Here is a 58,540-nt window from a genome sequence, read left to right on the forward strand (position 1 = left end):
GAATAAGGTGACCAGAGCAAGCATCCTCGAGGCCGCTCGGGGCAGTGGCCATCCTCCAGGAGGCACTTGACCTCAGCAGGTCCCCAGCCTGCTCCGTCCCCGCGAGGCAGCCCCAGCGTCGGCTCTTGGTCTTGCAGCCCCTGCGCCCTTATCGGCACAGGAGCCTCTGGTGTGTGTCCCCTCCTGGACTGCCTTTTTTGTGTCTGAGGCCACTTTCCAGAAGACCTCCATTTTGTTTGTTTTCAATGGCGTTTTCCTCTGACGAGATCTCTCCAGTCCTTAGATGTGGGGTCAGGGGTAAAAATGTTTTTCTTTTGTCTCTCCCTTCCCCCCGAGCTTTAAGGGTCTCCGTAGGCGGCTGCTGTCTTCTGGCACTTAGGAAACATCCTTCCATTGTCTTCTGGGTCTCGTTGCTTTTGTGCAGGAATCAAGCATCCCTTTCGCCCCTTTCTGGTGGCGTCTTTCTTCCTATTTCAGATTTTCCTTGGTCATTCATTTTCCAGTGGTTTGACTACAGTGTGCTCAGGAGTTGATTGTGCTTATCTGTGCCGGGAGTTGTGAAACTTCTGAGAGGGTCTCAGCTTGTCTGGCTTCCATCGCTTTCGGGAAAGCCTCGTCCGTTCTTCAGAGCCTGATCTGCCCCGTTTCCAGTCTTCGTTTCCTGGACTCTGTCTGTGAGTCCCTAAGGCCTTTACACCGTGTTCTGTGTCTCTCGCGCTTTTGTATATTTCCTGTGCGCTTCAGTCTTTCATTTCTTCTGCCCTAAATTACAGTTCAGATGCCCCAGGTGGCACCAGTGGTCAAGAACCCACCCGCCAATGCAGGAGACAGGAGACGTGGGTTCTGTCCCTGAGTCGGGAAGATCCCCTGGAGGAGGGAATGGCGATGTTCTTGCCTGGAGAATCCCATGGACAGAGCAGCCGGGTGGGCTACAGTTCATGGGGTCGCAAAGCGTCGGACGCGCCTGAAGTGGCTGATCACAGATTGCAGTTCCGTCCTCTCTTCATCTCTGTCCAGCTGCCCAGTGGCCCATCTCTTACACGATTTAGGTATTTTATTTTTAGCTCTATAATTTGTTTGATTTGTTAAAAAAAAATTATTTCACATCGCTAGGTAAAAATTGCTGACTTGTCATTTATTGTTCTGAACATATGAGTCGTATTGAACACAGAGGTTGTATCCAGTAGCTTCAGAACCTGGATCCCCTGCTTTTGTGCTTGGTTCCGTTTCTTGATGTGCCTGGTGACTCTTGACTTAGAAAAGTGAAGTGAAACAGTGGAATCAGGTGACAGACACTGTGGGTGGAAACAGTGCAGGCTTCCCTTGTGGTCAAGTGGCTCCATGGCCCTCATGCAGGTTGGATCCCTGGCTGGGGAACTACACCCCACACCCGCGACTGAGGGTTCACATGCCACCGCTCAACCAAGAATCAGTTCAGCCAGGCAAATGTATAAATAAAAGTAAACAGGGACTTCCCTGGCGGTCCAGTGCTGAGAATCCGCCTGCCAATGCGGGGCACACTGATTTGACCCCCGGTCCGGGAAGAGGCCACGTGCGGCGGGGCCACGGCCCCCGGGGAGCGCAGCTACTGCCGCCCGCGCGCCCTGGGGCCTGCGCTCCCGGCCGAGAACCCGCCGCCGGGAGGAGCCCGCGCACCGCACCTGGCGGGAGGGCCCCCGCTCCGCAGCTGGAGAGCGCCCTCGTGCGGCCGCAAAGAACCTGTGCCCCACAACAAAGACCCAGCGCGGGCGATCTCGTCGTTAACTCCAAGATTTTTTTTGAGGGAAGTGCAGTCTCTGCTGCTGCTGCTGCTGCTGCTAAGCTGCTTCAGTCGTGTCCGACTCTGCGCAACCCCATAGGCGGCAGCCCACCAGGCTCCCCCGTCCCTGGGATTCTCCAGGCAAGAACACTGGAGCGGGCTGCCGTTTCCTTCTCGCAGTCTCTAGGCGACGCTGTGTGTCGTCGGTGAGGGTCCCCCGTCCTCCGCCGGAGGGACTGAGCTGGCCTGAAGCTGGCTTGGGACGCGCTCAGGCTGCTCCACCTCCCGATTGCCTGGTTCTGGGCTCAGCCCTCCTGGGGTCCCGGTGGACAGCCAGGGGAGCTGACCAGCTTTCTCCTCCTCTGACAGAGATCCTGAACGCAGTTTTGTCTTCCTGGAACCATAATACGATTGTGCTTGGTTCAACTTTTCATCCATGCCATGCTCAGCCTCTGAGCCCTGTGCAGCATGAGTCAACAAATACCCCAGGAGGGAAGCGCAGAGTGCCGGGGCTCTCCAGCTCCCCCTGCTCCTGCGGATCTTGACCCTACAAGCCCTGGTGTCCCGGGCAGTCCTGAAGGCTGGTGCCCCTCCCCCTGCTAGTTTTGTGAGTCTGCCTAGACCCAGCCTGTCCAGCTGGATCTTTGCAGCCACCCTCGCCCATCTGCTCTGCCTCTGCCTCACAGCTTCATTGCTACCAACTGGGAAGCCCACGGGTGCTGCTGAAAGTAAAATGAAAATTAGACACAATGCTGAGATAAGAAGAAAGGGAAGCCCCAGTGCACCAGAAGGTATGTGGGAAACGAGGTGCAGGATGGATAAAGAAACGGGTAGAGCACCACTTCCGCGGGCCGTTAAGGTCCATAAAAACCCCTGATGTCGAGGCAGGTGATGTGTTCTGTCCGTACAGCGTCAGAAGATAACGCTTGTGCGTGGTAAGAGGAGAGTTGATATTAAGAATCCTGTTCAGAGCTGGGTGTTCAAAAGTTTGTACATAGAGAGAAAGGGGCCAGAAAAACTCCCCATAGCCCCAGTGACAGGGCAGGGAAGCCTGTCTGTTCCCAGGTTCTGGGTGAGAGGGGGATAAAGTCTGCAGTAAGAAACAGACCTTGGGGAGAGTTGACCAGCAGATGAACACAGCTGTAGAAACAAACAGTAGTGGGAAGGTTGATGCCTGGAGATTGGCCAGACGCAGAAGAGGAAAGCTTCCATGTAGACGGAGCAAGAGATTGTGAGGCATGGAAGCCACAGAGCAAAGGCTCTGCACACAGTCTGAGTTTCAGTGTGAGGATAAAGAAAATGCATAGCAGGGATATTCAAAGAGACAGTAGCTGAGAACTTTCAAGAAATAATCAGAGGCATAAATTCTCACAAGTCCCAGGAGCGATGTATACGCGTAAACTTTGGTGCCTTCCCCGGTGGTCTAGTGGCTAAGAGTCTGCCTTCCAGCGCAGGGGACACAGGTCTGACTCCTGGTCAGGGAAGCTGCCACATTCCATGGGGCAACTAAGCCTGTGGGCCACAAATACTGAAGCCACGTGCGGCAACAACTGAAGCCCGTGGGCCTAGAGCCTGTGCCCCACGGGAAAAGTCACGAGAAGTCCGAGCACCGCAGCTGGAGAGAAGCCCCCTGCTCTCCATGACTAGAGAAAGCCCTCGAAGCAATGGGGGCCCAGTTAGTAGACGATATATGTATATATTAAAAAGAATTAAAGTCAACATATTCAAACTATTGAAAGAAAAGAATTGTCAGCCAACAGTTTTGACCCCAGAGAAACTATCCTTTGAGAGTGAGAGGGAAAGCGATGATTTCTGAGAATAAAGCTTGAGGATTTACCACTCTTACAGCCACAGTGCAAGGATCATTCAAGGATAATTTCAGGAAGAAAAACCAGTTCAGAAGGGAGCCGCGGCATGCGAGAAAAAATAGCAAATAAACAGACAAACACGCAGCGAATCTGAGTGATTGTTGAGAGCTAAAGAATCACAGTGACTGGGAAGGGCTGCCCTCAGAAAGGTGGCACTAAGATACTAGAGAATAAGTGAAATGGAATCCTTGAAGAAATAGTTGGAAGAAAAAAACCCCAGTCTCATTTTCTTGTTCAAAAAGGTGGAGGGATCGATGAATTCTCGACTCTGAAGTCAAGTACTGGGTGAAGTATTTAAGGTAGCCGCAGAAGGCTAGGGGGCTTCCCAGGTGGCGCGAGTGGCGAAGAGCCTGCCTGCCGAAGCAGGAGACGCGAGAGACGCAGGTGTGGTCTCTGGGCCAGGAAGGTGCCCTGGAGGAGGGCACGGCAGCCCACTCCAGTATTCTTGCCTGGAGAATCTCACGGACAGAGGCGCCTGGCCGGCTACGTCCACGGGGCTGCAAAGAGTCAGACACGGCTGAGGCGACTGGGCATGCACAGAAGGGTGGGACGATACGGGGGCGTTTCTTTCAGCTACTTGGTGGATTAAGAAAGTGGAAGCCAAGAGGTTGGATCAAGGACAACGGAAATGCTTTGCTGAACGCCAAGGAACATACTCAGCTGGACTTGGCCCAAGGTTTGATGGCCTCTGGCAGAGGCCCTGGCCCACCCAAGGGGGGCGGGGGTGCGCATAGCTGGGCCCTCTGTAGGGGCTACATGCTATGTGCCAGGCTACAAAGGCAGAAATCCATCTGTCTTAAAGTTGAAGAAACCTGTCTGTCTCTGCCCCAGATTTGGATGAAAAAAAAAAAAGAAACCTCAAACTCTCTTGTGCAAAGGGAGTCAGACAGAAAGTCTCAGGCCCTGCCTGGTATATATGGATGATGGAGGAAAATGGGACAGACACGCATAAGGAGGAACTGGCACCCCGTCCTGCAGGCACCCACAGACCCGTGGAGAGGCGAGCTCAGGCGAGCACTGCTGGGCCGGTGTGCTGGAGAACGGGGTCTAACAGCCCGGGGAGGGTGTTAGCCACGCTTTGCTGTCTGTGAGTTAATGCTTTATCACCCCCCTGAGGGCCTATCAGCCATCTCTGAGCAAAGGTACTCACCTGTGGGTACCTGGGACCCTCACATGGCTTCAAAGGACACACTCATTTCGCTCACATGACCCGCTTCCGGGACTGGGCCCTTGCAGACACGACTGGCCTGAACCTGCCGGCTCTACCTTGCCCCTCCTTCCTGCAGAGCCGCCGCCACGGCTCTTCCTCAGTTCACTCCCTGCCCGTGACTCGCTGGGTACCTCCTGTGTGCCCTCTGGGGCACGCCATCCTTGCCCCAGGGAGCTGCGAACTGCTAGGTATAGAATGAGTCAGTTATGAGACTGCCTGGTGGCCCAGTAGTTCAGACTCGGCGCTCCCGGTACAGGGAGCCCAGGTTGAGTCCCTGGTCAGAGACCTGGATCCCACAAGCTGCAACCAGAAGCTCATGTGCGGCAACTAAGACCCGGCACAGCCAAAGGAATAAATATTTTAATAGAAATATAATAAAATGAATAAGTTATAGGGATGTTATATACTGCACAGAGAATTATGTTACATTGTAATAACTTTATATGAGTGTAATCTATAAACTTGTTGAATCACTATGTCTTACACCTAAAATTAATGTAACATTGAAAGTCAACCACACTTCAATTGAAAGGTGACTGCAGCCATAAAATTAAAAGGCGCTTGCTTCTTGGAAGAAAACCTATGACAAACCTAGACGATGTATTAAAAAGCAGAGACATTACTTTGCTGACAAAGGTCCGAATAGCCAAAGCTATGGTTTTTCCCAGTGGTCACATATGGATGTGAGAGCTGGACCATAAGAACGCTGAGCACCGAAGAATTGATGCTTTTGAACTGTGGTGTTAGGGAAGACTCTTGAGAGTCCCTTGTACTGCAAGGAGATCCAACCAGTCCATCCTAAAGGAAATCAATCCTGAATATTCACTGGAAGGACTGATGCGGAAGCTGAAGCCTCTAATACTTTGGCCATCTGATGCGAAGAGCTGACTCATTGGAAAAGACCCTGATGCTGGGAAAGATTGAAGAGAGGAGAAGGGGAAGACAGAGGATGAGATGGCTGGATGGCATCACCGACTCGATGGACATGAGTTTGAGCAAGCTCCGGGAGATGGTGAAGCCTGGAGCGCTGTCGCACACGGGGTTGCAAAGAGTCAGACGTGACTGAGTGACTGAAAAAAACACAACAAAAGTGGGGGAAAATAATAAAAGGAAAAGAAGACAACCTTGTAATGTTACATATGAGGTGGGAATGATCCATAGGAACTTCCTTACTGAAGGCTGGCAGGGATGATGTAGAGGATGGTAGAATCAGAAGACCGAAGGGGCTGAAGCCATTTGCCACAAGCTGAAGCGTGGGAAGGTTGCACCCAAGTGTTCATTTACCCTCAGGTTGCTCACCAAGTGCGAGGGAGGAAGTCGTCTGATAACCACCAGGCTTTGTGTCTCTGAGAGTGTGGGAGCTGGATCCCACGGGGGCCCCGAGCTCGGGGGCGTGCGTCACACAGTGCCTCCTGCTGGCACCCTCCCCGGGGCTCCATCCGTCTGAGACTGGATGTGGTAGATGAGAAGTTACTTACTGAATAGGACACTTCTGTGGCTGATGAGCAGGAGGGCGAGAAGTGCCGGGCCAGAGCGCTTACTGGGCTACAGTTTTATAATCGAAGGAAGAGTGGGGAGGGGAGAAGACCGGCTTTGTCTTTTTCGACTAGACGTCATGCTTCCATCATCGGCTCTGCCTCCAGGTTGAGCAGGGGAATTTCCTGTCCCTACATGGTCAAGCTAGGTCCACAAATTACCAGTTTTCATGGGTGGAGAGAGCACGTCCTAGGGCTCATTAACTTACTGAGCTCCCTGGCAGGATGTGGGCCTCATGCCACCTTGTTTTATTGTGTGAGGGCAGGTCCCGGGCTTCTGCTGAATGGTTTTGTTGCTAAGCCAGCCTGCTTGGTTTTGTGGTTAAGCAACCCGGCTTTCTCGGTTATCATTAACTTCCAGGGGTCTCTCAAATTTTCTGTTAACACTTCCCCAGTGGGAGTAACTGTTCAATCACCCATGTTGTCCCTTCATTCTACCCCTGTCATAACCAGGTTTTACAGCTCACTTCTCAATCCAGGAGCCCGGGCAAGAGGAACAGACACTCCATGAGCGGAAGGGGAGGCGGTGGGAAGCTTGTCTCGGGGGGTGAGCGTGAGGAAGTGATTTAAGAGACATAAAAACCAAACTCAACGTGGGGACCTCAACTGGAAGCAATAACAAATCAGCTATGAATGAAAACTTGGTGGCAATTAGTGAAAGTTGGTGGAAGTTTTAACATCACTATAGACTGATGTCTAGTGACCCCCAAATTCCTATCTTTAAAACCTAACCCCCAGTGTGATGCTATTAGGAAGTGGGGCCGTGGGGAGGTGATTAGGTCATGAGGCTGGAGCCCCTGGGAATGAGATTAGTGCCCTCACAAAGAAACCCCAGGGAGCTCCCTGGCCCCCCGACCAGGAGGGAGGAAGGCAATGAGAAGGTCCAGCCGTGCAGCACGAAGCAGCGGAACCAGACACCCAAGCGGCCGGCACCGTGGCGTTGGACTTTCAGCCCCCGGATCTGTCTAAGCCCCTCAGTATGTCACAGCAGCCGGGATGGATGAAGATAAGAATGAACCATGATGTTGATAAGGAATTGTTGACTTTGTTAGGAGTGATCCTGTAGGACATTTGTTTATTTAGAAAGGCACACTGAAGTATTCAGAAGTGAAATGTTCCCCATGTCCTCTGTTCATTTATTTTATTTTTATTGAAGTATAGTTGATTTATAATACATTATTATATAAGTTGTGGGCTTCCCTGATAGCTCAGCTGGTAAAGAATCTGCCTGCAATGCGGGAGACCTGGGTTCAATCCCTGGGTTGGGAAGATCCCCTGGAGAAGGGAAAGGCTCCCCACTCCAGTATTCTGGCCTGGAGAATTCCATGGACTGTATAGTCCATGAGGTCGCAAAGAGTCAGACTCAGCTGAACGACTTTCACTTCATTATATAAGTTGCAGGTGAACAATAGAGTGAGTCACAACATTTGATGGTTAGACTCCATTTATCGTTTTTATAAAAAATTTGGCCCTAGCCCCTGTGTTGCATAATTCCTCTTCAATTTAAAATTCCTTTCTGGGGGCTTCCCTGGTGGCGCAGTGGTAAAGAATCTGCCTGCCAATGCAGGAGACACAGGTTTGATCCCTGGGAGGATCCCACGCGCCATGGGGCAACTCAGCCCATGCGCCACAGCTCCTGAGACTGTGCTCCAGAGCCCAGGCTGCGACTGCCAAAGTCCGCGCACCTTAGAGCCCCTGCTCCACAAGAAGACAGGCCACGGTGAGGCGGAGCCGGGCGCTGCAGCGAGAGGGGGGCCCCACTTGCTGCAGCTGGAGAAAGACCCTGCGCAGCCTCAAATAAAAAATAAAATAAGTAAATGAAATGAAAATTCCTTCCTGAAGCAGAGGCGGTGCGTGTCGGCAGCTGTGGAGTCTAAGCTGCCTGTAGTGGCTGTTCGTTATGCTCTCCCCTCCGGTCTGCGTGTCTGAGAATTTCCGCAGAGAAAAAGTCTAATGATGCAGCGGAGTAAGGGAAGATGCTGCTACACTTAGAAAACTGATGACTTGGAAAGTATGGCAAGCCCTTCAAACCTATGAGAAAAAGTCAACAAATCTTCACTGAAAGCAGCAAAAATACGAGCAGGGCTTCACAGAAGAGGAGAGCCCGTGACCTGCCAGCACACTCCGTGGTCAGGGGCCGGAGGGCTGCAGCCACGCCGGATGCTGCTCCGTGTCTCCAGATGCAAAGACCACAGAGCACGGTGGGACACTCTTCTGAAAATACCCAGCAGCGTCTTGGAAAGTGAAGATGTTAATGAAGGGAACGGGCCAGTAGACTCAGGGATCCAGTGACCCTACCCGGGAGCAGAGGCCACCTCGGCTGTGGTCAGGAGAGGAGGGCAGACCCCCAGGCTGAACTGGGACAGGGTGTCTGGAAGAAGGCGCAGGGGTCTGGGGCTAGCCACTGGCATCTTCCCCTTTCACCTCTTAGCGCACTCATGCCAGCCCCAGGACTCTGCCGGGGAACCGATACCCTGTCCATGGCCACATGAAGGTCAGCACCCTGGACAGGGCCCCTGCAGCCCTGTCCTGCTGGGGTCTCACAGGCAGGGCCTGGGCACACACCCAGACCTCATCCAAAGAGGACTTTGAATGAAGGAGTGGGAAAGGGTCCTGTCCTCAGAGAGTCCCAGGCAGACGGGAGAGGGCGTGGGGCTAGGGAGGCAGAGACCCGCGCTGGGAACCCAGGCTGAGCAAACTATAGCCAGCCTGCCTTTTCAGACAGCCCAGTGAGGGGCCGACCTGCATTCTCCAGGATGGAGGTCCCAGCTGCCTCCATTTCCCAGACTCCCTTGTAGCTCGATGCAGCCGTGTGGCTAAGTTCTGAATCATGAGACGTGAGTGGAAGTGCCCTGTGAGACTTTCAGGATGTCTTCCAGGATGTCTGCCCTTATATCCTGCTCTGCTAGGAACAGGAGGCAATGACTGAGCTCCGGTAGTCATTGTGAGGCCATGAGGCGGCCAGTTAAGCCCAGGGATTGGGAACTGAGAGTTGGAGGGGCCTGGTTCCCAATGGCTGCAGAGCCAATGCCATCCCTAGGCTGCCAGTATTACAGAGAAATAAACAACGTTGCTCAAGACCTGGTTCTTCGAGTCTTGATGCTTGTGTACAAGCTAAGTCACTTCAGTCATGCCCAAGTCTGTGCAACCCGTGGGTTGTAGCCTGCCAGACTCCTCTGTCCATAGGATTCTCCAGGCAAGAATACTGGAGTGGGTTGCCATTCCCTTCTCCAGGAGATCTTCCTGACTTGGGGATCGAACCCACGTCTCTTAAGTTTCCGGCATTAGCCGGCGAAACACTAGTGCCACATGGTTTGCACCAAACCTAACTCGGATGCACCGGCCTGTGACTTGGGGATGGGGGTGGGGAGGGATTTTCTCTGGCCGTGAAAGTTCTCAGCCCCACCCTCTAGCCAGCTCACCCGGCTCCAGATGTCTGTCAAGGGTGCAGAGGGAGGTACGGAGGACGAAGAGGAAGTGGCCAGAAGGGGAAACAGCAGGCTGCAGAGAGGAGGCAGGTGGGAGGTGATCGCAGTAATAGCCTGCAAGCTGAGGGCCTGCGTCTGTGGCGAAGCCAAGATGAACACCAAGGCGGGACCCTCGGAGGTAAGAGCCAGCGAGGCTGGATGGGAGGGCTGGACCGAGGGCCCTGAGAAGGGGGCTTTGGTCCACTGCCTCCTGACCAGTGCTGCCAGCTGCCCTGGGCCCAAAGGGCCACGAAGCTCCAGTGGGTCGTCCTTTCCTCCACTGGTTTCTGCAGCCAGGACCACAGGGCCTGGGGTCTCCCAGCGAGCTCAGCCTGGGGTGGGCAGCTGCCCCCCAGGCCCTGCAGGGCAGCCAGTCCCACCCTTTCAGCTGGGACCTGCCCACCACAGGGCGGGGGGAGCACAGAGCTGCCCCCTGGGGTCTCCCAGCCCAACACAGGCTTGCGATGCCAGCGCTGCTAGGCCACCCTCTCCCAACAGCCAGTCCCACCCCTGGACACACGAGCTGCCCAGAGCCCCCTGGATGGCAGGCCTCCCCAGGCCCTTACAGTTCACAAGGGGGTGGGTGACCTGGAAGGTGTCTCAGCTGGGCGGCCCCCCAGGTGGGGCTGTGGGGGCAGGGCACTCCCACCTTTTCGTGAGCCTGGCTCAGGAACTCGCGCAGGGCTGCACCCCGATAGCCTCTCTTGAGCATCAGTGAAGGGTCTGGGGAGCCCTCCCTGGGGCGAGGAGGGAAGTGGCAGGCCCCCCAAGCTTCTCTCTTCAGGGTGTATGGACTCCTGTGGGGAGTGCCAGGCCTCGGGCTCTGAGCCCCTTCTCTCATTCTGGGGCCCCCCACCCCCCAGGCCCAGCTCCCATGGCTGCCCCTCCCCCATGGAGGCGGGCTGGGGGCCCAGCGGGAGGATACCCCCAGAGCCTGGGGCCTGTGCAACAGCCTGGCTCCCTGGGCCCCAGTGCCCAGCTGAGCTGTGTTCACAGGCGGGCAGCGTGACCCCAGCCCCAGGCCCCAGGTGGCAGTGGCCACTCGCCGTCAAGGCCAGGAGGGAGGGCTGCACCCCCCCCTCATGGAAGCCTCAGAAGTTGGCTGGTGGTGGGTGCGGGGGAGTGGGGTTGGGGCGAACACGTCTCTGTGCATGGACCACGCCCCGCACTCCAGGGAGGGCAGCCTCAGCTCAGAGCTGGGGAGCATCCCACTCAGGGTGGCATTTGAGGCTGCTCTGAGGAGGGGAACAACTCCAACTGGGATCCAGCTCCTTGTGAGAGTGTCCACTCTGAGGGGACAAGATCTGCGTCCCCAGCTGGCTGCAGAGTTCTGGGGCGGAGAGAGACCCCCGCCAGCATCAAGGGGTCCTGACTCAGCCCCCAGCCCCCGGCCCCCAGAAAAACAGCCGTCTCTTCTGTGCCTGGCCCCCATCCAGGACCAGGGTCACTGCCTGGCTCCCAGGAGGGGCCAGCACAGGGCCAGGATGGGGGCCCAGCCCGGGAAGGGAAGCAGCTATTTATGAACCAGCATCGAGAGGACCCAGCCTGAAAGCAGAAATGGCAGCAGACGCGCTGTGGTTGAAACGAGGAACTGAGATTCAGACGCCCACATGGCCGTGGGGGGCGCCGAGAGGGAAACCAGCAGGCCATATGCGGCCCGGGCACACACGGGACACACACACACACGCACACAGACACGCACACACACAGACACGCACACACGCACACACATGCACACGCACAGACACGCACACACACAGGACACACGCACACACAGGACACGCACACAGACACGCACACACACAGACACGCACACACACAGACACGCACACACACGCGCACACACGCACACACACGCACACACACAGGACACACGCACACACACAGGACACACGCACACAGACACACACACACACAGACACGCACACAGACACGCACACACACGCACACACACAGGACACACACACAGACACGCACAGGCACACAGACATGCACACACGCACACACACGCACACACACAGGACACACACACGCGCACACACACACGCACACACGTGCACACACGGCACACACACACGCACGCACACAGACACGCACAGGCACACACACATATGCACACACACAGGATGCACACAGGATACACACACGCACAGGCACACAGACACGCACACACACAGGACACACACGCACACAGACACGCACACACAGAGAGACATGTACACACACAGACACAGACACACACAGGACACACGCACACACACAGACATGCACACGCGCACAGACACGCACACGCACACGCACACACGCACAAGTGCTGGGTGACGGACTCAACAGCTTCAGGCCAGGCCAAGGTGAGGGTCCACCTGGGCCAGGAATGGGGTCTGCAGGGTCCCAGCGAGGTGGCCTCCCTGGTGCCCAGCTGCCCAGGAGCGTGGGGTCACCGTGCCCGGGCCCGGCGCTGCGGGTGATGCCGGTCACCCCGCCCGGGGGCTGAGGCCTCTGCTGAGCACACGGGTGGCCCCAGCATGGCCCCGCTTCACATCGCCTTGCGGCCCACAGGACAGGGCAGTCAGCACTGTGAGACTGGGGGCCCGCAGGAAGGGCTGAGCAGCCACACAGGCCCCTCGGGCCAGAGCGGCAGGGGCAGAAGAAGCCACAAGGGGCCAGGACTCCCCACGCAGGGGCTGCTGGCACCTGTCTGGAGGACCTAGGAACACGGCCAGCCCCCAGGCCGTGGCCTCAGGCTTGCCCTGGCCAGCCCCACCTGGCAGCAGGGGTGGGCTGCCTCAGGAGAGCATGGCCCCTGGGAACCCGGGGGTGTCTTCCTCCAGCTGCAGGTACGGGGGACGCTCGTGCTGCTGTGCCTGGGTGCCGTGACCCTCACCTGCCTCTTGGGGCTGGGGTCCTCCCCTTCCGCCTGGAGCCAGGGCTGCCTTGAGGAAGGGCCCGCCAGGCCTGGGGGCCTTGGCTCCCGTGTGCACTGGGATCCTCCAGGAGGGGAGGCCCGGCGGCAGCATCAGCAAAAGGACTCCTGCCGGTGAGCAAGCCATGGGCTCCGCGGGGCAGCAGCGGGTGGGCAAGTCCAGGAGGCTCTGCCCCGGGCGCCCCTGCCATCCCAGCCTGGGCCTCCCCAGAGGGACAAGCACCGCTCTTCTTCCCCTCCCCTGGGAAGAGGCGGTGGTTTCTGGGAAGGTGGGCTGGAGGCAGGGGGAGTGGTCTGGGAGGGGGAGGCCCTGATTGTAAGGGTGGGATGCGGAGTGCTCTTGGCAGGAAACACAGGCTGTCACCCAGGACTCGGTGGCCACTGCAGCCCTCCCGCCCCCCAGGGTCCTCGAACCTCAGAACCCCCCAGCACACCCCCTGACTGAGCCCCTCCCTCTGGGTCAGCCTTGGTGACTCCAAGGGCCTCCACACCCGCAGGAGCCCAGACCCAACAGCTCCGAGGGGAGCACGCTGGGCTTGGGTGGGGGTGGGGACTGGCACCCACTCCCCACTTGGGCAGGCCCCCCGGGGCACTCCTGGTGTCAGGCCAGCCCTGCCCTGTCCAGCCTGCGACCCAGCCCGGCCCCCTCGGCCTGGGCTGTCTCCCGCTTGCTGACCAGGACGGAGCAGGTGACGCGAGGCTGGCGGCCGCTCCTACGCTCACACCAGGCGCCCCCTCTGCAGGCTCGTCCTCGTGGAGAGCATCCCCCAGGACCTGCAGCCTGCAGCAGGCAGCCCGGCCGCCCAGCGCCTGGCCCAGGCCTGGATGCAGCTGCTGGATGCCGCCCGAGAGAGCGTCCACGTGGCCTCTTTCTACTGGTCCCTCACGGGGCCCGACATCGGGGTCAACGACTCGTCTTCCCAGCCGGTGTGTGGCCCCCGCCCTTGACCCGGAGCCCGCGGGCTGTGCCAGGGCCAGGCACACAGCAAGGCCAGCAGGCTGCCCGTCTGTCTGACTGAGCTGTGGGCAGTTGGGGCCGCCTCGGGGGAGACCTGGGCCCTCCTACTGGGACGGGGTGGTCTCTCTCTCACCCTGGCCTGCTCTCACAGGGCGAGGCCCTCCTGCAAAAGCTGCAGCAGCTGCTGGACAGAAACGTGTCCCTGGCCGTGGCCACCAGCAACCCGACTCCGGCCAAGAACTCCACTGACCTGCAGGTCCTGGAAAGCCGAGGTGGGAGCCTGCCATCCTGGGCCCAGGGGCCAGCGAGAGCTCTGGTGCTGCCTGGGGGTGCTGGGGGCCCGGGGCTGCAAGCGCCTCCGAGGGGGCTTCCCCAGAGGCCGGCTCCAGGGGCCGGACCTGTCGTTTCCCATGGGGCAGAGCAGGGTGGCCTCTGTGGCCAACTGAGTCCAGCTGCTCTGAGCTGTAGGTGGAGGCTCAAGTGGGAGCCAGGGGCCACAGGGACAAACCCCACAGGGCCGGGCCGCCTGGGGGGACCCCGGGCCGACCAACGCCTCCCTCTCCCACCTGTAACCTGGGGGTGAGGACAGCATCCATGAGGAGGACTGCTGTGAGGAGGAAGGAACTGGGCTCAGCGCGCCGCGGGCTCACCCACCACCCTGCACCCTTGTCAGGCGCCCAGGTGCGACGCGTGCCCATGGGAAGGCTCACTGGCGGTGTTTTGCACTCCAAGTTCTGGGTGGTGGACGGGCGGCATGTCTATGTGGGCAGTGCCAACATGGACTGGCGGTCCCTAACACAGGTGAGTCCCCAAGCCCCAGGAGGGGAGGCCCTCTGGAGCTCGTCCGTCCTGGCACCCCGACATCCCCGTGTGGGCTGTCATCCTGGGGGACGCAGGCAGATCTGTGATGCCTCTGCGGTAGAAACACCCGGAGGCTGGTTGCTGCTGCTAAGTCACTTCAGTCGTGTCCGACTCTGTGCGACCCCATAGCTGGCAGCCCACCAGGCTCCCCCGTCCCTGGGATTCTCCAGGCAAGAACACTGGAGTGGGTTGCCATTTCCTTCTCCAATGCATGAAAGTGAAAAGTGAAAGTGAAGTCACTCAGTCGTGTCCGACCCTCAGCGACCCCATGGACTGCAGCCCACCAGGCTCCTCCATCCATGGAATTTTCCAGGCGAGAATACTGGAGGGTTATAGGACTCTAAAGGCACTGCTGTAGAAGGTCACTTACCTGCCTGGAAACACGGTCAGGTCACCTTGTCCAAGGGGCCATGCGGACAAAGCAGGAACCCTTTCAGGAAAAGCAGCGCTTAGCCATCAGTCAAAAGGCTGGCAGCGCTAGCCGACTAGCAGTGAAGAGCGAGCTGGTTTCCTTGGGGCACTGATGCTTTCTGTTGTTTTCCGGCAATGAACACGTATTGCCCGCGGGTCATAATGTCTGAGAAAAGCAGGGACCCGCTGGGCTCCCCTCCCTGTAGCTCCCCTGCACACCTGGGTTCCACGATGCTGCTGCAGACTGGCCGCCCAGTGGGGGCACGCGCCTGCCGGGCAGCCTTGGCCCGTCTGGGGGGGTCTGCCCAGCCCCACAGAGGGCCCCCCGCCCCCGCAGCACTGCCCGGCTGCCCACAGGTAAAGGAGCTCGGTGCCATCATCTACAACTGCAGCCGCCTGGCCCAGGACCTGGAGAAGACCTTCCAGACCTACTGGGCGCTAGGGACACCCAGGGCCGTCCTCCCCAAGCCCTGGCCTCGGAACTTCTCCTCTCACATCAACCGCTTCCAGCCGCTCCGGGATCACTTTGACGGGCTGCCCACCACCGCCTACTTCTCGGTATGGGCGGACAGGCCTGGAGGCCCTTCTGAGTCCCTGCTCTCTGGCTGGCCACACCCACCAGAAGTCCCGCCCACCCCAGGCCTGCCCTGCAGGCTGCGGCATCTGCGAGGTCCGAGGTCCGGGGCTGTGGTCCTGGGGTGACCCCATCAGAGGATGCGGCCGTCATCATCCATGGGGGACAGGCGGCCTGGGTGGTGGGGGAGGCCCTGTGGCCCTGGGAACCTCCCCACACATCGATGGGTGGGGTCTCACTCAAGGAGCAGGAAGGGTGGGGGCGGGTAGGGCCAGAGCCCCAGTGATGCTGTCCCTCCGCCGGAGAGGGGAGGGAACTGGGGGGCAGGCGGCCACAGCTACCAGCCAGGAACTTCCCTGGGGTACGGGCAGCTACCCCAGTGCTCAGTTGCAGTGGAGACCTGGCCTCAGAGGCAGGTATGCATCCCCAGATGTGGGAGTCCGGCCGAGCCCCCCAGGGAGCTTCCTCCAGGGTCAGGCCAGCCCAGGGCCCCAGCCCTGCGGGGCACGCCTCCTGCCTTCTTCCCGGTTCCCGGGGCTGGAGGGTGGGTGTGTGGTAGGGTGCGGCTCAGAACCAGGCCCCTCAGGGACTCCCCCGCCCCACAGGCGTCGCCGCCCGCTCTCTGCCCCCACGGCCGCACCCACGACCTGGACGCGCTGCTGGCGGTCATGGGGGCTGCCCGGGAGTTCCTCTACGCCTCGGTGATGGAGTACTTCCCCACCACACGCTTCAGACACCCCGCCAGGTGGGCCGGCTGGGGGCCGGGCTGCCCTGTCCTCTCACCTGTAGGGACCCCCTCGGGGCAGGCCGGCAGGGCCCTGACGACCCGAGGACCCTGACCCTGCCATGCCCCTCCCCCAGCTACTGGCCGGTGCTGGACACGGCGCTGCGGGTGGCGGCCTTCAGCAGAGGGGTGCACGTGCGCCTGCTGGTCAGCTGCTGGCTCAACACAGACCCCAGGATGTTCCCCTTCCTGCGGTCCCTGCAGGCACTCAGCAACCCAGCGGCCAACGTGTCCGTGGATGTGGTAAGAATGCGCCCCTGGGCCGGGCCAGGCAGTGGCCTCTCCGCCCCCAACACACCCTCTCTGTTCCCCCAAGAAAGTCTTCATCGTGCCCGTGGGGAACCACTCCAACATCCCCTTCAGCAGGGTCAACCACAGCAAGTTCATGGTAACAGAGAAGGCGGCCTACATAGGTGAGCCGGGCGGCGGCCTGTGCCCTCCAGGGCTCCACGCGAGGCCATCCCAGTCTGCACAGGGCTCGTGTCCCCAGGCAGGGGGCCTGCATGTGGAAGGGCTCAGGGCTCTCCATGGAGGCGGCCAGCCCAGTGGTCAGCTGGGCCCACAGGGCAGGTGGGGAATCCCCGCACGGAGCTCCCCAAGCGCTGAGTTTTTGGGGGGCAGGGGTGGGACCCCTCCGGTGAAGAGCTGGCCGCACTCCTCAGCGGCCACAGGGGCCACCAGGCTGGGCGGGGAAGCAGAGGGACCCGTGCGGCCCCATCCCCAGCCTCCTGCGCCCGCTGCCCGCAGGCACGTCCAACTGGTCAGAAGATTACTTCAGCAGCACCTCGGGTGTGGGCCTGGTGGTCAGCCAGAGGGCCTCCGACGCCCAGCCAGGGGGGAGCACCGTACAGGAGGAGCTGCGGCAGCTCTTCGAGCGAGACTGGAGCTCCCGCTACGCCGTGGGCCTGGATGGACAGGCCCAGGGCCAGGACTGTGTTTGGCAGGGCTGAGGTTCGGCCCTTCCTGGCAGCAGGGTGGGGCCTCCTTGCCTTGCCTGGCCCCCAGCCTGGACTCAAGCAGCTTCACTCGCACAAGCCCTGGTCGGGGGCGGGACTGTCCGCCGCAGGGTGGACACAAACCACTTGCTTTCCAAATCTAGCCCCTCGGAAGCCCCCGCCCGCCTCCTCCAGGGAGCCCTCCGGGATGCCCCTCCCTGACTCCCACAGAGTGGCCATTCCTGTCCACAAGTGGGGCCTCTAGAAAACGCGTGTGTCTCTGTGTCTCTTGTGTGTGTCCGCTGTGGGGCCGCGCCCGCTTCTGCTCAGCCTCGTCTATGAGGCCACACCGAGGCAAGGCCAGGCGTCTACCGTGGGAGCCCCTAACTCTCGCCGGTGTCCAGTCCCGGGCCCACAGGAACCCAGGGACACATCAGGGGATGGGTTCAGCAAGGAGAGGGGGTCAGAGGCCTGTCTCAGCCCGGCTCACCGTCTCCTGGTTTCTGACCTTGGCTTCAGAGCCCACCTGCCCAGGCAGAGGCCCCCAGACTGCCTGAGGCTAGAGCTGTGGACTGGTTCAATATCCAGGAGAGCCTGGCAGCTGAGGGGGCCATCGAGTGGACACCAGGTCCACCCTGAGCCGCCACCCCTGGGCCCCGAGTCCTCACGACCTCAGAGAGAGCCAGCAGGGCGGCTGTCGGACAGCTCGGATTTGAACGTCCTTGCCTGCCAGGATGGTCCCCGAACCCCGCCAGACCCGCTGGGGTTGGGAGAGGACGCCACGGTTCCATGCGGGCCTCCCAGGCGTCCAGCGGGTCCGGGAGCTGGTCTATGTGTGAGCTGCTGCCCCCTGGGACCCCCGCCGCCCCACCCCAGCTGTTCCCCAGAAGCAGCGGAACCCCAGACCGCTCTGCTCCCCTGGCCGCTGGGCCGCGGTCCAGGCCGTGATGGGAAGACAGTGAGGGCCCACAGCCAGGGCAAGGCCTGCCCCACATGTGGTAGGCCTGGTGGCCAGCCACGGGGGCCTGCGCCAAAGCAGAATCCCCCAGCCCCCTGGGAGACCCAGTGTTATGAGGCTCGAGAGGCCTGGGGGCTCCTTCTGGGGTGTGGGGGACAGAGCCTGCCCCCAAGGACCCTGGACCCAGGCCCTTGTGTGGATGGCTCCGCTGCCTGGATGGGGGGCACCGGCCGCCTCACTTGGGAAAGGTGGGATGAACAGGTGGTTAGTGGCACGGGGGGCTCACAGCTCTCGCCAGGGGCCGACCCTCACTGTGGGACGCAGGAAGGTGCTGTGAGCTGTCCGTCAGCCAAGCCCGAGGCAGGGCCCCGAGAGCGGCCTCCAGCTGGCAAGGAACAGGGCCCTGGGCCACCCAGCTGGCAAGGAACTGACCGCCGCCGGCAGCTCCGTTGAGTTTGGGAGGCGGCTCCTTCCCAGGTTGTATCTGGGGATGAGACGGGGGCCTCGTGGGACGTGGCTGAGGGCTCCGCAGAGCCTCCAGCACCACGGCCCCAGTAAGACAGACGTGACTCTGTGTGCAGAGAGGCGTGGCGCCCACGAGCCGGCTGCCCCCCACTACGGTATTCCCAGGGGGCTGGGCTCCCCCCCATCTTCTCTCCCAGGGCGGAGAGGCTCCTGTAGCCTCCTGGGCTGCAGGACCAAGTCCCCACCGAGCCCCCTCCCCAGCTTCCAGAGGGTCCCACATCCCTGACTGGGGGCCCCTTCCCCACAGGCCCCCATGGGAGATGCGACATCCCTCAGGAAGGAGGGTGGGGGAGGGGAGTGGGCTGCCCTCTGGGCCCAGAGGCCCCCAGCTTCCCCGCCCCGCCCTCAGTGCTGAGAGCAGCTGCCCCTCTCCGAGCAGAAGGAGGCGGCTCCAGGAACCTTCCCCGGGCAGCAGGGAGGGGCCCAGGCTCCAGGAACCTTCCCCGGGCAGCAGGGAGGGGCCCAGGCTCCAGGTCCCCCCATGGAGCGCTGCACGCCCACAGGCCCAGAAAAGGCATCTGAAGGCCACAGGGAGGAGCTGTGACTCTGAAGGGCTGCAGGGCGCTCCCTGACCTTGCTCTGAGTCTGCTCCCGTGGGTGGCTGGCGAGGACGGCCACCGGGGCACAGGGAGCCCTGAGCCGGGCCACGATAGCGGCCGAGGACCCAGCGAAGCCTCCGGGTCGGGGCCCTCCGCCCCCTGGGCAGCCCCTGTGCTGCCCATGGCCCTCGCCTGGAGAGGCCTCCCAGCTCAGGGCAGCCTGTCCCCGGCCTCGCGGTGGAGCCCTGGGCCGGCACCTTCCTCCTCGGTCTCTCACAGCTGCGGGCGGGGAGGAGGGCCGGAGCAGACAGACGGGTCGGGAGCCGCCTTGACTCTGCTGGCAGGGCAGCCAGCAGCACTCAGGGGGATGTGTGCGGGAGGAGAGATGGGTTCCATCCAGAACAAAACGCCCCGCAGCCGAAACGGGAGGGGTGCAGCACTTTATTTATCGCCTGTTCGGCATCCAGGGAAGAGCCAAGTGGGTCCCATCTTCAGGCACACTGAGGGGCTGGGGCCATGGACGCCGGAGTGGGCACCGGCGGGCAAGTGGACGCCCACGGATGTCTGGTGGGAGCTCATGGACGGATGCCTGGACCACTTTGGCAGCCAGCTGCGCCCAGCCCGGCACGGGCAGTATCACTCAAAGCATCCCAGGGCTTGCCTCAGCGAGACGGCCCGTGAAGAGTGGGCTGGTTCTAAGCAGGCAGGGAGAGGGTCTCCTGGACTCTGCCAGACTCTGCCGGAAACAGGGAAACAGCCTTCACCAGGAAGCAGCCATGTCTTCGAGGGGCTCGTGGGCAAGGGTCTTGAGTAACACATGTCTAATAAAGCCCCTCAGGAGACCGGGACACTCCTGAAGCTTTGGGAGGCAGCTTCGGGAGGGCTGAGGGCAGGGGCCCCTCTGCTCGCAGCCGGCTCCGCTTTGTCCTCCACTCTGGGGGTCACGGCGGACACTCATGTCCACACGCGGGTGTGAGGCACAGCCTCCACTTCCTTGCGTCCTCACTGGGCAGCGGGCCCGGGTGCAGGCTCGTCCAGGGTCCCCGGGTCTGGCTCCAGCAGGATGAGCTCCGTCCTGGCCCTGGACGTGACCATTGCCCCGGCGCCTGGCACCGTCTCCTCCCTGTCCTCGGGGGAGAAGTTCTCGCGGGCATCAAAGAAGGTGGCAGCTTCTTCCTGGAGCTTTTGCTCTGCCGGAGCCGCCTCATCCTCCAAGCTCTTGCCTTTCTTGGTGGGGGAGGAGGAGAACCCTAATTTGGGAAATCGGAACCAGCTGGCCTTCTCGGATTTCTTGGGCGGCTCTGCCTCAGGCTGCAAACCCGGCGGGGTCTGGACGGGGGCTGGCCTGTGGGCTTCATCTTTGGAGTCAGCACGTGTCTCTTCGGAGGAAGAAGAGAAACCGATGCTGGGAAGCCAAAACCGGAGCAGACCGGAAGACCTCTTACCTTCCGGCTTCTCTTTTGGAGCCTGGTCTCCTTTGGAGAGGCCCGCGGCTGCCTCCTCGCCGTCCTCTTCTGGGGGAAATTCGAGGATCTCTGCGGGCTCCTCGTCGGAGCAGCTCTCCATACCCGGGGGGCCAGAGTGCAGGTCGGCAGTGAGTGCTGGCCCTCTGGGTACGCTGACGCTGGACGAGATCACTTCAAATGGTTCTCCGGTGTCTGGCTGCAGGTCTCCAGAAACAGGGTCTGCTCCAGGGGCAGCGTCTTCAGAAGCCTCCTGCAAGCCCCCTGTCAGTCGGGAGTCTTGGACCCTCCCCTGCGTGGGGGGCTCAGGGATCTTCACTTTCAGCAACGAAAATCCGTAGGAAGCCGTTTGGATCTCAGACGCGGGGATCTCTGATTCCCGCACAATCTGAGTGGAAACGGCCTCGGGTCCCGAGCGGCCAGCTGGCTCTGGAGTCACTCCGGCGTGTATGCCGACCCCAGCACCCTCTCCCTGAGCACTGTGAATGTGCACTCGGACCCTGGAAGCTTCCGGGGAGAGGTCAAAGGCCACAGGCTGCTCCCCAGGGGTCCCAGCGCCGGCCTTCAGGATGCTGGCACCCCAGGCTCCCACGCTGTCTGCGCACCAGGCGTCATCCAGGCTGCTCCCGGCGCATCGCACCTCCTGCACGGCAGGGATGAACACATCGGCCTCCGATCCGGGGTCAGGGAAGGCGAACCTCGGCATGCTCAGCCTTGGCAGCTTGACAGTTACCACAGAGTCCTCCCAGGGCTGACCCACGCTGACCACAGAAATCTGGGATGGCCCATCGGTCCTGGACACCTTCAGTTTAACGGGGCCTTCAGGCTGGGAGGACCATTTCTCCGCCCTCCCCTCTCCCCTGGCGAGGTCCAGGCCTGCAGGCCCAGCAGGAGGAGCTTCTGTTTCCGAAAGTGCCCCGCTGGGCATCCGAAGCGGAAGGGAGCCTTGGCCTGGGCGGACCCTGATCTCAGAAGTGGACAGGCCCACAGGGGGTGCCCCTGGAGGAGGCGGGAGCGGCGTCGAGCCTCTGCTGTCTAGGTTTATCTTTAGCATGCCCGCATGTGATGGGATCTTCTCAGCTGGCTCCAGGGTTTCAGGCGCCTCCACCTCTGACCCCAGAGGCCCCTGAGCCGAGATGGGAGCTGGCTCTTCTTCCCCCAATGCACAGGCAGCAGGCATGGGACTCGGTGCCCCGGGTACCCCCTTCTCCCTGGCAGGGTGCCGGATGATGGGCAGGTGGAGGGCGGGCATCCTGAACCAGCCCCCCGGAGCGGCTGTGCTCCCCTCCACTGGGGCATCCACACCTGCAGCTCTGCACAGCGGCTGGAGGCGTTCTCCTGGTGACGGGGCTGTCCCCTCGCCATGAGGCTGGCCGGCTGAGACATCCCCAGACCCGTGCCCTTGGCTGCCATCTGCCAGGGGGAGGCCGCGTGCAGAGTCCAGCCCCTGAGCATCGCTGAGGGGGCACGGGGCCGGGGCGCGTTCTGCAGCCTGACCAATCACCGCAAGATCTGCTGCTTCTGGGCTAGAAAACCAGAACTTAGGTCGATGAAACTTAGGAAAAGACACCCGACCATAAGATGCAGGAAATAGGGGGTCCACAGGGCTGGCAGGACTATCAGGTGGGCATGGAACGCTCTCGTCGGGGCGCAGAGCGGTAGGACTTTTTCTATCCTCCTGGGAACACGAGAGGATTTCCGGAGGGACATGTGGGGCGTCGGGAACAGTCACCTGGTACTTGATGAGAGTGACCGCCTCTGGAGAGACGGACGACGACTCAGCGTGAGAACGGCTGACATCAAGGCTGCGTGAGGAAACACCAGGCCAACCCATGTGGGAAAACGGCAGGGACGGTTTATGGCTAGAAATATCTAACAAGGCAGGATCCACGCCAGAAACACTTGGGGCCAAAGAAAGATGAGGATCGCTTTCAATAAGGGTAGAACTTTTGGAAGATTTCCCTGCTGAAGAAAACAGTCTAGGAAACTTAAAATGGGGTTTCTTGACATGGATTTTACCATCATCTTCAGTTTTCAATGTGCAGACTCTGGCGGCACCCTCCTTGTCCCCCAGGGACACGTCGGCCTCCAGCTTGGCGCCCGGGGCCTGGCTGTCCACCTCCACGCTGGGCAGCGACACCTCCACGTCGGGGGCGGCCACCTCGGCCTTGGCGCCCTTCAGGTCCAGCTTGGGCCCCTTGATGTCCACCTGCGGGGCCTTGATGTCCACCTTGGGCAGCTTGACGCTGGGCATCTGCACCTTGGGCAGGTGCGCCTTGATTCCGACTCCCGCCGCCCCTTCCTTGAGCTCGGCTTCGGGCAGGGGCCCCTCCGGCAGCTTGACGGCCACCTCGGCGCCCTTGACGTCCAGCTCGGCCGAGGGCAGCTCCACGCGGACCTCACTGGTCTTGACGTCGGCCTGCACCGAGGGCAGGGTCACCTCGGCCTGGGCCTTGGGCAGGGACACGTCCACGGCGGCCTCGATGGCCTTGCTGGGCGCCGACACGCCGAAGGACGGCATCTTGAACTTGGGCATTTTGAACTTGCTGTCTCTGGCGGCCACCTCCTTGTCCCCCAGGGACACGTCGGCCTCCAGCTTGGCGCCCGGGGCCTGGCTGTCCACCTCCACGCTGGGCAGCGACACCTCCACGTCGGGGGCGGCCACCTCGGCCTTGGCGCCCTTCAGGTCCAGCTTGGGCCCCTTGATGTCCACCTGCGGGGCCTTGATGTCCACCTTGGGCAGCTTGACGCTGGGCATCTGCACCTTGGGCAGGTGCGCCTTGATTCCGACTCCCGCCGCCCCTTCCTTGAGCTCGGCTTCGGGCACGGGCCCCTCCGGCAGCTTGACGGCCACCTCGGCGCCCTTGACGTCCAGCTCGGCCGAGGGCAGCTCCACGCGGACCTCACTGGTCTTGACGTCGGCCTGCACCGAGGGCAGGGTCACCTCGGCCTGGGCCTTGGGCAGGGACACGTCCACGGCGGCCTCGATGGCCTTGCTGGGCGCCGACACGCCGAAGGACGGCATCTTGAACTTGGGCATTTTGAACTTGCTGTCTCTGGCGGCCACCTCCTTGTCCCCCAGGGACACGTCGGCCTCCAGCTTGGCGCCCGGGGCCTGGCTGTCCACCTCCACGCTGGGCAGCGACACCTCCACGTCGGGGGCGGCCACCTCGGCCTTGGCGCCCTTCAGGTCCAGCTTGGGCCCCTTGATGTCCACCTGCGGGGCCTTGATGTCCACCTTGGGCAGCTTGACGCTGGGCATCTGCACCTTGGGCAGGTGCGCCTTGATTCCGACTCCCGCCGCCCCTTCCTTGAGCTCGGCTTCGGGCAGGGGCCCCTCCGGCAGCTTGACGGCCACCTCGGCGCCCTTGACGTCCAGCTCGGCCGAGGGCAGCTCCACGCGGACCTCACTGGTCTTGACGTCGGCCTGCACCGAGGGCCGGGTCACCTCGGCCTGGGCCTTGGGCAGGGACACGTCCACGGCGGCCTCGATGGCCTTGCTGGGCGCCGACACGCCGAAGGACGGCATCTTGAACTTGGGCATTTTGAACTTGCTGTCTCTGGCGGCCACCTCCTTGTCCCCCAGGGACACGTCGGCCTCCAGCTTGGCGCCCGGGGCCTGGCTGTCCACCTCCACGCTGGGCAGCGACACCTCCACGTCGGGGGCGGCCACCTCGGCCTTGGCGCCCTTCAGGTCCAGCTTGGGCCCCTTGATGTCCACCTGCGGGGCCTTGATGTCCACCTTGGGCAGCTTGACGCTGGGCATCTGCACCTTGGGCAGGTGCGCCTTGATTCCGACTCCCGCCGCCCCTTCCTTGAGCTCGGCTTCGGGCAGGGGCCCCTCCGGCAGCTTGACGGCCACCTCGGCGCCCTTGACGTCCAGCTCGGCCGAGGGCAGCTCCACGCGGACCTCACTGGTCTTGACGTCGGCCTGCACCGAGGGCAGGGTCACCTCGGCCTGGGCCTTGGGCAGGGACACGTCCACGGCGGCCTCGATGGCCTTGCTGGGCGCCGACACGCCGAAGGACGGCATCTTGAACTTGGGCATTTTGAACCTGCTGTCTCTGGCGGCCACCTCCTTGTCCCCCAGGGACACGTCGGCCTCCAGCTTGGCGCCCGGGGCCTGGCTGTCCACCTCCACGCTGGGCAGCGACACCTCCACGTCGGGGGCGGCCACCTCGGCCTTGGCGCCCTTCAGGTCCAGCTTGGGCCCCTTGATGTCCACCTGCGGAGCCTTGATGTCCACCTTGGGCAGCTTGACGCTGGGCATCTGCACCTTGGGCAGGTGCGCCTTGATTCCGACTCCCGCCGCCCCTTCCTTGAGCTCGGCTTCGGGCAGGGGCCCCTCCGGCAGCTTGACGGCCACCTCGGCGCCCTTGACGTCCAGCTCGGCCGAGGGCAGCTCCACGCGGACCTCACTGGTCTTGACGTCGGCCTGCACCGAGGGCAGGGTCACCTCGGCCTGGGCCTTGGGCAGGGACACGTCCACGGCGGCCTCGATGGCCTTGCTGGGCGCCGACACGCCGAAGGACGGCATCTTGAACTTGGGCATTTTGAACTTGCTGTCTCTGGCGGCCACCTCCTTGTCCCCCAGGGACACGTCGGCCTCCAGCTTGGCGCCCGGGGCCTGGCTGTCCACCTCCACGCTGGGCAGCGACACCTCCACGTCGGGGGCGGCCACCTCGGCCTTGGCGCCCTTCAGGTCCAGCTTGGGCCCCTTGATGTCCACCTGCGGGGCCTTGATGTCCACCTTGGGCAGCTTGACGCTGGGCATCTGCACCTTGGGCAGGTGCGCCTTGATTCCGACTCCCGCCGCCCCTTCCTTGAGCTCGGCTTCGGGCACGGGCCCCTCCGGCAGCTTGACGGCCACCTCGGCGCCCTTGACGTCCAGCTCGGCCGAGGGCAGCTCCACGCGGACCTCACTGGTCTTGACGTCGGCCTGCACCGAGGGCCGGGTCACCTCGGCCTGGGCCTTGGGCAGGGACACGTCCACGGCGGCCTCGATGGCCTTGCTGGGCGCCGACACGCCGAAGGACGGCATCTTGAACTTGGGCATTTTGAACTTGCTGTCTCTGGCGGCCACCTCCTTGTCCCCCAGGGACACGTCGGCCTCCAGCTTGGCGCCCGGGGCCTGGCTGTCCACCTCCACGCTGGGCAGCGACACCTCCACGTCGGGGGCGGCCACCTCGGCCTTGGCGCCCTTCAGGTCCAGCTTGGGCCCCTTGATGTCCACCTGCGGGGCCTTGATGTCCACCTTGGGCAGCTTGACGCTGGGCATCTGCACCTTGGGCAGGTGCGCCTTGATTCCGACTCCCGCCGCCCCTTCCTTGAGCTCGGCTTCGGGCAGGGGCCCCTCCGGCAGCTTGACGGCCACCTCGGCGCCCTTGACGTCCAGCTCGGCCGAGGGCAGCTCCACGCGGACCTCACTGGTCTTGACGTCGGCCTGCACCGAGGGCCGGGTCACCTCGGCCTGGGCCTTGGGCAGGGACACGTCCACGGCGGCCTCGATGGCCTTGCTGGGCGCCGACACGCCGAAGGACGGCATCTTGAACTTGGGCATTTTGAACCCGCTGTCTCTGGCGGCCACCTCCTTGTCCCCCAGGGACACGTCGGCCTCCAGCTTGGCGCCCGGGGCCTGGCTGTCCACCTCCACGCTGGGCAGCGACACCTCCACGTCGGGGGCGGCCACCTCGGCCTTGGCGCCCTTCAGGTCCAGCTTGGGCCCCTTGATGTCCACCTGCGGGGCCTTGATGTCCACCTTGGGCAGCTTGACGCTGGGCATCTGCACCTTGGGCAGGTGCGCCTTGATTCCGACTCCCGCCGCCCCTTCCTTGAGCTCGGCTTCGGGCAGGGGCCCCTCCGGCAGCTTGACGGCCACCTCGGCGCCCTTGACGTCCAGCTCGGCCGAGGGCAGCTCCACGCGGACCTCACTGGTCTTGACGTCGGCCTGCACCGAGGGCCGGGTCACCTCGGCCTGGGCCTTGGGCAGGGACACGTCCACGGCGGCCTCGATGGCCTTGCTGGGCGCCGACACGCCGAAGGACGGCATCTTGAACTTGGGCATTTTGAACCCGCTGTCTCTGGCGGCCACCTCCTTGTCCCCCAGGGACACGTCGGCCTCCAGCTTGGCGCCCGGGGCCTGGCTGTCCACCTCCACGCTGGGCAGCGACACCTCCACGTCGGGGGCGGCCACCTCGGCCTTGGCGCCCTTCAGGTCCAGCTTGGGCCCCTTGATGTCCACCTGCGGGGCCTTGATGTCCACCTTGGGCAGCTTGACGCTGGGCATCTGCACCTTGGGCAGGTGCGCCTTGATTCCGACTCCCGCCGCCCCTTCCTTGAGCTCGGCTTCGGGCAGGGGCCCCTCCGGCAGCTTGACGGCCACCTCGGCGCCCTTGACGTCCAGCTCGGCCAAGGGCAGCTCCACGCGGACCTCACTGGTCTTGACGTCGGCCTGCACCGAGGGCCGGGTCACCTCGGCCTGGGCCTTGGGCAGGGACACGTCCACGGCGGCCTCGATGGCCTTGCTGGGCGCCGACACGCCGAAGGACGGCATCTTGAACTTGGGCATTTTGAACTTGCTGTCTCTGGCGGCCACCTCCTTGTCCCCCAGGGACACGTCGGCCTCCAGCTTGGCGCCCGGGGCCTGGCTGTCCACCTCCACGCTGGGCAGCGACACCTCCACGTCGGGGGCGGCCACCTCGGCCTTGGCGCCCTTCAGGTCCAGCTTGGGCCCCTTGATGTCCACCTGCGGGGCCTTGATGTCCACCTTGGGCAGCTTGACGCTGGGCATCTGCACCTTGGGCAGGTGCGCCTTGATTCCGACTCCCGCCGCCCCTTCCTTGAGCTCGGCTTCGGGCAGGGGCCCCTCCGGCAGCTTGACGGCCACCTCGGCGCCCTTGACGTCCAGCTCGGCCGAGGGCAGCTCCACGCGGACCTCACTGGTCTTGACGTCGGCCTGCACCGAGGGCAGGGTCACCTCGGCCTGGGCCTTGGGCAGGGACACGTCCACGGCGGCCTCGATGGCCTTGCTGGGCGCCGACACGCCGAAGGACGGCATCTTGAACTTGGGCATTTTGAACTTGCTGTCTCTGGCGGCCACCTCCTTGTCCCCCAGGGACACGTCGGCCTCCAGCTTGGCGCCCGGGGCCTGGCTGTCCACCTCCACGCTGGGCAGCGACACCTCCACGTCGGGGGCGGCCACCTCGGCCTTGGCGCCCTTCAGGTCCAGCTTGGGCCCCTTGATGTCCACCTGCGGGGCCTTGATGTCCACCTTGGGCAGCTTGACGCTGGGCATCTGCACCTTGGGCAGGTGCGCCTTGATTCCGACTCCCGCCGCCCCTTCCTTGAGCTCGGCTTCGGGCAGGGGCCCCTCCGGCAGCTTGACGGCCACCTCGGCGCCCTTGACGTCCAGCTCGGCCGAGGGCAGCTCCACGCGGACCTCACTGGTCTTGACGTCGGCCTGCACCGAGGGCCGGGTCACCTCGGCCTGGGCCTTGGGCAGGGACACGTCCACGGCGGCCTCGATGGCCTTGCTGGGCGCCGACACGCCGAAGGACGGCATCTTGAACTTGGGCATTTTGAACTTGCTGTCTCTGGCGGCCACCTCCTTGTCCCCCAGGGACACGTCGGCCTCCAGCTTGGCGCCCGGGGCCTGGCTGTCCACCTCCACGCTGGGCAGCGACACCTCCACGTCGGGGGCGGCCACCTCGGCCTTGGCGCCCTTCAGGTCCAGCTTGGGCCCCTTGATGTCCACCTGCGGGGCCTTGATGTCCACCTTGGGCAGCTTGACGCTGGGCATCTGCACCTTGGGCAGGTGCGCCTTGATTCCGACTCCCGCCGCCCCTTCCTTGAGCTCGGCTTCGGGCAGGGGCCCCTCCGGCAGCTTGACGGCCACCTCGGCGCCCTTGACGTCCAGCTCGGCCGAGGGCAGCTCCACGCGGACCTCACTGGTCTTGACGTCGGCCTGCACCGAGGGCCGGGTCACCTCGGCCTGGGCCTTGGGCAGGGACACGTCCACGGCGGCCTCGATGGCCTTGCTGGGCGCCGACACGCCGAAGGACGGCATCTTGAACTTGGGCATTTTGAACTTGCTGTCTCTGGCGGCCACCTCCTTGTCCCCCAGGGACACGTCGGCCTCCAGCTTGGCGCCCGGGGCCTGGCTGTCCACCTCCACGCTGGGCAGCGACACCTCCACGTCGGGGGCGGCCACCTCGGCCTTGGCGCCCTTCAGGTCCAGCTTGGGCCCCTTGATGTCCACCTGCGGGGCCTTGATGTCCACCTTGGGCAGCTTGACGCTGGGCATCTGCACCTTGGGCAGGTGCGCCTTGATTCCGACTCCCGCCGCCCCTTCCTTGAGCTCGGCTTCGGGCAGGGGCCCCTCCGGCAGCTTGACGGCCACCTCGGCGCCCTTGACGTCCAGCTCGGCCGAGGGCAGCTCCACGCGGACCTCACTGGTCTTGACGTCGGCCTGCACCGAGGGCCGGGTCACCTCGGCCTGGGCCTTGGGCAGGGACACGTCCACGGCGGCCTCGATGGCCTTGCTGGGCGCCGACACGCCGAAGGACGGCATCTTGAACTTGGGCATTTTGAACTTGCTGTCTCTGGCGGCCACCTCCTTGTCCCCCAGGGACACGTCGGCCTCCAGCTTGGCGCCCGGGGCCTGGCTGTCCACCTCCACGCTGGGCAGCGACACCTCCACGTCGGGGGCGGCCACCTCGGCCTTGGCGCCCTTCAGGTCCAGCTTGGGCCCCTTGATGTCCACCTGCGGGGCCTTGATGTCCACCTTGGGCAGCTTGACGCTGGGCATCTGCACCTTGGGCAGGTGCGCCTTGATTCCGACTCCCGCCGCCCCTTCCTTGAGCTCGGCTTCGGGCAGGGGCCCCTCCGGCAGCTTGACGGCCACCTCGGCGCCCTTGACGTCCAGCTCGGCCGAGGGCAGCTCCACGCGGACCTCACTGGTCTTGACGTCGGCCTGCACCGAGGGCAGGGTCACCTCGGCCTGGGCCTTGGGCAGGGACACGTCCACGGCGGCCTCGATGGCCTTGCTGGGCGCCGACACGCCGAAGGACGGCATCTTGAACTTGGGCGTTTTGAACTTGCTGTCTCTGCCGTGTCCGTCTTTCCCCTCTCCCTCAGTGTCTGTAGCCCCTGCTGTCACGCTATCCTGTTTATCTGTGTCCTGAATTTGTGTTGTTCTGTGTCCTTTTCCTTCCTTGGCTGGTGACCACCCGAATGAGGGCAGCTTGAACTTGAGGACTCTTGTCTTCCCCTCCGTCTCCTCCGTTTCCTGGTCCCCTTCCCTGCTGGCCTCTGCCGTCTTCTCCACCGCGTCCTCCGCTCCTCCTCCCTGTCCTTTTGTCCGCTGTGTTGCTTGTGATCTTTTCGTCGTCTCTGACTCTGTGTCTCCTTCGTCGTCCCCCGTGGTCCTGGAGTCGTCGGCAGAGACCTGTGTCCACCAGGGTCCCCAGCGCACCGGGGCCGTGCCCTCTGCATCCTCTGGTACTGTTTCTCTTGCAACCCTGAACTTGGGCGTCTTTAAGCTGGGTATGCGGATGCGGAATTCTGGCTGGCCGTTCTGGTAGGTGCCCTGGTCTGCGGAGCCGTGCCGAGTCAGCCTGGCAGTGCCCAGCTGTGGCCCCTGAGTGTCCTCTGCGGCTCCCTCCCTGGTCTGGCCCGGGGCTGTGCCCACCTCTGCGTGTTCCTCCGCCAGGGTCTCCTCTAGGCCCCTGGCCTGTGCTTTCTTCCTTCGCAGTCTGGGTGCGGGTCCCTCGCCGGGTAGAGCAGGCTCCGTGGGGGCCTCGGCCTCCTCGGGCTGTCCCGCTTTCACGTCCCCTGTCTCGGCACGTCCAGCCGCTGTGATGGCCTCTTGTTCGGCCTCCGACGGCCCTGCCTCCTCCAGCAGCTCAGCTGGGCCTGCCCCGCCGCGGTCTCCCCTGCTGGACGGGCCCTTCCCTGAGACCACTCTGAACCTCAGGCTGGGGAACCGTCTCCTCCGCTGGCTGCCCGGCTCGTCCTCCTGGGCCTGCTCCTCCGCCGGGAGCCGGGCCTCCGTGTCTGTGCTTGTAGGCGACAGGTCAGGCCCCCGCCCCCGCTCGTAGGCCTCTGAGGAGCTGTGGGACCTCCGGGGCCCTCGCTTGCCCTTCAAGGCTTGGAACTTGGGCCAGGAAAGCCGCTCCCGCTGGGCGCGCCGGCCCCTGCCCTCCCTGGGTGTGGGGAGGAGCCTCTGCTGGTCTCCGTCCCCCTGCGGTGTCTTCGTGGGGGTCTCTGTGCACCTGTCAGCGACATCCTGGTCCTGGAACAGGGAGAGCGAACCTGTTGGCCCTGAACAGGGAGGCGGAGGCCCTGGGCTCCGGGTACTGGAAGGGGCGGGGAGAAGCCAGCAGGGGCTGAGCCCTGCGGCCTGGGGCACTCACCTGGTCCTCACCGACCCTCGGGCCAGGCTCAGCACTGCCAGCCACATCATCCTCGGCTGCTCCAGCAGGAAGCTTCCGTCTGATTTTGAACTGAACCTTGTAGGGCTCTGAGTACTGAAGGATTTTGAGAGCATCTTCATATTTAATGTTGTCGAAGAATATCGTTGTACTGAGTAGTTGATCCCCTGGACAAGGACAGAGTGGCCCAGTGCCTTAGTGCCCCCGCCCTCTGGAGCCTCACAGGAGGGGCCCCAGTGGGTGTGAGCGGAAGGCTGCCTGCCCCTTCAGTTTACTAAGCCCCAGGTGGATAGGAACCCCTCATTTTCAGGCAGAGCGCTCAGCACAGAGAGTGGCCCCAGCCTGGACATGGCTGAGAGGTCTCCAGGGGCCATCCTGTGTCCACTGGGGCCCGTCCCCCGATGGGACCGTGGGGACACTCCCAGGGGTCACCCTGTGTCCACTGGGGCCCACACCCTGATGGGACCGTGGGGACACTCCCAGGGGCCACCCTGCATCCACTGGGGCCCATCCCCCAATGGGATCGTGGGGTCACTCCCAGGGGCCACCCTGCGTCCACTGGGGACAGTCTCCCTCCCCTGATGAGACCATGGGGACACTCCCAGGGGTACCCTGTGTCCACTGGGGCCCACACCCTGATGGGACCGTGGGGACACTCCCAGGGGTCACCCTGTGTCCACTGGGGCCCACACCCTGATGGGACCATGGGGACACTCCCAGGGGTCACCCTGTGTCCACTGGGGCCCATCCCCCAATGGGATCGTGGGGTCACTCCCAGGGGCCACCCTGCGTCCACTGGGGCCTGTCCCCCTCCCCCAATGGGACTGTGGGGAACTGGGGATGGGCCCATGGCACCTTCTCTCAGGCTGAAGAGCTTGGCCGCTGACGAGTCCTTCAGCACCTGCTTGACAAAGATGCCCTGGTCCCCACCGCCCGCGACACTGTAGCCGCTGGCTCCAGCCTCCACCTCCGTCTCCAGTGTCACACCTGTCCCATCCTGTGTGGACTGAGCGAAAGCACAGCAGGGCCTTAGTGAGCACGTAGCTGTCCCACCATGGGTCTAGGTGCTGGGGGCTGCCTCCCCTGAAGCCCGGGGACCCCAGAGCACACCTGGGCCACGGTGTCCGGCTCTGGGGGAGGCCGGCGGCTGCCACCTCTGCTGACAGAAGCCTCCCCTGGTCCCTGTCGCTGCTCGCCAGGGCTCAGGGGTACCCTGCCCGGCCGTCCAGGCCCAGCAGCGCTTGCTGAGCAGAGGAAGAGGCTTTGCTAGCACATGGCCAAGGCTTCCTCCACGGGCTTCCAGTTCATCATCACCCTCATTCCCAGTGCCGCTCACTTATAAGGTGACACTCAGACCAAGGAGGGCCATTTGCTGTTGCTGCTCATCGCTCCGTCGTGTCCGACTCTTTCGACTCCATGGACTGCAGCACGCCAGGCCTCCCTGTCCGTCACCATCTCCCAGAGCCTGCTCAAACTCATGTCCACTGAGTTGGTGATGCCATCCAGCCATCGCATCCTCTGTCGTCCCCTTCTTCTCCCGCCTTTTATCGCTTCCAGCATCAGGGTCTTTTCCAATGAGTCAATTCTTTGCATCAGCTGGCCAAAGTATTGGAGTTTCAACTTCAGCATCACTCCTTCCAAAGAATATTCAGGACTGATTTCCTTTAGGATGGACTGGCTTGATCTCCTTGCAGTCCAAGGGACTCTCAAGAGTCTTCTCCAACACCACAGTTCAAAGGCCTCAATTCTTCAGTGGTCAGCCTTCTTTATTGTCCAGCTCGCACATCCATACATGACTATTGGAAAAACCACAGCTTTCACTATACAGACTTTGTCGGCAAAGTAACGTCTCTGCTTTCTAATACGCTGTCTAGGTTGGTCACAGCTTTTCTTCCAAGGAGCAAGCGTCTTTTAATTTCACTGCTGCGGTCACCATCTGCAGTGATTTTAGAGCCCCTCAAAATGAAGTTTCTCACTGTTTCCATTGTTTCCCCATCTATTTATCATGAAGTGATGGGGCTGGATGCCATGATCTTTGTTTTTAGAACGTTGAGTTTTAAGCCAGCTTTTTCACTCTCCTCTCTCACTTTCATCAGGAGGCTCTTCAGTTCTTTGCTTTCTGCCATTAGGGTGGCATCATCTTCATATCTGAGATTATCAATATTTCTCCCCACAATCTAGATTCCAGCTTGTGCTTCTTCCAGCCCAGCGTTTCTCATGATGTGCTCTGCATATAAGTAAAATTAGCAGGGCGACAATATACAGCCTTGACGTCCTCCTTTCCCAATTTGAAACCAGTTCATGATTCCATACCTGGTTCTAACTGTTGCTTCTTGACCTGCTTACAGGTTTCTCGGGAGGCACATAGATGGTCGGGTATTCCCATCTCTTTAAAAATTTTCCACAGTTTGTTGTGATCCACATGGTCAAAGGCTTTGGCAAAGTCAGTAAAGCAGAAGTAGATGGTTTTCTGGAACTCTCTTGCTTTTTCAATGATCCAGCGGATGTTGACAATTTGAACTCTGGTTCCTCTGCCTTTTCTAAATCCAGCTTGAACCTCTGGAAGTTCTCAGTTCACATACTGTTGAAGCCTGGCTCGGAGGATTTCGAGCATTACTTTGCTAGTGTGTGAGATGGGTGCAATTGTGCGGTAGTTTGAGCATCCTTTTGCATTGCCCTTGTTTGGGACTGGAATGAAAACTGACCTTTTCCACGCCTATGGCCACTGCCGAGTTTTCTGAATTTGCTAGCATATTGAGTGCTAGCATCATCTTTTAGGATTTGAAATAACTCAGCTGGAATACCATCACCTCCACTAGTTTGCTCATAGTAATGCTTCCTAAGGCCCACTTGACTTCCCACTCCAGAATGTCTGGCTCTAGGTGAGTGATCACACCACAGCCATTATCTGGGCCTCTAAGATCTCTTTTGCACAGTTCTTCCGTGTATTCTTGCCGCCTCTTCTTAACATCCTCTGCTTCTGTTAGGCCCATACTGGCCTGTCCTTCATTGTGCCCAACTTGGCATGAAATGCTCCCTTGGCATCCCTAATTTTCTCGAAGAGATCTCTAGTCTTTCCCATTCTGTTGCTTTCCTCTTTTTTGTGTGTTGTTCGCTTGAAAAGGCTTTCTTATCTCTCCTTGCTATTCTTGGAACTCTGCATTCAGATGGGAATATCTTTCCTTTTCTCCTTTGCCTTTAGCTCCTCTTCTTTTCTCAGCTATTTGTAAGGCCTCCTCAGACAGCCATTTTGCCTTTTTGCGTTTCTTTTTTGGGGATGGTTTTGATCACCACCTCTTGTACAATGCCCGGGAGAACGCCAAAAACAGCATGACAGGCCTGGGCTCAGACATGACGGACCCTCGGGGTCTGGGAGAGCCCTGGAACTGCTGGCCTTGGGGAAGGCACTGTCAGTGACAGAGCTGTCAGTGCCAGGTGATGGCGTGCCTGGCTCCCCAGGAGCCCACAGAACCCAGCCCTTCCTGTGGTCTTGGGTGCAACAGGCAGCGGCCAGACCCACGGCACAGGTGGGAACACTGAAGTCTGGGCCCCTGGGTCCACGTGGTCAGTGGTCTGGACCCTTCCTCCTGAGTCTTGGGAGGCCTGGACCAGCGTCCCGGAGCCCCGCCCCTGGCCTGATGAAGGAGGCGGCACACCCTTTCCCAAAGCACGGGGGCGCCCCGCCAGTGTTCCTGCTCCTCGACATCTCACTCCGGCCCTGGACTCCCTGGCTGGAGCCCCTCTCAGGGGCTGGCCCATGCCCACCCCACTGTCCACTCGCCGCATGCCCACCTCCAGGTGGCTCATCCTGGAAAGTGTCCGCGAGTCCCCTGAGTCCCGCTTCCACCAGGACCTCCGCCTCCTCGGCGCGTCTTCCTGCAGCAGCAACAAACAGTGGGGTGACCGACCCTGCCCCAGCCCAGGGGACAGGAGGCACTCGGGGAGGCCCAGACGCCCGAACCTGCCTAGAACCTGCAGGGTGCAGCTGCATGCAAGCGGAGCCAGGCTCCTCCGAGGGAAGGCGGCTCTGGGCCTCGACGCTTCCCACGGGGCCCGGCCCCCACGTCCACAGGTAGAGGGGACAGAAAAGGAGCAGCGCCAGAGCGAGTCCTTTCGGGGAACCCACCGTTGCTGGCTTTCCACAGTCACGTCCAGAGGTGGCCGCACAGACCCTGTCTGTGTCTCCTCGCCAGAGAGCCGTGTGTGTGCACACGTCCTGCGCCCCATCACACACGGGGGCGTGAGATCTGTTCCCTACCTGCACACATGTGTGCCATCTCTACCGTGTCTTGGCTGGCTGCAGGGAGGGCCCCAGGGCTAGGGCAGAGGAGTCAGAGGAGATGGCTGAGCAGGCACAGCTGCTCACGCAGGGCAATCCAGAGGCGGTGTGGCTGCCTGCGCCTCTCCTCGCTGAGCCCTCCCTCCGCCTGTGCCTGTCCGTCTGGGGGGCTTACCGGGAGTCTGAAGCCAGCACCCTCAGTCACGCACTCATAGACAGGCGAGGAGCCCTGTGGCCGGGGACGGATGAGCTCGGGCCCTGGCCCTGCAGTCACCTGGTGAGAGGAGAGAAGCTCAGGCTACCCTCAGCCACTCGGCTCTGCTCAAGTCCAGGAAGGGACCAGGGTAGGGGGTGGGGCAGGAGCGCACACGCGCCCTCCCAGACCTCACTTACCGAGTGCTCCTCCTCGGATTCTGCATCTGGCTCTCCAGGCTGCAGCTGCCGACCAGTCACTGCAAAGGGAGGGCTGAGTCAGTGGAGCCTTGCCGGTGGGTGGAGCGGATGGTGGAGCTGGGGGCAGGGGCCCAGGAGAGGCTGTGGACACACGGGTGGGGTAGCCCTGGACCCTGGGCCTGGGAGCCCAGGCAAAGGTCAGGGAGGACCCACAGTCACTGAGCTGGGGAGGCCGCGAGACTGGGTCTGAAAGCAGAGAGCCGGGATGGGGGTGCACGCATCAGGTAGGCAGACTTCACAGATTTAGTCAAAGCAAGTTACTAAACAAACACACAAATAAAACAGTGATTACAATCCTGACGGAACCAGAATCCAGAGTCACTATAATATGGAAAGTGTAACGTCCAGCATCCAAGACGAAAGTGCGTGACAAGCAACGAAACAGGAAAGTATGGCCTTTAGTGAGGAGCAAAAGCATTTGGCACAGACTCCAAAGCGAGATTCATAAATGTGTTCAAAAAAGTGAAGCAGAACATGCTTGAAGAATTAATGGAAAATATGCTGACCACGGCTTGATGAAGAATGTCATAAAGAAACAGAATTTTTTTTTAAGTTGAAAATTCTGGAGTTGAAAATTTACTGGAGAGACTTCATAGCAGAGCTGAGATGATAGAGGAAGTGAAAAACTGGTAGGTCAGGGGAATCCCCTGGTGGTCCAGTGATCAGGACTCGGCACTTTCACTGCTAGGGCCCAGGTTCAACCCCTGGTCAGGGAACTAAGATCCTGCAAGCTCTGTGGTGCAGTCAGCAAAAACACTTGCATATTAATAGAAATTGGTCAATTTAATCACCCTAATGGCAGAAAGGGAAGAAGAACTAAAGAGCTCATGATATGGGTGAAAGAGGACAGTCAAAGCTGGCTTAAAACTCAACATTAAAGAAACTGAGATCATGGCATCTGGTGCCACCACTTCATGGCAGATAAAAGGGGAAAAAGTACAAGCAGTGACAAATTTTATTTTCTTGGACTTCAAAATCGCTGGAGACGGTGACCACATCCATGAAATAAAAGACGCTTGCTCCTTGAAAGAAGAACTATGACAACCCTAAACAGTGCATGGAAAAGCAGAGACACCACTTTGCTGACAAAGGTCCGTACAGTCAAAGCTATGGTTTTTTCAGTAGTCAGGTACAGATGTGAGAGTTGGACCATAAAGAAGGCTGAGCGCCAAAGAATCGATGCTTTTGAACTGCGATGCAGGAGACAGCTGTTAAGAGTCCCTTGGACAGCGAGGAGATCAGACCAGTCCACCCTAAAGAAAATCAACCCTGAATACTCATTGGAAGGATTAACGTCAAGGCTGAAGCGCCAATACTTTGGCCACCTGATGCGAAGAGCCAGCTCATTGGAAAAGACCCTGATGCTGGGAAAGACTGAAGACAAGAAGGAGAAGGGGGCAACAGAGGATGCGATGGTCAGATGGCATCAACGAGTCAACGGACATGATTTTGAACGAACTCCGAGGAACAGCGGGGGACGGATTATGGCCTGTGCACCAAGTCTGCCCTGTTGCTGGTTTTGTAAGTGAAGCTTTGTTGGGTCACAGCTATGCTCCTTCATTTCCATGCTGTCTGCAGCTTCCGCTGTGCTACAACCAGGGAGCTGCGAGAAAGAGCACACGGTCTGCAAAGCCGGTATGCCGCTGCCCATGGGATCACAAGGTGTTGGACACGACTTGGTGACTGACCAACAAAAACCAGTGTAAATAGCAAGGGGGGAAGGACTGAAGGAAAACGAACAGAGCCTCAGAGGCCCATGGGCGACATCAAGAATGCCAATTATGTGTAGCTGAAGTCTCAGAAGGAAAAAGAGAGAGGCAGGAAAATATTTTTGAGAGAATAATGGCTGAAAACAACCTGCAGATCTCAGAAGCTCAGCAAACCCGAGCAGGATAAACACAAAGGGACCCAGACCTAGACAATCACATCAGAATGTTCACAAGAAAGGGACAATTTGAAAGCAACAAGGAAAAGTGGCCCATCGTATTTAACGGGACAACGACGCAATTACTGTCCAAGGTCATGGAAGCCAGGAAACAGTGGAACAATAGACTCAAATTGCTAAAAGAGAAATGTTTTCAAACGTGAATTGTATATCTAGTAAAGTGTCCTTCAAAAATAAAGGCAAAATAAAGACATCTGCGAGAGAACAAAGACAAAGAGAATTCATTGCCAGCAAGTCTTCCTAGAAGAGATGCTTAAGGAGCCGGTATCAGACACTAACCCGTTTCTACAGAAAGAAATGAAGAATGCAGAAAATGGTCACACGTGGGCAAATACAAAAGACACAGCAAACATATCTTTCCAATTGGAATCTAAAAATATATCTCATTCCATCTTTTAACTTCTTTAAAAGATACAAGATCATATAAAGCCGGGGTTTGCACACTTCTGTTGTGACAGGTCAGACAGCACATATTTCAGGCTTTGCAGGCCATGGAATCTTTCCTGCAGCTCCCTGGTTGTAGCTCAGCAGTAGCTGTAGACAGCATGTCCATGGATGAGCGTGACTGTGATCCAGTGAAACTCCACCTGCAAAACGAGCAGCCTGACGGATCTGGTGCTCAGGCCGCAGCCCGGCAACAGCCCATATAGGGTGGCGATTACACAGTCATATTGCTGGGATTATAACACACAGGCTGCAGCCCGGCAACAGCCCATACAGGGTGGTGACTATACAGTCATAAAGCTGGGACTATAACACACAGAGATGTGATGTATGTGGCAATAATGCCGAGAAAGAAGGGGCAGGATATATGTTGGATCAGTGTCCATAGTTTAGCAGAATTAGGTAACTGCTAGGGACTACCAGTGGGAGTAGGCTTGGGCTACAAACAGGCTCCAGAGAACTGCGGGTGACGGGAATGCTCTAAAACAGGACAGGGTGACGGCTGCAGAGCTCTGTAAAGTTACTGAAACGACTGAATCGCGCATTGACGATGGCCGAGGTTTGTGGTATGCAGATGCACCTTAGCAGACCTGCAAAAGGAGAAGGTGACTAACTGCATAAAGCAGAACAGAGCGTAGAGCTTAACACCTGTAGGAGCAGCGGGAGGGAGGGGCGGGGTGACGGAAGGCCCCACTGCAAAGCTCTCACGGTGTACCCGAGGGAGCGAAACATGATTGGAAGACACACTGCGATAATAGAGAAGACGTGGTGCAAACCATGAAGTGGCCGTTAAGATGGAGAAGATGTGTAGCTGAACAGCCAACAGCAGAAATAAGATGCAATACTAAAAATGTGTGTTTGTAAAGTGTACATTAATATAAATGACAAAATAATCAAATATACATGTATGTATACATACAACACATATGAGTGTATTATTGTATATATACATGCAGAATAATTTGTATATACAAGAATGTATCTGACTTGGATATATACAAATTATATGTATAATTATATGTATAATGTATATAATTTACATTAATACAATTATACATGTATGTGTACAATTCACATTAATATCTGTCTAGTATATAATTAATTATATACATTTAATGTATGAATACATATCAATTTATAAATATAAACTTTACACTTATATATGTAATGTATGTTATTAAGCAGCTATATACATGTGTGTGTGCGTGCTAAGTTGCTTCAGTCGTGTGTGACTCTGTGAAACCCTATGGACTGCAGCCCACCAGGCTCCTCTGTCCATGGGATTCTCCAGGCAAGAATACTGGAGTGGGTTGCTGTGCCCTCCTCCAGGGGATCTTCCTGACTCCAGGATCAAGCCCATGTCTCTTACGTTAGCCTGGCAGGTGGGTTCTTTACCACTAGTGCCACCTAGGAAGCTATGTATATATATTTAAGTAACTCTAAAACATGGTAACAGAGAAGGCAATGGCGGCCCACTCCAGTACTCTTGCCTGGAGAATCCCATGGGCGGAGGAGCCTGGTAGGCTGCAGTCCATGGGGTCACTAAGAGTCGGGCACGACTGAGCAACTTCATATTCACTTTCATGCATTGGAGAAGGAAATGGCAACCCACTCCAGTGTTCTTGCCTGGAGAATCCCAGGGATGGGGGAGCCTGGTGCGTTGCCGTGTATGGGGTCGCACAGAGTCGGACACGACTGAAGCGACTTAGCAGCAGCAGCAGCAGCAAAACATGGTAAGGAATGAGGGGAAGAGGAGAAAGGATGGATTGAATAAAATTAGAAAGCAACTAGCAAGATGGTAGGATTTAAGCCACCCGTATTGACAATATATTAAATATAACAGGACTTAAAATTCCACTCAAAAAGGTAGAGATTGTCAGATGAACTTTAAAAACCAGCCCTGATTACATGCTATCTAGGCAAAATGGACTCTAAATAAAAAGAAGTGATGTGATAGGCGCTCAGTCGTGGCTGGCCCTTTGCAACCCCATGGACTGTCCATGGGATTCTCCGGGCCAGAATACTGGAGTGGGGAGCCTTTCCCTTCTCCAGGAGATCTTCCCAACCCAGGGATCAACCCGGGGTCTCCCGCATCGCAGGCGGATGCTTCACCAGCTGAGCCACCGGGGGAGCCCTTGAATGGGGAAGACGACACGACACAGGGCGTGCGGAGAGCGCTCAGCCGCGCAGGCGTCTCTGGCTCTCTGAGACCCCGTGGACTGTGGCCCGCCAGGCTTCGCTATCCATGGGGACCCTCCAGCCAAGAACACTGGAGTGAGTTACCATTTCCTTCTCCAGGGGATCTTCCCAACCCAGGGATCGAACCCGTGTCTCCTGCATTGGCAGGCAGGTTCTTTACCACTACTGCCACAAGGCAAGGAAAGGAAAATATCTAATCGTTTCAAAATAATAATCATTTTTAAAACAAATCATTTCATAATAATAATAAAGGGCACAATTCATAAAAAAAAAACTACACCTGTACACACCTAATAATGGGGGCAAAACCACTGAAGTGCAAACTGGAAGAGCTGAAAGGAGAAATGAACAAATCCACACTGAGGACAGAGACTAGCACTCTGCTCAGTGCTCGGTGACCTTCCAGAACACGACAGGGAAGGAGAGGACTGGCCCACCCGTCAGCCAGCAGGCCACACCGACACACCTGGAGATCACGCCATCTGATGGGGGCAGAGCACACGCTCCTCTTCACTGAGATGGCCCATTTAAATATCTCAATAAATTTAAAATGACTTAAACCATTTACCGTCAGCTAGGTATTCACTCTGACCCCCGACAGAACCAAGTCAGTATGACATAAACACAAATATCAAAGGAAAAGAGTAGAAAGGCTACAATAGTCCCGCACTTTGTAAGATCAATTGACTTTTTACAAAGCAGCCAAAACATTCCAATAGAAAATTAATGGTCTTTTCAACAGCAGTGCTGGGACAAGTGGATACGTATTTGGGGGGAAAATACCTGGACGCTTACTTCATAGCATGTGGAAAAATTAAGTCAAAATGAATCAGAGCTAAACCTAAAACGTACAACTGCCAGGCACTAGTGATGGAATTCCGTTGGTAGGGGGCAGACCAGCTGGGGAGAGGCCTCAGGAGGGGGTCAGGGGTGCTGGTTACACCAGCGTGTCCACTTGGGCAGAAGGCACTGAGCTACACTCCGATCACTTGTACCTTTTCCCCAAAAATGTTTCAATTCTACATAAAATTGAAATGAGGAAATTTTAAACTGAATGCCAATAAACTTGAAAATACAGAGGAATTGGACATATTCCTAGAGACACACGGGCCAGCATCGCTCAGGAGAAACCAGCTATGCAAATAGTCCTGTGATGATTCAGCGATCAAAACCCCTCCTTAAAACCGGTCCACCAGCGTCTGCAGGCCCAGCGCCCCCTGAATTGTATTCAAGATTCCAGGGGAAGCGCCCAGGATCTTAGAGACTCCAGCCGGGCTCGGAGAACCCTCCCTGGTTGAGCACGCGCTGGTGAGGAGGCGACACCTGCCAACCGCGGAGTTCCCACCGACCCCTGCTTGCGGGGCTTGGAGCAGGCGGGGACCCCTGGCCCACGGGCTGGTCCCCAGTGCGCCCCTGTCCCAACGGAGCCCGCGGGGGAAGCCCAGGCCTAGCGGGACTGCAGCTATGGAGGCTCCTCTCTGGCCAACTTGCCCATGTGACCCGAGCAAGCCCGTCCACCTCTGAGCCTTGACTTCCCCGGATGTTAGAGAGCTGCTATGCCCACGGAGAACCAGAGGGGTGCAGAGGCCGCGGCGCGGCGGGGAGCTGGGAACCAGTCCCGGTGGATTCCGGGCCGCCCGCTGGAAGGGGAGACCCAGGTCTGCTCCACGCCGAGCCCGCTGCCCTGAGGAAGCCACGGGCGAGGGCGGCGGACCCCGCACCGTCCGGCCGCAGTCTCCCCGTCCTGCCCATCCCCAAAGTGGGCGCGCTGGGTGAGCGCCCGGGAATCGGAGGCCGGAGGAGGAGCCACTGGCCGAGGTGCTCAGCTCGCGGGGCCGCGCGGGGGCTGGACGCGGCGGGGGGAGGCCAAGGGAGGCCGCGCCCCGGCCCCGGGGCCCCCCGCCTGGCCCGTAGGGGGACCTCCCCGCTCCCTGTGCCCCGCGCTCCGGGCTGGAGCACCGGCCGAGGGGCGGAGAGCTGCGCGGACCCGCCCAGGAAAGCAGCCCGGCCGCCCCCAGCCCGCACCCTTCTCTGAGTCACAGCAAAACAAGGCCGGGACCGCCCTCCGCGCCGGGCTGGCAGGCGTGTCCCTGCGGGCGCGGGCGGCGGCCTGCCCAGAGCCGGATCGCGGCTGGGGGAGGCGGGGACCCCAGGCGGTGTGCAGCCGGACCTTGGGCTGGGTGCTGCGGTGCAAGGCCCCGAAGTCAGGCGGGGATCCCCCAGGCCCCAAGAGGCTGTACCCCCAGACCTGCTCCCGGGGAGGCTGGAGGCTGAAAGGAAAGGCCCGGGAACCTGGGGGCCGGGAGGCTCAGCCCGCCCAGCTTGGGCTGGACCAGCGCCGCTCCGGCTGCTGAGGTCCCAGTTGGCCTAGTTCCGCCCTCACAATACCACCACCCCCCACCCCCGGCCCCCCGGCCCCCTGGGCGCCAGAGCCCTATACCTAAGGTAGGAACCAAAAGTGGGGGCTCAGGGAGGCAAGTACAGGCCGACCCCAAGGTCAGGCCGGCGGGAAGGTGCAGGGCTGTGGTTGTAAGTTCTGGGTCCCTCTGCACCCCTTAGGGCAGAACCCCAGGCTGGCTGGAGCCCAGCCTAGAGACGCACAAACAGGAAGGAGGAAATCCTGCCTGCCCCAGGGCCAGGCGGCCAGCAGCCCTGCCAGCCTCGGACCTGCCCCCACGGAGGGGAGAGGAGACCTCCCTGTAGCCCCGAGCTCTGTCCTGCCGGTCCCCGCGTCCTGTGGGGCCCCCCGCACCCTGAGTGCACGGGAGGAGTCTCGGCAGCTGGCCTGACCCGGCCCTGGCCCTGCAGAGAGCCCAGACCCAGCAGGCGCCTGGAATAATGACCGGTAACATAAGGTCCACTCTGCAGAGGAGGAGGTGGAGGCGACTCGCTGAGCCAGGCCCAGCCGGTCCGGCTGCTGGCACCTGCTGCCTCGCCCAATGCTTGTCCCCTCCTCCTCAGGGCTCAGGCCTGGCCCCGGCCCCAGCACCCCAGTTGGGCTACATATGCACCCTAACTAGTCCACGGCCTCAAATGCTACCTGCTGGGGGGCTTGGGGGGTAGGGGGTGGGCAACACATTATCAGAAAAGCTTCACTCCCAAGAATGGCAGTCCTCTCGGGTGGGGCCTCCGGGAAGCATCTGCGGAGCGGGCAGGGCCAAGGAGCAGCCGACGCTGGCTGGGGGACAGATGCAGAAAGGGGGCGTTCACCTGGATGGCTTCCCTGCAGTCACCTTGTCCTTGGGGCCCCGGACTGACCTGGCGACTCTCCCGCCAGCCCCAGCCAGGGGGCAGTTCTTAGGGGGCCCAGTGTAGGGCCATTCATGGGCGCAGCAGGTTTGCCTAAACAGAACCCAGGTGTGCACCTGACTGACCGCCCCAGGAGCCCGGCTCCAGCCTCCAGGTGGGCCAGGTGTGGGGCGAGTTTACTCCGGCAGCGGTAGGACCGGGGGCTGTCAGTGCAAGCGGAAGGGGAGCGGCCAGCAGCAGGGCCCTCGAGAGTGGCCTGAGTGTCCGCCCCTGGGCTGCGTGTGTGTGTGCACAAGCCTGGAGGCGTGTGTTCATGGGGTCTTCATGCCCATGTAGGGTGTGTGAGTGGACAGTGTGCACAGCCCCAGGTGAGCCCCTGGCCGGCCCAGGCTCCCTCCACAGGGGACACTGCCCTTGGGCTGGGAGCCCAGTGTCCACAGGGGCGCCCGGGACACCCTGCCTCACCCCACCCTGGAACGTCAGGAGGAAAGGGCTGAGCGCAGCTGACTTGTCATGAGACCTCCAGACTTTCTGAAGCAAAGCCCGCAGGCGGTCGAGGGCCCGCCCTGCCTCCCCGCTATTTCTCAAGAGAGGTCTGCTGCTCGGGATGGCAGCCTGGGCTTCGGCTCTGCTTGCAGGAAGACCTCGGTCCCCCCGGCCCACAGCCACCTCCACGGCAGCCCTGGTGGCTTTCAGGCCGCCCTCTCCAGCCTGGCTGGCTGCCTGGCCCACCAACACCGGTGCCCTCCCCGGACCTTCGGAGCTGGGCTCCAGACCAGCCCTCTCTCCCGAGCTCTGCCCTTTTCATATGCGGCTTCCTCTGCCATCTCAGCGTCCAGCTCGGCCCCCTTGTCACCATCTCTGGCCACTCCCTAGTCCCTGGTCCCTGGAGCATTCTCCCCAACACTGGTATGCGGTAGGTGCATAATGAACGCAGAGCCAGGAGTAGGTGGGCAGAGGAGGGGACAGTGAGTCCCGCCCGGCCTGAGGGTGCGGCGCTGAGGGTGCGCGGGGTCTCAAGGGCTAGGAGGGAAAGCAGGTGAGCCCAGCGCATCGCCTTCTGCACCTGGACACTCGGAGCCCTGAAGGCGGCGCCCAGACCACCAGCTGCATGGGCCTGGCAGCAGAAAGCATTGTCCTGGCCCTCCCGCCCACCCCAGCAGGCCCAGCAGGCCCGAGTCTGTCTGTGTCCAGGTGAAAGGCCAGCACCCAGATGCCCAGCGCCATGTGACCCTGGGACACCACCGCAGGCCCCCACGGCCCGCCCGGCACCTGCAGATAAGCTTGGCTGAAGCGCCTTCCCCTCTCTCAGGCCCTCAGCACATCAGAGCGTCACCTGAAGGACCCACCCTCGGCCACACAGCCCGGCTGGGGGTCTGCCTTTTCTGGGACTGAAATGGCCATGCTGACCACAGTGACCCTTGGCCACCAGGACCTGACCAGCCTGCCCCTCCAGCATCAGCTGGGCTGGAGGAGGGCAGACTCAGGGAGATGGCAATGGAGATGCCCAGCCCAGCTCTGCCACCACCCCCCCCAGTCGCCCCCTCCACCCTGCAGGGGTGGCTGGGCGCCCCAGGGCTGAGCCCAGGAAGGGGGCAGGGGGCAGGGGGCAGAGGGTGGGTACCGAAGACCGCTCAGCTGCTTACCGAGGCAGACGTCCTCCCAACTTAACCCGAAGTGAAGATCCAGACTCCCAGCTCCCTGGGTCTGTCCTCCCGGCTCCGCCCCTCCAAGCCCCGCCCTCAGGCCCCGCCCTCAGGCCCCCTTCCCAGGCCGGCCCAGAGTCAGCCAAGACCTCGCCCCGACCGGAGGGACCGGGCGGGCCCCCTCACAGGCCCCCACAGCTGGGCTAGGCTCCTCCCGCTCAGTTTCAGGAGCAGGGGGGGCCCCGCCCCTCCCCCAGAGTGCCCCCCCAGTCAGAGCAGCTGACTGGGGGAGGAAACACCAGCATGCTCAGGGATGCAGTGAGTCATTGCCACCGCCCTGCCCTGGCCTGGCCCAGCCCAGTCTGGCTGTGTGGACAGACTCGCTGTCACACAGGACCATCCAGGCAGGCTGGGCACCAGCCTGGGCCAGAGGCTGGGGGGCTGGCAGGCCGGGGTGCCGGGGAGGGATGGAGGCCCACCCGGGACGGACTAAGATGGCTCCCTCTGTGGGGGCAGTGCCTCACAGCCCCTCAGGCTCTGCTGAGACCCCCGCCCAGGGCACAGCCAACCTCTTCCACAGCCAAGGCCACAAAGGCCAGAGCAGGGCCAGACGGAGCCTGTCCATGGCCTGGGCCAGCGGCCTTGGGGAAGGCGGCCTTGGCCACTGCCCCCTGGCCAAGCCCCTCGAGGGCAGCCTGACCCTGGCCACCCTCTAGCCCCTTCAGCCAAAACCCAGCGCCCAAAGTTCCAGGGCACCTGATGAGCTAGCTGGGCGTGGTGGTCCTGGAACCAGCGATCATCCCCAGCCCCCCACAGTTGTTGGGCGTAAGCGGCTGAGCAGCACCTGCGGAAGCCCCCTGCTCCCCGGAGCCCGCCTGCCCAGCCTGCCAGCCCCTGTCGCCTCACCTTCCGCCCCCCAGAACTCCCTGCCCCTGGGGACCCCTGAGGGGGTGGGAGGACGGGGCTCTGGCTGCCAAGCCCCGCCCTGAGCCAGGGCAGGCCCAGCAGGCCCCGGCAGGCCCACAGACTCTACTATCTGCTGGGTCCCAGGGCTGCCCCACCCTGCCCCCCACGGTCCTGGGGGCGGGGCCCCGCGGGCACCTGCACCCCACAAGCAGGCTGGAGCAGGCCGGCCCGCTGAGGGGCCCAGCGGGGGTGCAAGGGCAGCGAGAGGTCAGGCCCAGCCCTAGGAGGGGTCAGCCTGCACCCAAGCCCCCACCAGACACACCCGCCAGCACCAGCAGCCACAGGGCTGGGGCTGCCTCGAGGAACCGAGGGCAACAGTCACCAAAAGAAGCCACTGGAGGCTAGGCTGCCCCGGAACAGGGGAGCTGAGAGCAGCCTTAAGAGCGGGGGGCGGCAGGGACGGCCCCCGGCCGCTCAGAAGGCTCCGGCTAGCTTGAGGCAGCTGGCACTGCCCGGGACACGGGTGAGAGGCTGCAAGGGAGACCGGCACTTAGGCCACTCCTGGCAGCCCCCTACCCACCCCACAAAAACCTAGCGGTTGTAAACGACTCTGGTTGCGCGAGAGGAAAAGCAGCTCTGCCTGCTGGCCCGCGAGCACACCTGGTCCACCAGCCCACACAGTTCTCACCTGTGGACTCTGTTTCCTGCCTGGCGCCCCACCAGGCTGCCGCCTCCGGGCGGGCTGACTCAGCTGGAAGGAGGGCCAGGTGCTGGCGCAGAACAGCGAGCCCCACTGCCTCCCCGCCAGAGCCGGGGTGCCCCACGCCAGTCAAGCCGCCCCCATCACCTGCCCTGCCCTGGACCTTCGCGAAAGCGTGGCCAGCCTCCCCGCCCGAGCAGCTTGGGCCCCTCTGCGGTGCCCTCTGCGGGCTGGGCCTCCTCCAGCCTCATTGTCCCCACCCCCACGACAGGCCCTCCCCGGACTCCAGCGTGGATGCTCGCTGCTTGCTCAGCCCCAGCCCCCTCCCGGCATGGACCCTGGTTTGTTCCCCAGCGGCCAGCGCCAGCCACCCCTGGGAGGTGGGCGCCAGCTGGAGTGCTGGGAGGGAAGGGAGGGAGCCAGCTGAAGGGGCAGGGCCCTGGGTCAGCGCCGCTGTGACCCAGTCGGGGCGAGGGTCCGGGGGCTGCCCCGCACCCCACCTCTGGGCTGGCATCTGTTCCAAGGGGTGTGCCTGGCCCCCCAGCGGACAAGCATGCTGAGTGAGGGCCTGCCATTGCTTCGGCGCCCAGGGACCCCACCTGCAGGTCCCCTGGCTCCAGGTGGCCAGGCAGGTGCAGGGCCAGCGGAAGGGCCCGTGGGCACCTCCAGGCCTGCAATGCAGGCTGCCAGGCACATGCCCGCCGGCCCCTGCCACCCAGACTCCTAGCTTTTCCTCAGAGGCCCCGTGGGAAGGGGTGGGGCAGGGCCGGGGTCAGCTGAGAGTGAGTCAGCTGGTGGGGAGGTTGGGGGCGAGCGTGCCCTTCCGGCGGGTGTGTCACAGAGGAGCCCGCGGGTGCGTCTGCCTCCCAGGAGCAAGGACTGCCCTGGGGGTGGCCACCCCAGGGGTCCTGCAGCCAAGCGCCCAGTGGAGGCCACCTCCTTCCCGCCTGAGCTGGGCCCGGCAAGACTGATGGTTCCTGGGGACAAGGGCATCAGCCAGGGTCAAGGGCGGTGTGGAGGAGGCAGTGCGGGCGGCCCACCATCAGCGTGGGGTGGGAGGCCACTCAGGGCTCGAGCCCCAAATGCAGAAGTCTTGCCCTGGCCCAGCGGGGCCCGATCTGCAGGGCCGCCCACCCACACTGAGAGTGGACGGTGGGGCTGAGCCGCCGTGAAGGGGCCCAAACACAGATGCCTGCTGCAGAAGTCCCGGCCCTAGCCCTCCCCGCTCTGCGCCCCGGCCGTCCTCTCAGCGGTGGGCACCCACATCCGGTGCTGTGTCCAGGCAGGAGCCCAACTGGGATCCTTCCCAGGGCTCCTGGTGGTTCACCAGCTAAGGCGGTGGGGAGCCAGCCTCTGCCAGCGGCAGCGGGGGGCCTGCCCTGGGCCTGACATACCGGCTCCCACAGGGCTCTCGGGGGAGGGGGCCCAGCGCGGCCCCTCACCCTCCTGTGCCCACGTGGGGGCCCCTCCAGCCCCCCAGGCAAGCAGTGGGCTCGGGCATGCCACTGCCCACCCCGCCCTGGCCCTCAGGCCTCCTGGGCCCGGCTCCATCTTTCCATTTTAGAAAGTGCTTCTGACTATTAAATATTTACCCCAGTGAGGTGGACCTTTAGCTCAGGCAGCCTGTGCCCCCAAAAAAGAAACACCAGGGAAACCTGCAGGGAGGGGAGCCTGGCGATGCCCATGAGGCTCCTGGAGCGACCGGCCCGGCCAAGAGTGGGGAGGGCGGCCAGCTCCTCGAGGCCGTCCCGCGCTTAGCCTCTCCTCTGCCCTCAGCTCCTCCGTCACCCCTCCTGCACCCTGCTGGGCCTCATCCCTTCCCATGGGACCTGCCCTGAAACACTCTGGGGCTCCCAGCGGTCCTGGGAACACAGCCCTTCCTCCTAACAGCCTTAATCCCTGCCCCACCCCAGACCCACCCGTTAAGCTGCTCGCTGCTCCCCATCAACATGCTCTCCAGGCTCTCCCCATCAGGCGGCCCTTCCTTCTGGAAGCCCTCCCTGGCTCCCCTGTGGGCTGAGGGTGCCCTGGTGGCAGAAGTCCTACCTGTCTCATTTCTGCTCAGTAAACACCCCTGCCTCCCAGCCTGTGGACACCTGAGGCCCAGGGCCCCGGGACGCACAGATGGACGGATGGATGGGCAGACAGGAAACCCCTCTTCACAGGAGTCCTAACAACAGGGTCTGCTTCCTCCTGCCCCTGCAGTGCAGGTGACCCGGGCTCCATCCCTGGGTCGGGAAGACCCCCTGGAGGAGGAAATGGCAACCCACTCCAGTAGGCTTGCCTAGAGAATCTCACGGACAGAGGAGGCTGGGCGGCTACAGTCCACGAAGTTGCAGAAGTCGGGCACGATTCAGTGACTAAGTCACCACCTCCTGCTCCCATCCCAGAGGACCGAGCCAGGGGAATTTGGGCTTTCCACACCTGAAGTGGGTGGTGGGGGCCCCAGATGGCCCAGGCCCCACTCCCCTGTCTGGGGTTCTCCTCCCTGGCACCTCCACTTCCCCATTCCCAGACAAACCAGCCCCAGGCTGGACCTGAAAGACAGCACATCTGCAAAGGCAGTCAGAAGATACAGAGCCGGTCAAAGTCTGAAGGAGAACAATTCAGGGGGCTTCCAGGAAGAGGCAGCTCCTGGCTGGGCCCAGATAGAAGCGCTTAGCCAGAGGGGAGAAGGGCATCATGGCATTCCTGCCACAGGCCCAGCCACGGTGAGCCCCAGGTGGAGCAGGCGCAAGGCGGGAGGCAGGTAGTTTGGGGGCACTGGACCCTCCTGTCCACGCCTGGGCCCTGCCCCACTTCCTAAGAGGCCTTGGGGCAGGAGCCAGGCTGTCCAGCTTGTCTCCCCAGAAGAAGACGGGGTGTCGTCAGGGACACACACACATGCCATCACCAGGGGTGGCTTTCAGAATCTCATTAAAGTGCCGGGAAGGTCCAGACCCCCACCCAGGATGACTGCCCCCGTCTCCTTCTCGGTGCCTGTCCCTGTGTGCCCCTGCCTGGGGGTGCAGGGCAGCGCCAGAGCCTGGGCACGGCTGCTCTGGCCCCGTAGAGGCCACAGAGGCTCCCCGTTGGCTCCAGGCTCTGCCTCGCTGTGCTGAGACTCCGTGGCCCTGTCTCCACCGGTGCAGAGAACCAGGCAAAGCTGCCAGGCAAAGGACTGCTCACGGGGGCAGCCCTAGGCCTCCCTGGCCACACCTCTCTACCCAACCTGGGCCTGAGCAGCCGTGGTCACTCCCGTTCACAGATCTGAGACCCAGCCCAGAGCTCAGAGCCCAGGGCTGTGCAGGGGCCATCAGAGGGGACGCCTGACACCGCACGGCACTTCCAAAGGCCCTGGGGTTGCCGTGGCCCCTGCCAGGGAAAGACCACCCAGACCCCCTCATGGTGTCACCAGCACCTGGGGCTCTCTGGCCCTTGTGGGGGCTTCTGAGGGGGAGTGCGGGAGGGGCCACAAACCAAGACAGAGGTTGGAGGGCAGAGGCCCAGCCTGGGAACTGGGGCTTCCCAGGTGGCTCAGTGGTAAAGGACCCACCCGACAGCGCAGGAGCTGGAGGAGACCCGGGTTCAATCCCTGGGTCGGGAAGACCCCCTGGAGGAGGAAATGGCAATCCACTCCAGTACTCTTGCCTGGAGAATCCCATGGACAGAGGAGCCTGGTGGGCTACAGTCCACGGGCTGGTAAAGAGTGGGACACAGCTGAGTGACTGAGCAAGCACGCGTGTCCGTGGTCTAGCTGCCCAGGACCCAGCTCTGCCTCAGGAAGGACCCAGCTGTCCCTGGAAGAGGAAGGCGGGGAGGTGGGGGGAGCACCCCGGGTGACGTGGTTGGTGCCTGCAGAAGGGCAGTGCGCCCGGGAGGAGCAGGGGGAGGCCCCAGGAAGACGGCAGCGGGGCAGGGGTGTGCGAGTGAATGAGAGGTGCTCAGCCACGCCCAGCTGCGTGCCACCCTGTGGACTGTAGCCCGCCAGGCTCCTCTGTCCATGGACTCCTCCAGGCAAGGGTACTGGAGCGGGTGAGTGGGTGAGTGCCACTCAGACTGGCCTGCTGCTGCTGCTGCTAAGTCGCTTCAGTCGTGTCCAACTCTGTGCGACCCCACAGACGGCAGCCCATTAGGCTCCCCCGTCCCTGGGATTCTCCAGGCAAGAACACTGGAGTGGGTTGCCGTTTCCTTCTCCAATGCATGAAAGTGAAAAGTGAAAGTGAAGTCGCTCAGTCGTGTCAGACTCTGTGTGACCCCATGGACTGCAGCCCACCAGGCTCCTCCGCCCATGGGATTTTCCAGGCAAGAGTACTGGAGTAGGTTGCCATTGCCTAGCCCACAGTAAAGCTGGGCGGATCCCTGCGCTGGTGTGTTCCCAACACAGCCACCAGAGGGCAGCCTCCGCGTGCAGGTTGGACCTGACACAGCTCCCATCCCCTGGCTGGGGCACAGGCTCTGAGACCGGCCTTCAGAGAACCTGGAGCGGCTGGTCCAGGAGGGAAGCTTTGTGCTGGGCTGAAAGACAAGGGACGAGGAGGGTCTGCCCGCCGCTGGCCTGCCAGCAGGGAACTGCACAGGACGATGCCTGCACTGAAGCCCTAAGCATGTGTGTGCTCTGGCCTCCTCCGAAGGGTGGAGAGGGTCTGAGAATCTGCATGTTGGACACAACTCACAGGGCCCCTGACCCAGCAAGTCTTGTTCCCTAAGAGGGGTTGGTTTTTCCGGCTGGACAGAAGGAGGAACTTCCCCAGAGGCCAAAGAAGCACAGGTCAAAGTGAGAATGAGGCCTCAGCTGGGGAGGGGCTCTCAGCACAGGTCTCTGTGAGACAGGAGGGTGGATGAGATGGCCGGACACCTTGCAGCTCAGGCACCTCCAGGCAGCCCGTGAGCGAGGAGGAGGCCAGCGTGGGAGGCAAAGCAATGGTCCCACATCCTTTGGGCCCTTCTGTCCCTGCGATGCAGCGGAGTCCCAGAGGTGTGGGCCAGGCCCACCGCAGCCAGGAGGAGGGGGCTGGGAGCCCATCATCCTCCCGTTGGCCGTCCAGGGAGAACTGGGGTGGGATTCTCACCTGGGCAAGGGACGCCCACACAAGAGGTGAGCTGGGCTTCAGTGCCAGCCAGACAAACAGACAATGGGAGGGACCACGGCGGCTCCTGTTGCAGCTGGAGGGGTACCCCACCCTCTCCACATCAGCACTGCCATCAAGCCTGCTTCCCCAGGGAGTGGGGTTTCGCCTGTGCCGATGCAGTGTGGCCCCAGCCCCCCTTGCCGCAGTTGGCCAGGTGTCCTGGGTGTGGCCAGGCTGCGGCATGACTGACCCTGAGCTGGAAGGACTGTCCCTGCCCCACCCCACCCTGCCCTCCATGCTGCTGAGACACCCAGGCCCCGAAACTGGGCCCAGTGCAGGGACAGACGGATGACAGACACACTGAGCCCCTGGTTCTCATCCTGTGGCCAGAGGCCCAGAGGGAGGCCCTTTCCCTTGCCCAGCACTGGGGGACCCTGTGCCTGAGCTCTGATCCCACTCAGGCCCCTCACCAAGTCCCAGACCTCAGCCAACCTAGCGACCCAGCACACAACAGCCACACGATGGACCCGGCCCAGCTTGGCCCCACAGTTCTGAACCAAAGCCAGGAACCTTAACTCCTGGTCAACCTAGGCTGGTCGCCCCCAAACAGATCAGAGGGCCGTCCTGGAGGCCATTCCCCACCATCTGGTGACTCATGGTAGTCTCACTCCACGCACACGTGCAGCCCTCCCCAGGCGGCTGCCTCCAGGGACAGCACGAAGTCCCAGAGGGCTACAGCAGGGGCGCAGTGGCAGAGAGGAAGGTGAGGCAGACAGGACAACGAGGTTCAGAGAGGCGAGGAGCGACACAAGAGTGGGGAACAAAGTGAGCAGCAGAGATAGAGGGGAGGCCGACGGACAGGGACAGGTAAGAGGGGAAGCGAGGGAGCAGAGAAGCAGAGGTCCGAGCAGCCCCCGAGGCGCAGAGACGCGCTCGAGACCGCAGGCCGGTCCCAGAGGCGCCCCCACCCCGGCCGGCGCCGCAGCCCGCCCGCACTGCGCGCCCCAGGACCCGCCCGGCGCGCGCCCGGCGGGGAGCCCACCCGCCCGGAGGGGAGCGGGCTGCAGGCGGGGAGGAGGCGCACCGCTGCCGGGGGCTCCGGGCCAGGTGGGCAGCATCACGTGGAAGCAGTCGCACATCTTGGCGGCCGGGCGGTGCGGGCCCGCGGCGGCCCGTCGCGTCCAGGCGCAGGTCCCGGCTCCGGCGCGCGGGCGGCCCGGGGGCCGGGCGAGAGCCGCACTCTGCCTCCGCAGCCCTGCGCTGCAGCTGGCGGCCGGCAGCAGACTGCGGGCTGTGCAGGCGACCCCCAGCCCCGCCACCGCCCGGACCCCGCCCCGGCCCGCCCAGCCCGCGCCGAGCCGCAGAGGAGCGAGCGCGGGTGGGGCCGCCGTCCTCATTCAGCCCATTGGCTGCGGCCCTCAAGGCCCCGCCCTCTTGGCAGCCCCGCCCCGCCCCCGTCCGGCGGGGAACCAGTCCGAGACAGGCCCCGCCCCCCTAAGGTCCCGCCCCGCCCCGCCCCCCAGGTCCGGCCCTGCGGGTTTCCCACCTCCAGGCCGACACCCCGCGCCAGCCGCGCTACGGCCTAGCCCCGCCCTTAGCCTGGCCCCGCCCCGCGCCCTCAAAGGACCTTTCAAGAGTGTTGACTTTGGGCGTCTGCCAGCGAGGGGTCCCGGGACGCTGCGCCAGACTCCTGGACTTGACCTGCTCCCCGCAGTCTTGTCTCCCAGTCTGGGAACTGACATGGCAGTTACACGCTGGGGAGTGGGGCACCCTGGACGAGGGCCTAGGGGTAGTCGGGGTCCAGGGAGGCCATGGCCTGCGACCTGACCCCACTAACCCTGCCCTGGGGGCTCCCGATCTGGAGGTGTGTGCTGCCAGAGGTAGCATGGTGCAACGGTGGAAGTGGGCGGGGAGCGGGCCTGGAAGGCTCCGCGTGGACAGCCTAAGCTCGGACTTCAGGAGCAGGGCAGAGGGTTCTGGACCGAAGCAACCCTGGAGTGTGTGCGGAGTATGGGAGTAAGAGGGCAGATGCTGGCTCACGCTGCCCAAGCCTAGGCTCAGCGCGGCTGGGGGCAGGGGCAGCAGGACTGGGCCCCGGGGTCTGCAGGAAGATTACCAGGTGGCCGGGCGTTGCCCCAGGGGTGCACTGCTGGAAGGCAGGAGCCCTGCAGGAGGGTGGGGGCTGGACCAGGACGGGGGTGTGATGAGTGAGAAGGATCCTTAAGTGGGCAGAGGGGACTCGGTGAAGATGAGTGGGTAGGGTGGGCCCACCCTCGGCCCTCGCTTGAGTGGCACGTCTTGGGGCGAGGGCAGAGGGTGGGGAAGCCCAGGAAAGGCATTTCCATAGAAGTAGGGATTAGCTGAGGTTCAGCCTTGTGCAGACTGAGAAAAGGCCCTTTGGGGCATGCGGGTCTCCAGGGGTGGGGGTGGAGAACCTGGGCCTGAGCAGACCCAGGAGAGCACGGCCACGTTCTCAGGGGCTGCCCTGGCCTGGGGTCAGCGGGAGCAACTTTTCCTGGGGCAGAAAAAGGCCAGGCTGAAACGGAAGACCCAACCACACAGACACACAGACTTGATACAGACACACAAACACACACAGACACACACATGCCACAGACACACAGACCCTCGTAGGTAAGATAACACACACTCACAGCAGTACCCAGACACAGGTCCACTTGGATCTTTCCTCATGCACTCCAAGACAGGCACCACCCCCCGACCCCACCCCCCCACACACAGATGCTTGAGAGTGCGCTCAAAGGCATGCACGCACTCGGGACCCCGTGCCCAGATGAGCACAACAGGAGCAGACACACGCAGGGGCACGCACACACAGAACGCACGATGCACTCCTGGGTACACTTGGGGGGCACACAGCCCGCCGGGCCCAGGTGAGGTGCCTCGTGGGATGACTCATGCCTGGTGTTCCCGTTAGCCAGGCCGCAGCCAGGCAGCCTTCCAGCAGAGGGTCAGATGGACGCACTCGTCATTGCCGGGAAGAGGCCTTGGCAGCTTCCAGCCTCCAGAGCCTGTGGCACGATGGGGCACTGCTGTGTCCTTCAGGTGGGGTCACTGGGGCTTGGGCCTCACCCCTCCTGCCCTGATGTCTACTCTCGGGCCAGCAGCACTCCCCGGGGGCCAGAGACCCTGCCCTGCTGTGTCCAGATGGGAGTCAGTCACTCGCGGGCACAGGGAGAGAGCTGTCTGTGTTCCTGTGTGTGCTTGGCACCTGCTTGGGCCTGTTAGGGGTCTCAGCCTACCTGTCCTCTGTGTGTTTGACTCTGGCCTCGGGGGCCTGGGAACAAGCAGCCATCTGCAATCAGCGCGAGCTCTCTGTCGCCCTGCCCCTCGGATAAGTCATGATCCTGGGACCCCGTCCAGCTGCAGTGGCCTCACCCCGTGTGACACAGCCTGCTGGTCCAGCATGCTGCACGCAGGGCTGAGGGGGAGGGGGAGGTTGGAGCCTTGGGTGGGGCAGCCAGGGGACTCCCCATGTCAGCAGAGGCCAGGAGGAGGGGATCTCATGTAGCCACTGAAGGAGAGCAGAGGTGGGCACCGCTGGCCCCTGCCAGATCAGTCCCTGTGCAATTGGGTGCCCCTTGGGAATCCTGAATATTCACTGGAAGGACTGATGCTGAAGCTAAACTCCAATACTTCGGCCACCTGATGTGAAGAACCGACTCATTGGTAAAGACCTTGATGCTGGGAAAGAGTGAAGGCAGGAGGAGAAGGGGATGACAGAGGATGAGATGGTTGGATGGCATCACCGATTTGACAGACACGAGTTTGAGCAAGCTCTGGGAATTGGTGATGGACAGGTAAGCCTGGTGTGCTGCAGCCCATGGGGTTGCAAAAAGTCGGACACAGCTGAGTGACTGAACTGACCGGGAATCCTGGCTGGCCAGGGCCTGGGGGAAGCTGGAGCAGGGACCCTCCCTGGGACCACTTCTGCCCTTGGCCTTGGTGAGGGCTGAGTGGGTTTACATTGTCCTGCTGGGGCCTGGCTGGCTCTGCAGCCAGGGAGGTGGCTGAGCGCTGGCTCAGGGCCCCAGATTCAGGATGAGGGTAGGCAGGGGCCCCAGCCCGAGGGGCTGCCCCCGCTCTGCTGCCTGCTCTGAGGCAGAGGGCTGGCATCACCTGCTGCGCTCATCCCCATGTACCACCACGGTCCCTGCACGCCCATTTCATTTCTGGAAGGGTGTGACCCCTTGGACAGTGGACCCCACAGGTGGCAGCCTGCAGCTTCATGGAGGGAGATGGCCCCCAAGTTGGCCCCGGGGCAGGCAGGCTGGGTCCTGCCTCCCGCCATCGATCCCTCCTTCCACCTGCGGAGGCCGTGGATGCCCCAGCCTCGCCGCTGGGCCACAGAGCTGGACAGGCAGGACCTATGAGGCCTAGGCGAGCCCCACTCCCACCCTCCCTACAGCCCGGCCAGGCCCCTGCCGTGGAGCCCTGGCAGCCAGGAACTCCCGCCATCAGGCTCCGCTCCAGCCCCGTCCTGCGGTGCCCCTCTGGGCACAGATGCCCCGCCGGGGAAGGCCACAGCAGCTAGGCATGGCTCAGGAATAGCTGGCCCCGCCCCCGCCCCCAGGGCATGGAGATATGGCTGACCCACAGCTGTGCTGGCACTCACAAGGCCCCGCACCACTTCTGAGGGTCGCCCTACGGGGGCTGGCAGTGGCTGTCATGAGGCACTCACAGGCTCACCTCCTCCCTGGGACCACCGCACCGGAGAGCTGGGGCCACACCCCAGCCTTGGGCCGCCGGTCAGGGGTCTCAGACTGGGTCCCAAGGCACTGGGGCTGGCAAGACAGGGCACTGCTGGGGCCGAGGGTGAGGAGCCAGGGCTGCCGGCTAGAGCCCCCTAGGCCCCAGGTCCTCAGCAGAGCCCGCAGCCTGCCCCACCCTCCTGGCTGGCGGCTCTCCGTGCCTCTCCAGACAGGCAGGGATGTCCAGAGCATCAGTGATTGATGCCTTCTTGCAGCCGCCGCAGCAGCGTAATCAGAAATAGCTCAGCTGGTGTCCCTGCCCTAGCCCAGCTGGAGGGGCATAACTGCACGGTGTGAACCTGGGACTTCCTCCGCCGCCGTCTGCCCTCCCACCCGGTCCTCGCACAGAGGAGGTCGAGGAGGGCTCCGGGCCTCTCATTGCAGGCTGAGTGCCCGCTCCAGGCCTGGGGAGGGGTGTCCTCCTCGACTCACCCCAAGGACTCAGGGTGCCCCTGAAGCAAGAGACCCTTCGCCGTGGCTCATCAGGTGATGCTCAGAGATGCTAGGATCCTACCGGGTTCCAGGCGGAGTAGAGTTTGGCCCCTTCTTCCTGGGGCTGGGTCAGGGGAGGCTTGGCTGGGCAATGGCAGAAGAGAAGCCCCCCTGCCCCAGTCTGCACCCTTCAACAGGGCTGGGGCTCAGGGACAGACCCAGGAGCCCATGTGGGCTTTCTCCTGCACACTGTACCTGGCCTCCACAGCACCGTGAGGTGTCCTGGCCTGTGCCCCCATTACTCCCGTTTTCATGGGGACCTGGCCCCTCTGACCAGTGTCCTCCAGCATATGAAGCCATTTAAACTTCAACAGCTGCCTGCCCTGCCCTGCCTGCTCATCTGGAGAGCTGGCCCTCAGCTCCTGTCCCAGGTCGTGCCCAGAGCCCCAGATGCTGGCCTGAGGAGTCGGGGGACACCTGTCAGCTACTTGGGCTTCCCCCACCCACTCCTGCATCCAGGGCCAGGCACCAATGTCAAGGTTATGCCTGCTGCCTCTCTGAGTCTTGGCTCCCCCAACCCAGCACCTCCTGAGCAGGGTAGCCAGGGGTCAGCCAGGTGTATTAGCTTCCTATGGCTGCTGTAACAAATACACACACGTAGTTCAGTTCAGTTCATTCGCTCAGTTGTGTCCGACTCTTTGCGACCCCATGAACCACAGCACGCCAGGCCTCCCTGTCCATCACCAGCTCCCGGAGTTTACCCAAACCCATGTCCATCGAGTTGGTGATGCCATCCAACCATCTCATCCTCTGTCATCCCCTTCTCCTGCCCTCAATCTTTCAAAGCATCAGGGCCTTTTCAAATGAGTCAGCTCTTTGCATCAGGTGGCCAAAGTATTGAAGTTTCAGCTTCAACATCAGTCCTTCCAATGAACACCCAGGACTGATCTCCTTTAGGATGGACTGGTTGGATCTCCTTGCAGTCCAAGGCACTCGCAAGAGTCTTCTCCAAAACCACAGTTCAAAAGCATCAGTTCTAGTGGCTTACACCAACTCTCATTTATTCCTTACAGTTCCAAGTGTTGGCAGACTTGCGTTCCTTCCAGAGGTCTGTTTTGGGGCAGATCCATGTCCTGGCTTTTCTCAGCTCCAAAGGCCATCTGCATTCCTTGGTTCATAGCCCTGCATCACTCCGATCTGTGCTTCCATCTTGCCACCTTCTCTTTCAGACTCTGACCCTCCTCCCTCCCTCCGGTAAGGACCC

The 58,540-nt window shown here is 61.7% G+C and overlaps 2 protein-coding genes across 3 annotated transcripts; one reads left to right on the top strand and one right to left on the bottom strand.

Moving 5' to 3' along the window:
• Positions 9,790–17,556, top strand: PLD4 (phospholipase D family member 4). 2 transcript variants are annotated; one of them, XM_018066583.1, is made up of 10 exons: positions 9,790–9,978; positions 12,671–12,876; positions 13,506–13,689; positions 13,872–13,992; positions 14,394–14,521; positions 15,350–15,550; positions 16,172–16,311; positions 16,428–16,593; positions 16,667–16,763; positions 17,098–17,556. In XM_018066583.1, exons 1-10 carry the CDS (start codon positions 9,805–9,807, stop codon positions 17,298–17,300), a joined length of 1,620 nt encoding a protein of 539 aa, XP_017922072.1. In that variant the 5' UTR covers positions 9,790–9,804; the 3' UTR covers positions 17,301–17,556. The 2 variants fall into 2 exon arrangements, with proteins under 2 accessions (XP_017922072.1, XP_017922073.1); XM_018066584.1 differs by having other exon boundaries at positions 12,677–12,876.
• Positions 19,732–53,469, bottom strand: AHNAK2 (AHNAK nucleoprotein 2). The gene is made up of 7 exons (XM_018065939.1): positions 53,157–53,469; positions 35,873–35,931; positions 35,655–35,753; positions 34,993–35,076; positions 32,056–32,206; positions 31,183–31,367; positions 19,732–31,061 (listed from the first exon to the last, which is right to left on the bottom strand). Exons 1-7 carry the CDS (start codon positions 53,467–53,469, stop codon positions 20,310–20,312), a joined length of 11,643 nt encoding a protein of 3,880 aa, XP_017921428.1. The 3' UTR covers positions 19,732–20,309.

Source organism: Capra hircus, chromosome 21 (genome assembly GCF_001704415.2).
Source record: "Capra hircus breed San Clemente chromosome 21, ASM170441v1, whole genome shotgun sequence".
Taxonomy (NCBI): Eukaryota; Metazoa; Chordata; class Mammalia; order Artiodactyla; family Bovidae; genus Capra; species Capra hircus.

Bases quoted from the DNA above. Each gene is read 5' to 3' on its own strand.
- PLD4 (XM_018066583.1), top strand. From the start codon at position 9,805: ATGTCTGTCAAGGGTGCAGAGGGAGGTACGGAGGACGAAGAGGAAGTG. The intron at 15,551-16,171 runs GTATGGGCGGAC...CCCGCCCCACAG, and splicing joins CCACCACCGCCTACTTCTCG to GCGTCGCCGCCCGCTCTCTG. The intron at 16,312-16,427 runs GTGGGCCGGCTG...CCCCTCCCCCAG, and splicing joins CGCTTCAGACACCCCGCCAG to CTACTGGCCGGTGCTGGACA.
- AHNAK2 (XM_018065939.1), bottom strand. From the start codon at position 53,469: ATGAGGACGGCGGCCCCACCCGCGCTCGCTCCTCTGCGGCTCGGCGCG. The intron at 35,077-35,654 runs GTAAGCCCCCCA...TTGCTGCTGCAG, and splicing joins GTGCTGGCTTCAGACTCCCG to GAAGACGCGCCGAGGAGGCG. The intron at 31,062-31,182 runs GTGAGTGCCCCA...TCCCTGTTCCAG, and splicing joins CGAGGGTCGGTGAGGACCAG to GACCAGGATGTCGCTGACAG.